The sequence below is a fragment of the Scyliorhinus canicula genome, chromosome 10, assembly GCF_902713615.1.
Source record: "Scyliorhinus canicula chromosome 10, sScyCan1.1, whole genome shotgun sequence".
NCBI lineage: Eukaryota > Metazoa > Chordata > Chondrichthyes > Carcharhiniformes > Scyliorhinidae > Scyliorhinus > Scyliorhinus canicula.
In genome coordinates, this window is record NC_052155.1 from 24706953 (window position 1) to 24779041 (window position 72089).

The 72089-nt window shown below is 50.3% G+C and overlaps 1 protein-coding gene across 1 annotated transcript; it reads right to left on the bottom strand.

Annotated features, from left to right (window-relative positions):
* Positions 1-24194: 24194 nt before the first annotated feature.
* On the bottom strand, positions 24195-36576 carry LOC119972917 (leucine-rich repeat-containing protein 30-like). Its single transcript, XM_038810462.1, has 2 exons — positions 36413-36576; positions 24195-25389 (listed from the first exon to the last, which is right to left on the bottom strand). Exon 2 carries the CDS (start codon positions 25334-25336, stop codon positions 24437-24439), a length of 900 nt encoding a protein of 299 aa, XP_038666390.1. The 5' UTR covers positions 25337-25389; positions 36413-36576; the 3' UTR covers positions 24195-24436.
* Positions 36577-72089: the final 35513 nt, after the last annotated feature.

A 72089-nucleotide genomic window follows, 5' to 3' on the forward strand; every position in this document is an offset into this window, starting at 1 on the left:
AATCGCTTATTGTCACGAGTAGGCTTCAATGAAGTTACTGTGAAAAGCCCCTAGTCGCCACATTCCGGCGCCTGTCCGGGGAGGCTGGTACGGGAATCCAATCCAAGGTGCATCCAATAGGTCATGGATGCCCTGTCTGCCCGGACGGAAAAGTATATCAACTTTGACACAGACCAAGCCCAACAGGATGCCCTGACAGCAGGAACCTCCACCAGCACCGGCATGCCCCAGATCCAGGGGCTGATAGACTGCACACATGCTGCCTTGCTCTCACTGGGCCATCTGGGAGTGCCCTATGTTGACGGGAAGGGGGTTCCACTCACTGAACAAAGAAAATTACAGCACAGGAACAGGCCCTTCGGCCGTCCAAGCCTGCACCGACCATGCTGCCCGTCTGAACTAAAACCCTTTACCCTTCCGGGGTCCATATCCCTCTATTCCCATCCTATTCATGTATTTGTCAAGCCACCCCTTAAACATCACTATCGTCCCTGCTTCCACCATCTCCTCCGGCAGCGAGTTCCAGGCACCCACCTCCCTCTGTATAAAAAAAACTTGCCTCGTACATCTCCTTTAAAGCTTGCCTGTCCCTCGCACCTTAAATCTATACCCCCAGTAATTGGCTCTTCCACCCTGAGAAAAAGCTCCTGACTATCCACTCTGTCCATGTCCCTCATAATCGTGTAGACCTTTATCAGGTCGCCCCTTAACCTCTGTCGTTCCAGTGAGCACAACCCAAGTTTCTCCAACCTCTCCTCATAGCTAATGCCCTCCATACCAGGTAACACCCTGGTAAATCATTTCTGCCCCCTCTCCAAAGCCTCCACATCCTTCTGGTAGTGTGGCGACCAAAATTGAACATTATATTCCAAGTGTGGCCTAACTAAGGTTCAATAAAGCTGCAACATCACTTGGCAATAGGGGCTGGTACAGCACAGTGGGCTAAACAGCTGGCTTGTAATGCAGAACAATGCCAGCGCGGGTTCAATTCCTGAACCAGCCTCCCCGAATAGGCGACGGTGGGCCGAATGGTTCTGTGTTCTATGGAATTCCATAGGTTGGCGTACACTTGGGCAATGTCCGAGTGATGTGGGCAACACAAGAGGAACACAGAGCAAATTTTGAAGAAGTCCTTAAAAGGTTTAAAGAAGCCGGAGAAGTGCCCTCTTCATAGAATTATAGAATCCCTACGTGCAAAAAGTGGCCATTCTGCCCATCGTGTCTGCACCAACCCTCTGAAAAAGGACCCTGGCTCTGGGTCACTGTCGGTGTGGAGTTTTGCACGTTCTCCCCGTGTTTGTGTGGGTTTCGCTCCCACAACCCAAAGATGTGCAGGGTAGGTGGATTGTCCACGCTAAATTGCCCCTTAATTGGAAAAAATGAATTGGGTACTCTTAATTTAAACAAAATTAGACACAGACTATGATCAGCTGTTGGATGTTTGCGGATAAAATCCAGAAATTCGCATATCTCTATGGGGATGACCTATAAAAGCGGTTGAAATGAAGTTGATATTGACTGCGGTAGGCTGCATGTAATTAATACATGGTGACAAATGTGAAAGTGATCATTCTGGTAACAGCAGTAAGGAGCTTTATTAACAGTTTCACAAATACACTTGGAAACTGGCTTCCTATCATTATTTGTGTCAGTGGCTCACAGCAACCCCGAGCACATATCTGATGCTGACTCATTTTCAACTAGTTCTTTACCCACCTCAGAGTTTAGACTCAAATGCCCAAAGCGACATTCCTCCTGCTGCAGCCTTTAATTGAGAATTGATGAGAAGCTCTCTGGAGACCATCTTGCCCAATGTCGAGTTCCAAAGACGGGTCACGTTGGACTCGAAACGTTGGAGGTGGTTTTGAGTCCGCGTTCGCCGTCGGTAGGAACGGTGCTGCGGGTGGAAAATCTGGTTAAAAATTCGGAAAACGCAATCCTCTCCAGCAAGATCACGGCATTCCAATCTTCCAGGCCCCTCGCTAGTGGTGTGAGGGGAAATCCACCGCAGAAGGCACTCCATATCCGACTAAAACATCGGCTGTGCAGCTGGAGAGCTACATTGGGTTTCAGTCAGGGCCTGACATCTGAAAAAATATGATAAGCTTCCGCCCGTTCACTCTTTCCTTCTCTCTCCACAGATGCTGTTAAAACTGCTGAGTTTTTCTCGTACCTTCTGTTCTCATTTCAGACCTCCAGAATCTGCAGTATTTTGGTTTTGTTGTCGTGCACAATATATTTGAGGTTTTCATCACCCACTTGTGATGACACCTGTTCAAATGGACCAAGGATGTCAATTGGGCAGCATCATCTATTGCACGGTGGCAATGTGCTTGGCACTGCTGCCTCACAGCAACAAGGCCCTGGGTACAATTCCAGCCTTGGCTGACTGTGTGAAGTTTGCACGTTGTCCCCGTGTCTGCGTGGGTTTCCTCCGGTTTCCTCCCACAGTCTAACGATGTGCAGGTTATGTAGATTGACCATGATCAATGCTGGGGGGATTACAGAGCTCCAGCAGGGGAGTGGACCTAGGTAGAATGCTCTTTTGAATGAACAGTGCAGACTCGATGGGCCAAATGGCCTCATTCTGCACTGTAAGGATTCTATGGAATCTAATCTGGGATTATTCCCCCAAGAAAAGTGAAGGTATTCAATCGGTGATTTTCACAGTTAATTTCTTCATTTATTTGTAATATTCCCCTTTTATATTTGTCCTAGGGATGTGGACAAAACTAGGAAAATATTATTGAATAAACATCAGCTAGGATTGAATGGCGCAGCCGGCTCGAACGGACAAATGGCCTAATTCTGCTCCTATATCCTATGGCCTTATTACTAATTTCCTTCAGTGAATTAGGAGTTAACGACATATTGTGAGACTAAAATTGCATGTAGGCCTGGCAAGATAGGCCTGGTGAAGGACTTTAATGAACCAGTGGGATTTTTACCAGAATCTAATAGGTTATGTGGTCATCTTCTGGTGCCAGCCCAGAGATGATCAGGTTCATTGAATCCAATTTCACAACATCTTGCACTTTCTAAATGGTAACCACTGCTCCATCATATATTTTGGCTGTTATTTATGCAGCAACAATGGGTCATTTGTTACCTGGTGTTAGAAGCTGGGGCTCGAACCTCCACTCTACCTTCACATGTGTCCACGCCACTGATCCAGACAACAGCCCGATAGTCTCACAGGTCCTATCAGAAGTCTGCTGAGTTAGGTAGCCTCTGCAGAGGCAGTGTATGGTGAACCATCAATTGAACGCGAGACGAGTTGCTGTACAAAAGTAGGCTTTAATAAGCTAGATGTTAGCCCTGCGGTCGACTATAGTAAATGGCCGACTGCCGGGCGTGCTGGGTATTTATACCTCACCCTGGAGGCGGGGTTAACTCAGCCTCTCGACCAATCGGGGAGCTGTCACATGGCTGGTCTCAACCAATCGGTCGAGAGGCACATGACCTACCAGGGCCAATGGTAAGCCGGTGTTCTGCACCAATGGCAGGCAGCTATGTTAATCATACCACCACAGTGTAATTGACTTAAATGTGCCTGTGACGGAGATCGTAAAAACTCACCCAGAATTCCCATCTTGGATTTCCATCCAGTGACCTAACCTGGAAATTATGATCCAATTGATTCTGGGATTGGGTTTTGCTGTGATCGTTCGTAAGGTCATTAAGATTGGTGACAGAGGGTAGCACGGTGGCGCAGTGGTTAGCATTGCTGCCTACGGCGTTCAGGACCCGGGTTCGAATCCCAGCCCTGGGTCACTGCCCGTGTGGACTTTGCACATTCTCCCCGTGTCTGCGTGGGTTTCACCCCCACAGCCCAAAGATGTGCAGGATAGGTAGATTGGCCACTCTAAATTGCCCCTTAATTGGAAAAAATAATTGGGTACTCTAAATTTATTTTTTTAAATGTTATGCATCGCCTATCCCACCGCCTGGGAACCCGCCACTGTGAGGCGGGTGGGGCGGGGGGGGGGGGGGGGGGGGGGGGGGGGGGATCTTCAGTGGAAGGTGGAAAGGTCCAGAATCTCCCACCCATGAAATGGATGCGGATGAGGATTTGACTCAGCTACCATGCCCCACAGAGTGAATTGTTGTCTGGGACCATTTTCTGTCCGTACTCATGTGTGAATAATGATCACTTGGATGAGTTATCCAAGGACACCCAGCAGCTGTAGAATTATAGTCAGGGAGGTGCAAATGAGATGAAGTAGCTCAACAAATATGTGTTTTTTTCATTATTGGAAGGCAAGTGAAGGGCTGCTTGAGCATGACATCACTATGGTTAAAAACAGCCAATAGACAAGATAATTAGGAGACATCTAGGTTGCCCTAGAGGAGGGAGGGAAGACTGAAGTTGACAAAAAAATGTTTCACAGTTTTGTGAGATTCTGGGAAAGAATTAATTGGAGCCAAGGATGAGAACCATGGGCTAAGTGAGGTAGTGAGCAGGTTTCGCCGGCTGTTTCCCAACAGGCAATACAGTGAGGCCATCACCAGCATCTAACTTTAATTCAGCCACTTAATGAAGTTCCGTGGGCTTTACGCCGCAAATGACTGTCCCACCAGCTGATGCGTAAGCACCATGTCCAGCAGCTCCCTGCTAACGAGGAGGAACAGCACTTAAACCGATCCTACAGAGCAAACCCCGGGCAGCACGCAGCAATGCCACCGCGTAGACCAGCGCCAGGGATGCCGACCTGGCCAGGCTCATTAATGCAGTCAAGTCCAGGATGGATACCCTGTTCTCCGAGGGGATCGGAGGGTTAGCCACTGGTCAGCCAGTGCCGCCTGGGAGGCAGTGGCAGCAGCCGTCAGTGTTGGGAGGGTGACCATGAGGACCACCACTCAGTCCCCCAGGAAAATCAACAACGTCCACCGGCGCCGCACGGGTGAAATGGCATCAGTCCCCTGGCACCAGTCCCACCAGTCGCCCACTCCGAAGATCCTGCACCAGACACACACACCCCCACCCACCGAAACCCCCCCCCTCCCAGCCCCAGCCCCAGCACAATACCGTAATGTGGCCCAGCACACTACTGTGCCCATGCCCCAGCACAACCTGGCACCCCACAGTACACCCATGCCTGGTGAGGATACATTGGCCCCCAACCAGATGACCTGCCACACGTGAGTTGTTCATGTCAGCATTATGATCCTTCCCTCCCACTGACCATGGGTGGGATTCACCGACACCCCCGCCGGGTCGGAGAATCGCCAGGGGACGGCGTGAATCCCGCCGCTGTCAACTGCCGAATTCTCTGGAACCGGGGATTTGGCAGGTGCGGGAATCGCGCCGCGCCGGTTGGGGGCCGTTGGTAGCTGCCCCCCCGGCAATTCTCCGGCCCGCGAAGAGCCAAGTGGCCGCCCGTTTTCGGCGGGTCCAGCCAGCGTATGTTATGACAGATACTTACCGGCGGAACCTAGCTCAGCGGGCAGCCTCCGAGGTCCTCGGGGGTGGCGGGGGGGGGGGGGGGGGGGGTGGCGCAGGGGGATCTGCCCCGGGGGGGGGGGGGGGGTGCTCCCATGGTAGCCTGGCCCACGATTGGATTGGAGCCCACCGATCTGCGGGCGGGCCTGTGCCGTGGGGGCACTCTAATCCTCCGCACCGGCTGGTGTAATGTTTCGCGATGGCCAGCGCGGAGATGAAACCCCCCTAAGCATGCACTGGGATGACGCCAGCATAGGCTGGCGCTCCCGCGCATGCGCCAACTCGCGCCGGCCGGCGGAAGCCCTTCAGTGCCGGTTGGCGTGGCGCCAAGCCCCTTCCGCGCCGACCAGCTGAGCTCCTGAAGGTGCGGAGGTTCATGCCAGTCCTTCACGCCGGAGTTGCCCGCCCTGCCAGTTTCCGAAGAATCCCACCCCACATGTCCATTCTCCCACAGGATTTCCAGCGGGCGATTCCGGCCCATCCGGCTTGCTGCTCCCCCACCCCCGCCTCCCAAGAGAACACTTCGGAGGTGAGCACCGAGGATGTCACCATCAATCCATCACGACTGTCATCCCCACCCACCAACAGAGCAGAGACACACACCTTGGTGGGCGAAAGCAGTGGTCAGGCTTCTCTGGCACATTCTGGTGAGCACCACACAGTTGCAGATGCATATCAGGTGGAGGCAGTAATTTCCAGGGGGATCAGCAGTCGGAGGTCTGCTGGAACCCAAGACCCAGCTGGGCCCCAGTCAGAGGCTGAGCCTCTGGACCTGGGGGACGTGTCCCAGTCTCAAATGGACCTTGCCAGGTCGTTGCGGAGCATGTGCCAGTCTCAGGTGGCATTGCTGAGGTGCTCCAACTGGTCACGCCCCTTCCTCTCCACCACTGGAATGCATAATCCATCCAAAAACTCAGTCATAGCTGAACTCTTCGCCGAGGGCTCCGATCTATAAAGATCCCAATAAAATGTTTCAAAATCTGCTTTGACGTGAGGTAGGGGAGAAACCAGGTTGCCACTTGAGTCCCGTATCTGTACAATCTCCGGGGAAGCTGCCTGCCAATTCAGCTGGTGAGCTGAAAAGTGACTGGTCTCTCCGTGTTCATAAATTACCCCCTCGAACTTCGCAGCTGGCCCACCACCTTGCCTGTCGATAGTAATTCAAAGTGTGTCTGCAACTTCTTCCTGCTTGCCAGCAACTCCGGGGTTCGGGTAGACGAGTACTGATGGTCCACCTTGAGGATGGAGGCCAGCAGCCTCTGCCACTCCCCTGCCGTCCTTTCCATATGTGCTTTGGAGGAAATTATCCCCCCCCCCCGGCCCGATAACCACCTTAAGGACTTCCCACAATGTAGACGGTAATATAAACTCGCTCTTGTTAAATATATTCCCCAATGGCCGTGCAAAATCTTTTGTTTTTATTTTAGAGAACCCAATTTTTTTTTTCCAATTAAGGGGCAATTTAGCGTGGCCAATCCACCTAGAACATAGAACATAGAACGATACAGCGCAGTACAGGCCCTTCGGCCCTCGATGTTGCACCGACATGGAAAAAAAAACTAAAGGCCATCTAACTACACTATGCCCTTATCATCCATATGCTTATCCAATAAATTTTTAAATACCCTCAATGTTGGCGTGTTCACTACTGTTGCAGGTAGGGCATTCCACGGCCTCACCACTCTTTGCGTAAAAAACCCACCTCTGACCTCTGTCCTATATCTATTACCCCTCAATTTAAGGCTATGTCCCCTCGTGCTAGCCACCTCCATCCGCGGGAGAAGGCTCTCGCTGTCCACCCTATCTAACCCTCTGATCATTTTGTATGCCTCTATTAAGTCACCTCTTAACCTTCTTCTCTCTAACGAAAACAACCTCAAGTCCATCAGCCTTTCCTCATAAGATTTTCCCTCCATACCAGGCAACATCCTGGTAAATCTCCTCTGCACCCGTTCCAAAGCTTCCACGTCCTTCCTATAATGAGGCGACCAGAACTGTACGCAATACTCCAAATGCGGCCGTACCAGAGTTTGGTACAGCTGCATCATGACCTCATGGCTCCGGAACTCAATCCCTCTACCAATAAAGGCCAACACACCATAGGCCTTCTTCACAACCCTATCAACCTGGGTGGCAACTTTCAGGGATCTATGTACATGGACACCGAGATCCCTCTGCTCATCCACACTACCAAGAATTTTACCATTAGCCAAATATTCCGCATTCCTGTTATTCTTTCCAAAGTGAATCACCTCACACTTCTCCACATTAAACTCCATTTGCCACCTCTCAGCCCAGCTCTGCAGCTTATCTATGTCCCTCTGTAACCTGCAACATCCTTCCGCACTGTCTACAACTCCACCGACTTTAGTGTCGTCTGCAAATTTACTCACCCATCCTTCTGCGCCCTCCTCTAGGTCATTTATAAAAATGACAAACAGCAACGGCCCCAGAACAGATCCTTGTGGTACGCCACTCGTAACTCGTAACGCCACCTACACTGCACATCTTTGGGTTGTGACCCATGAGACCCATGCAACATGGGGAGAATGTGCAAACTCCACACGGACAGTCACCCGGGGCCAGGATCGAACCCGGGTCTTCAGTGCCGTGAAGTAGCAGTGCTAACCACTGTGCCTCCTTGGATGACTCTTTGTCAACGTTATCCAGACTCGAAGCGTTAGCTCCCTTTTCTCTCCACAGATGCTGTCAGACCTGCTGAGATTGTCCAGCGTTTTCTGTTTTTGTTTCAGATTCCAGCACCCGCAGTAATTTGCTTTTAGCTTTATCTTACGCAGCCAATCTCGGCCCATGAGCTTTGGCCCTTGTCCTTCCATAATGATTATGGATAATTGAGCCGACCTTTGATGATACAACCACGTATCATCGTGATAACTAAAACTTTTAAGGTATCCCCTGTACATGTTGCTTACCGAGCCGTTGTGTTGTTTAGACTCAGCGGTTGTATCCCTCTTCGAAGGTACTTGTAAATTTGTTCACTCATCACCATGGATGATGCGCCTGTGTTGACCTCTAAGCTCATGGTCACCCATTGACCTTAAGAATTATTTCTATGGTAGCCATCTTGCTTACTTTAACCATGTTTAACCTGTAAATCTCAGAATCCCCTTCAGGATATTTCTCTATTCAGTGGAGTCGTGTGTTTTTTAAAAATGAGTGAGTTTTATCTGGCATGGCAACGTGCTTGAATGTGGTGCTTCCTGTTGCACTTGAAACATGCACAATCTCTACAATGGCAGATCTCTTGGGGGTGGTCTGCCCATATCTGAAACACTCATCAAAATTACTGAGCGGATGGCCCACATTTCTTCCTTGCCTCTGTCCATGATCCTGGCATCTCTTTTAAGGCCCCTCTATGCCTATTTCTCAGGGTGTTGTCCTGACAGCCATCCCACTCCAAAGCTGATTTACCTCATCGTCCTTCATGCACTGTAGCTCAGAAATGGCTTTCTTGGTGCATTTGGTGGCTTGAGCTATTTCTATCACTCTATCCAGGGATATTTTTGTTTTGGTTAATAATTTTCTTTATACATTGATATTGTTGATGCCACATACCAGGCGGTCACGTAGCAAGTCGCTTAGTGCCGACCCAAATTCGCAGTCTTTCCGTCATTTGCCCAAGTCGGGCACAAAAACCCCAAATTGTCTCCCAGGTCCCTGATGGCCAAATTAAATTTATACTGCTGTAATATGATAGGTCTGGGGATCAAGTGCCTTTTCACAAAGTATTACCAGCTGGATACACAATTTTGTACCTGGGGCATCAAAGGTTAAATACCTTTTTAAAATAAATTTACAGTATCCAATTCATCTTTTCCATTTAAGGGCAATTTAGCGTGGCCAATCCACCTAGCTTGCACATCTTTGGGTTGTGGGGCGAAACCCATGCAAACACGGGGAGAATGTGCAAACTCCACAGGGACAGTGACCCAGAGCCGGGATTGAACTGGGACCTCGGTGGCGTGAGGCAGCAGTGCTAACCACTGCGCCACCGTGCTGCCCTGGGACATTAAATTCATAATGAGGTTGCAGGTCTTGGGCCTACAAACAATGAACAACATAACCTTTTGTTTATCTTCCCCCGTGGTCTCATTTGTGATAATAAAGTACTGGAGCCTCTGATATATCGGTTTCAGTCTTTGGCCCCGGGTCGACTGAATCGGGTTTCCTGATCATAAGCATTGTTTCTCACTCACTGTTTGTTCTGCTGAGCTCATCTTTTCCGTCTCTTGGAGATTTCTGATGCAACCCATCCCCCCCCCCCCCCCCCCCCTATTTTCTAGACTTGCGAACATTGTCCGATTTATTCTTGTCGCCAATGTAATACCACAAAGTATCAATGAGGAGTCTTCTTACACAACAAAGATGTTTATTGGAAACAGCAATGAGGTTCAACTATAGGCACAGAGTTATATCATACAGTCTTACTCCTTGACTCCTGGGTCCACATTGCCTCGAGCCCTGCTCGCAGGGCCTCGCATCTTTTTCCCCATTTACATAAGAACCTAACAACATAAGAACTAGGAGCAGGAGTAGGCCATCTGGCCTCTCGAGCCTGCTCCGCCATTCAATGAGATCATGGCTGATCTTTTGTGGACTCAGCTCCACTTTCCGGCCCGAACACCATAACCCTTAATCCCTTTATTCTTCAAAAAACTATCTATCTTTATCTTAAAAACATTTAATGAAGGAGCCTCAACTGCTTCACCGGACAAGGAATTCCATAGATTCACAACCCTTTGGGTGAAGAAGTTCCTCCTAAAATCAGTCCTAAATATACTTCCCCTTATTTTGAGGCTATGCCCCTTAGTTCTGCTTTTACCCGCCAGTGGAAACAACCTACCCGCATCTATCTTATCTATTCCCTGCATAATTTTATATGTTTCGAGAAGATCCCCCCTCATCCTTCTAAATTCCAACGAGTACAGTCCCAATCTACTCAACCTCTCCTCGTAATCCAACCCCTTCAGATTTGGGATTAACCTAGTGAATCTCCTCTGCACACCCTCCCAAAAAACCTGTTCAGTTCCTCAGCTATTTCCTCATCTCCCATTATTAAATCTCCCTTCTCATCCTCTGAAGGACCAATATTTACCTGAGCCACTCTTTTTGTTTTATATATTTGTAGAAACTTTTATTAAAAGAAACTTCTGAACAAGTTTACTCTCATAATCTATCTTTCACTTCTTTATCACTTTTTTAGTAGCTTTCTGTTGCCCCTTAAAGATTTCCCAGTCCTCTCGTCTCCCACTAATCTTTGTCACCGTGTATGCTTTTCCATTCAATTTGAAACTCTCGCTTATTTCCTTAGATATCCATGGTCGATTTTCCCTCTTTCTATCGTCCTTCCTTTTTGTTGTTATAAACCTTTGCTGAGCACTGTGAAAAATCGCTTGGAAGGTTCTCCACTGTTCCTCAACTATTTCACCATAAAGTCTTTGCTCCCAGTCTACTTTAGCTAGCTCTTCTCTATCCCATTGTCATCCCCTTTGTTTAAGCACAAAACACTAGTGTTGTATTTTACCTTCTCACCCTCCATCTATATTTTAAATTCCACCATATTGTGATCGCTCCTTCCGAGATAATCCCTAACTATGAGATCATTAATTAATCCTGTCTCATTACACAGGACAAGATCTAGGACCGCTTGTTCCCTCGTAGGTTCCATTACATACTGTTCTAGGAAACTACCGTGGCTACATTCTATAAACTCCTCCTCAAGGCTGCCTTGACCGACCTGGTTAAACCACTCGACATGCAGAGTAAAATCCCCCATGATAACTGCTGTACCATTTCTACATGCATCCGTTATTTCTTTGTTTATTGCCTGCCCCACCATAATGTTACTATTTGGTGGCCTATAGACTATCAGTGACTTTTTCGCATTACTATTCCTGATTTCCACCCAAATGGATTCAACCTTATCCTCCATAGCACCGATATCATCCCTAACTATTGCCCGGATGTCATCCTTAAATAACAGAGCTACACCACCTCCCTTACCATCCACTCTGTTCTTCCGAATAGTTTGATACCCTCGGATATTTAACTCCCAGTTGTGACCATCCTTTAACCATGTTTCAGTAATGGCCACTAAATCATAGTCATTTACGATGATTTGCGCCATCAACTTATTTACCTTATTCCGAATACTACGAGCATTCAGGTAAAGTACACTTATGCTGTCTTTTATACCTCTGTTTTGAATCTTAACACCTTGATCTGTAACGTTATTTTTTCTCTTACCTTTTCTCCTAATTTTCCTTGTTGTTGAACCCATATCTTCATGTAACAACCTGCCATGTCGTTTTCCATTTATGTTTTCACTTCCCATTTTATTCCTTTTAGTATTACTGGACCTATTCACTGAGCTCCCCACAGTCAGCTTCTCTGCCTTACACTTTCCTCATTACTGCCTTTTGTTTCTGTCCCTGTTTTACTACCTTCCGACTTCCTGCATCATTTCCCATCCCCCTGCCACATTAGTTTAAACACTCCCCAACTGCTCTAGCAAATAGCCCCCCAGGACATCAGTTCCAGTCCTGCCCAGGTGTGACCCGTCCAGTTTGTACAGGTCCCACCTACCCCAGAACCGGTCCCAATGCCCCAGGAATCTGAAACCCTCCCCCTGACACCATCCCTTCAGCCACATATTCATCCTATATATCCTGTCATTTCTACTCTGACTAGCACGTGGCACCGGTAGTAATCCTGAGATTACGACCTTCGAGGTCTGATTTCTTAACTTCCTTCCCAGCTCCCTGTATTCTGCTTTTAGGACCTGATCCCTTTTTATACCTATGTCGTTTGTACCGATGTGTCCCACGACCACTGGATGTTCACCCTCCCCCTCCAGAATGTCCTGTACTCGCAATCCTTGACCCTAGCACCAGGCAGGCAACACACCATCCTGGAGTCTCATTTGCGGCCACAGAAATGCCTGCCTATTCCCCTTACAATTGAATCCCCTATAACTATTGCACTGTCACACTTATCACCCCTCCCCTCTGGAGCAGAACCAACCGTGTGCCATGAGTTTGGCTGTTGCTGTTTTCCCCGAGAGGCCATTCCCCTCAACAGTATCCAAGCGGTATATCTGTTTTGCAGAGGAATGGCCGCAGGAGATTCCTGCACTACCTGCCTCGCTCTGTCTGGTGGTCACCCACTCCCTTCCTGCCTGCGGAGTCTGAGCTTGCAGTGTGACCACCTCTCTATACGTGCTATCCACATTGTTCTCCGACTCGCGGATGCTCCACAGTGTCTCCAGCCAGCGCTCCAGCTCTGAAACTCGAGCTTCCAGGAGCTGCAACTGGAGATATTTCCTGCACACATGCTGACCCTGGGGACTGGAGCTGTCTCCAGCCTGCCACATGGAGCAAGAGGAGCAGACCATGCCTTCGGGCTGCCCTGCCATGAATTATTCCTTCAAATAAAACTTTGAAATTAAATTTTCGAAAGATGTTTTTGTGTCAGATTAAATCCAATCCCCGTGTGCTATTTAATTAGATTTTTTTTTAAACTGAGTATTTATCCCTCTTGAACTGACAAAAAAATGAAAATAGTTATTTAATTGAAATCAAAAAAGTTATATAAATCAAATTAAAAATAGTAATTTAAATCTACACAAAATAGTTATTTAAGTCAAATTTTAAATTTTTTTAATAGTAATTCAAATCAACTTAAAAATGTTAATCTAGGCAGCAAGGTGGCGCAGTGGGTTAGCCCTGTTAACTCATGGCGCCGAGGTCCCAGGTTCGATGGCGGCTCTGTCCGTGTGGAGTTTGCACATTCCTCCCGTGTTTGCGTGAGTTTCGCCCCCACAACCCAAAGATGTGCAAGGTAGGTGGATTGAACACGTTAAATTGCCCCTTAATTGGAAAAAATGAATTGGGTACTCTAAATTAATTTTTTTAAATGGTAATCTAAGTCAAATCAAAACTAGTATTTAAATCAGTAACGCCAGATATTCAAATTTAGCCCAGTCTGAATTTCAGCCAATCAGGTTACAGTCTTGTGTGATGTCACATTACTGTTTTTTTCAATTTTGAAACAAACAGCTGTCTTAACCGACAGCGCTCTCTACTGAAGTCTCGCCCTCTCTCTCCGCGCTCTCTACTGAAGTCTCGCCCTCTCTCTCCGCGCTCTCTACTGAAGTCTCGCTCTCTCTCTCTCTCCGCGCTCTCTACTGAAGTCTCGCCCTCTCTCTCTCCGCGCTCTCGACTGAAGTCTCGCCCTCTCTCTCTCCGCGCTCTCTACTGAAGTCTCGCCCCCTCTCTCTCCGTGCTCTCTACTGAAGTGTCGTACTCTCTCTCTCCGCGCTCCCTACTGAAGTGTCGTACTCTCTCTCTCCGCGTTCCCTACTGAAGTGTCGTACTCTCTCTCTCCGCGCTCTCTACTGAAGTCTCGCCCTCTCTCTCTCCGCGCTCTGTACTGAAGTTTCGTACTCACTCTCTCCGTGCTCTCTACTGAAGTCTCGTACTCTCTCTCTCTCCGCGCTCTCTACTGAAGTCTCGCCCCCTCTCTCTCCGCGCTCTCTACTGAAGTGTCGTACTCTCTCTCTCCGCGCTCCCTACTGAAGTGTCGTACTCTCTCTCTCCGCGCTCCCTACTGAAGTGTCGTACTCTCTCTCTCCCCGCTCTCTACTGAAGTCTCGCCCTCTCTCTCTCCGCGCTCTGTACTGAAGTCTCGTACTCACTCTCTCCGTGCTCTCTACTGAAGTCTCGTACTCTCTCTCTCCGTGCTCTCTACTGAAGTCTCGTACTCTCTCTCTCCGTGCTCTCTACTGAAGTCTCGCCCTCTCTCTCTCCGTGCTCTCTACTGAAGTCTCGCCCTCTCTCTCTCCGCGCTCTGTACTGAAGTCTCGTACTCTCTCTCTCCGTGCTCTCTACTGAAGTCTCGTACTCTCTCTCTCCGTGCTCTCTACTGAAGTCTCGTACTCTCTCTCTCCGTGCTCTCTACTGAAGTCTCGCCCTCTCTCTCTCCGCGCTCTCTACTGAAGTCTCGTACTCTCTCCGTGCTCTCTACTGAAGTCTCTACTGAAGTGTCGTAATCTCTCTCTCTCCGCGCTCTCTACTGAAGTCTCGCCCTCTCTCTCTCCGCGCTCTCTACTGAAGTCTCGCCCTCTCTCTCTCCGCGCTCTCTACTGAAGTCTCGCCCTCTCTCTCTCCGCGCTCTCTCCTGAAGTCTCGCCCTCTCTCTCTCCGCGCTCTCTACTGAAGTCTCGCCCTCTCTCTCTCCGCGCTCTCTACTGAAGTCTCGTACTCTCTCTCTCCGTGCTCTCTACTGAAGTCTCACCTTCTCTCTCTCCGCGCTCTCTACTGAAGTCTCGCCCTCTCTCTCTCCGCGCTCTCTACTGAAGTCTCGTACTCTCTCTCTCCGCGCTCTCTACTGAAGTCTCGTACTCTCTCTCTCCGCGCTCTCTACTGAAGTCTCGCACTCTTTCTCTCCGCGCTCTCTACTGAAGTCTCGCCCTCTCTCTCTCCATGCTCTCTACTGAAGTCTCGTACTCTCTCTCTCCGCGCTCTCTACTGAAGTCTCGCCCTCTCTCTCCGCGCTCTTTACTGAAGTCTCGCCCTCTCTCTCTCTCCCCGCTCTTTACTGAAGTCTCGCCCTCTCTCTCTCCGCGCTCTTTACTGAAGTCTTGCCCTCTCTCTCCGCGCTCTTTATTGAAGTCTTACTCTCTCTCTCCGCGCTCTTTACTGAAGTCTCGCCCTCACTCCTCGCTCTTTACTGAAGTCTCGCCCTCTCTCTCTCCGCGTTCTTTACTGCAGTTTCGCCCTCTCTCTCTCCGCGCTCTTTACTGAAGTCTCGCCCTCTCTCTCTCCGTGCTCTTTACTGAAGTCTCGCCCTCTCTCTCTCTCCGCGCTCTTTACTGAAGTCTCGCCCTCTCTCTCTCCCCGCGCTCTTTAGTGAAGTCTCGCCCTCTCTCTCTCCGCGCTCTTTACTGAAGTCTCGCCCTCTCTCTCTCCGGGCTCTTTACTGAAGTCTCGCCCTCTCTCTCTCCGTGCTCTTTACTGAAGTCTCGCCCTCTCTCTCTCCGCGCTCTCTACTGAAGTCTCGGCCTCTCTCTCTCCACGCTCTTTACTGCAGTTTCACCCTCTCTCTCTCCGCGCTCTTTACTGAAGTCTCGCCCTCTCTCTCTGTGTTCTTTACTGAAGTCTCGCCCTCTCTCTCTCCACGCTCTTTACTGAAGTCTCGCCCTCTCTCTCTCTCCGCGCTCTTTACTGAAGACTCGCCCTCTCTCTCTCCGCGCTCTTTATTGAAGTCTCGCTCTCTGTCTCTCCGTGCTCTTTACTGAAGTCTCTCTCTCTCTCGCTGATGTGCCATCAATTGCACGAGAGACGAGTTGCTTTACAAAAGTTTGGCTTTAATAAACTAGAACTTAGCCCTGTAGTTGTCTACAATAAACGACTGCCGGGCGTTTGACTATTTATACCTCGGCAAGGAGGCGTGGTTAACTCAGCCTCTCGACCAATCGGTCGAGAGGCACATGACCGACCAGGGCCAATGGGAAGCCGGTGTTCTGCCCCAATGGCAGACAGGTATGCAAATCATATCACCACATTCACCCCTGGCGGAGAAAGAAGCCGGGGGGGGGAGTATCAACGAGAGCCGGGGTGGGGGGGAGGGGGGGAGAGAACTGGTGATATGAGTAGCAGCCGGGAGGACAAAATTTTCTCTCCTTTCTTTTATCGAATTTGGGGGCTCCCCACTGGCCCAGACAATAAGCAATATTACACAAAGTCCATGGAGCTGTCGAAATTTAGATCGATTCGATCAGTCTTTTCGTGGCCCGTGACGTTCTGGCAGACCGCCGCAGTGGAGGAGGTGACGTCAGGTCGGCCAATGGTGGTGATTCCGCTGACGCCCTGGAGTCCGGGAGCGATGGTCCTTGAATAGTCTCCGTCACCCAAGCTGGCTGTGGAGCCGCCATGGATGGGGAAGGGGGAACCTGGGTGGGGCGCTGGAGGGAAAAAAACAGGGGGGGGGCCTGTGGTGAAGGGGGGGTAGGCCGCACGCCGGCGGGTGCCAGGTCCCGGAGGGAGACCGTGTCCTGCCAACCGTCGGGGTACTCCACATACGCATACTGCGGGTTAGCGTGAAGTAACTGGACTTGTTCCACCAACGGGTCGGACTTGTGCACCTGCACATGCTTCCGGAGCAAGATGGGTCCGGGGGTGACCAGCCACATCGGGAGAGGGGATCCGGAGGATGACTTCCTGGGGAAAACAAGAAGACGTTCATGAGGTGTCTGATTAGTTGCGGTACAGAGGAGTGAGCGGATAGAATGTAGGGCATCGGGGATAACCTCTTGCCATCGGGAAATAGGGAGATCTCTGGACCGGAGGGCCAGTAGTATGGTCTTCCAGATGGTACCATTCTCCCGCTCGACCTGTCCGTTACCCCGGGGGTTATAGCTGGTCATCCTGCAAGAGGCAATGCCCCTGTTGAGCAGGAATTGACGCAGTTCGTCGCTCACAAAGGAGGACCCCCGATCGCTGTGTATGTACGTGGGGTAGCCGAACAGGGAGAAGACGGAGAGGAGGGCCTTAATGACGGTCGATGTGGTCATGTCGGGGCAGGGAATGGCGAAGGGGAAGCGGGAGAATTTGTCAATTACCGCCAGGAAGTAAATGTTGCGATTGTTAGAGGGAAGGGGCCCCTTGAAGTCAATGCTGAGACGTTCGAAGGGGCGGGATGCTTTGATCAGGTGTGCGCGCTCGGGGCGGTAGAAGTGCGGTTTGCACTCTGCGCAGATGTGGCGGTCACGGGTTACTGTCTTGACTTCCGCGATGGAGAAAGGCAGGTTGCGGGTCTTTATGAAATGATAGAAACGGGTCACCCCTGGATGGCAGAGGTCTGCGTGGAGGGAGCGGAGGCGGTCTATCTGCGCGCTGCGCAGGTACCGCGGGACAGGGCATCAGGAGGCTCATTGAGCTTCCCAGGACGATACAAGATATCATAGTTGTACGTGGACAACTCGATCCGCCAGCGCAAGATCTTGTCATTCTTGATCTTGCTCCTCTGTGCATTATCAAACATGAAGGCTACTGACCGTTGGTCTGTGAGGAGGGTAAACCTCCTGCCGGCCAAATTGTGCCTCCAGTGTCGCACGGCTTCGACTATGGCCTGGGCTTCCTTTTCCACAGAGGGGTGGCGGAGTTCGGAAGCCTGGAGAGTTCTGGAGAAGAAGGCCACGGGTCTGCCCGCTTGGTTCAGGGTGGCCGCCAGAGCTACTTCTGATGCGTCGCTCTCAACCTGGAAGGGGAGGGACTCGTCGATGGCGCACATCGTGGCCTTTGCGATGTCCGCTTTGATGCAGCTAAAGGCCTGGCAGGCCTCCGTCGACGGCGGGAAGATCGTGGTTTGCATGAGGGGACGGGCCCTGTCAGCGTAATTGGGAACCCATTGAGCGTAGTAAGCAAAGAAACCCAGGCAGCGTTTGAGGGATTTGAGGGTATTGGGGAGAGGGAGTTCCATTAAGGGCCGCATGCATTCGGGATCGGGGCCTATCACTCCTTTACGCACTACGTAGCCGAGGATGGCTAGACGGTCGGTGCTAAACACGCACTTATCCTTATTGTACGTGAGGTTAAGGAGTTTTGCGGTTTGGAGGAATTGCTGGAGGTTGGCGTCATGGTCCTGCTGATCGTGGCTGCAGATGGTGACATTATCAAGATACGGGAAGGTAGCCCGTAATCCGTACTTGTCGACCATTCGGTCCATCTCCCGTTGGAAGACCGAGACCCCATTTGTGACACCAAATAGAACCCTAAGGAAGTGGTAGGGGCGCCCATCTGCCTCAAACGCGGTGTATTTGCGGTCACTCGCGCGGAGGGGGAGCTGGTGGTAAGCGGACTTAAGGTCCACAGTGGAGAAGACTTTGTATTTCGCGATATCGTTTACCATGGCGGAAATACGGGGGAGAGGATACGCGTCCAGTTGCGTAAACCGGTTGATGGTCTGGCTATAGTCGATGACCATCCGGTTTTTCTTCCCAGTCCGGACCACCAGCACTAGGGCTCGCCAGGGACTGTTGCTGGCCTCGATGACCCCTTCTGTCAGCAGCCTCTGGACCTCGGACCTGATGAAGGACCGGTCCTGGGCGCTGTACCGTCTGCTCCGTGTCGCGACGGGTTTGCAATCGGGGATGAGGTTAGCAAACAAGGAGGGGGGGTCCACTTTGAGGGACGCGAGGCTGCAGACAGTGAGGAGGGTATAGGGCCGCCAAATTGGAAGATCAAGCTCTGCAGGTTGCACTGGAAGTCCAGTCCTAAGAGTGCCGGTGCGCAAAGGTCAGGGAGGAAAAGGAATTTATAATTTTTTAAAACCTTCCCCTGGACCATGAGGTCCGCGATGCAGCACCCGGTGATGCGGACGGAGTGCGAACCTGAGGCTAACCCGATTTTGTGTTTACAGGATGGACAGGGAGCGCACAGCACCTTACCGTGGCAGGGTGAACGAAGCTTTCCGTGCTCCCGGAGTCCAGCAGGCAGCCCTTCTCGTGGCCGTTGAGGTAGATGAACGTAGTCATTTTGGTGAGTATGCGTGGACGTGACTGGTCGAGCTGAATGGCCGCAAGTCGTGGAGAAAATCCGTATTCGCGTCGTCGTCCGAGTAGATGCTGGAAGAACCTTGCGTGCCAGTCCTGGAAGGCGGTGTCCAGGATCCGCACGTGGAGTCGGGGCCCCAAGATGGCGGCGCCCAGGACCCGCACGTGGAGTCGGCGCCCCAAGATGGCGGCGCCCGTGGGGCCCTCGTGGTTGCTGGGGGCGGAGCTAGCGGTGCCGGCGGGACGATTGGAGCGGCTGCGAGCAGGGGCGGTGAGGCGCGCAGGCCAGGCGCGGGGTCCCGGGGGCGGCGAGCTGGGAGGAGCGCGGTGCGCTGGAGCGGCCCCGGAGGAGAGAGAGAGACGAGCAGGCCAGGCGCAGAGGCCCAGGGGCGGGGGGGGGGGGAGTTTCACGCGGGTGGTTAGGAGGGGACCAGGAGGGCCCGGAGATGCAGAGAGGCGCGCAGGTCGGGCGCCGGGGCGCGAGCTGGGAGGAGCGCGGTGCGCTGGAGCGGCCACGGAGGAGAGAGAGAGGTGAGCAGGCCAGGCGCGGGGCCCGGGGGCGAGGGGGGGAGTTTTGCGCGGCGGTCAGGAGGGGACCGGGAGGGCCCGGAGATGCGAGAGAGGCGCGCAGGTCGGGCGCCGGGGCCCGAGGGCGGGGGGGGAGTTTCGCGCGGCGGTTAGAAGGGGACTGGGAGTTTGCCAGACGACAGGTAGAGGGGTTTCCCGTGCTTCCCGACAGGGGGGCGAGTGATAGGGTGCTATCAGGGGTCTGGGTCGGGGAGGGGAAGATCTCGGACATTTATAAGATTATGCAGGAGGTGGAGGAGGTACCAGTAGAGGAGTTGAAAGACAAGTGGGAGGTAGAGCTGGGGGAACAGATAGAGGATGGGACATGGGCAGACGCCCTAGAGAGGGTCAACTCGTCGTTGTCATGTGCGAGACTGAGTCTCATTCAATTTAAGGTACTGCATAGAGCCCACATGACGGGGACAAGGATGAGTCGGTTTTTCGGGGGTGAAGACAGGTGTGTCAGATGTTCGGGAAGCCCTGCGAATCATGCACACATGTTTTGGGCATGTCCGGCACTGGAGGAGTTCTGGAAGGGGGTGGCAGGGACGGTGTCGAGAGTGGTGGGGTCCAGGGTCAAGCCAGGATGGGGACTTGCGATCTTCGGGGTTGGGGTGGAGCCGGGGGTACAGGAGGCGAGGGAGGCTGGAATATTAGCCTTTGCGTCCTTGGTGGCTCGGAGGAGGATCTTGATTCAGTGGAGGGGCGCAAGGCCTCCAAGTGTTAACACCTGGTTAAACGACATGGCAAACTTCATCCAATTGGAAAGAATCAAATTCGCCCTGAGAGGGTCGGTGCAGGGGTTTTTCAGGCGATGGCAACCCTTCCTGGACCTCTTAGATCAGAGATAGAAACTGAGGTCGTGACAGCAGCAACCCGGGAGGGGAGGGGAGGGCGGGAGGGAGGGGGAGGGGGAGGGTGTGGGGGAGGGGAGGGGGGGGGGGGAGATAACAACGAAGGAAACACGGTATCGGTGGTGTCACGGGCAAGGCCTGCCCGAGGACACTGCCAGAAACGACAAGGTGGTCTGGCGGCCGGTTCGTAGGCGGGGGGGGGGGGGGGGGCGGGGGGGGCGCGCGGGTAGGGGGTGGGGGGGATTCTTGTTAAGTAGGGGGGTTTGACTTTGTTTTGATATAATTCAAATGTAGGGGGGGTTAAAATGTTTGTACTCTGAAAAATTTCTTCAATAAAAAGTATTTAAAAAAAAAAAGAAGGGGACTGGGAGGGCCCGGAGATGCGAGAGAGGCGCGCAGGTCGGGCACCGGGGCCCGGGGCGGGGAGAGAGACGCGGCGACCAGGAGGGGGCTGGGAGGAGAGAGAGAGGCGCACAGGCCGGGCGCAGGGGCCCGGGGGCGGGGGGGAGAGTGTTGCGTGGCGTCCAGAAGAACCGCAGCCACCGTTTTGGCCTGGCAGACAGTGGGGAAGTGGCCCTTCTTCCCGCAGCTCTTACAGAGGGCGGAGCGGGCTGGGCAGCGCGGGCGAGGGTGTTTCGCGAACCCGCAAAAGTAGCAGCGGGGCCCCGTGGACTTGTCGGGGCGTCCCGCGGCACAGGCCTGAGGGAGGTCGGGAGCGGCGGATGGCGGTGGGGAAGTGTGCCAGGAAGCCTGGCTGGGGACATAGGCGCGGGCGTTTTGATCGGCAACCTCCAGCGAGGAGGAGAGAGTCCGTGCCTGAGTTAAGCTGAGGTCGTCTCTCTCCAGCATCCGCTGGCGAATAGCGGGGTCTACATCCGAGCCACGTAAGCGTCTCTGATCAGTAGTTCCATGTGCTCCGTAGCTGAGACTGCGAGGCAGGAGCAATTCCTCCCCAGGACAGCGAGGGCCTGGTAATATTGGTTTAGTGACTCACCGGGGAGCTGTCGTCTGGTGGCCAGCAGATGTCGGGCGAATACCCTGTTGACTAGTTTAATGAATTGTCCCTTCAGTTTTAGTATTGCTGCATCATAATCCTTTTCCTCCTTGATTATCGCTTAGGCGTCGATACCCACGCTGGAGTGGAGGACGTGCAGCATCTGTGCCATGCTGGGGGGGGGGGGGGTGGTTGTAGATTCCAGGTATCCTTCGAGGCATGTCAGCCAAAGTTGAAAAAGTTCTGCAGAGTTCGGAGTTTGCTGGCTGATGCGGAGGCATTCGGGCTTGATCCGGAACTCCATCTTCAAAAATCTAGTTTATTAAATTGATGAGCCATCAATTGTACGAGAGATGAGTTGCTTTACAAAAGTTAGGCTTTAATAAACTAGAACTTAGCCCTGCGGTTGTCTACAATAAAATGGACGACCACCGGGCGTTTGACTATTTATACCTCGGCAAGGAGGCGTGGTTAACTCAGCCTCTCGACCAATCGGTCGAGAGGCACATGACCGACCAGGGCCAATGGTAAGCCGGTGTTCTGCCCCAATGGCAGACAGGTATGCAAATCATATCACCACACTCTCTCCGTGCTCCTTACTGAAGTCTCGCCCTCTCTCTCTCCACGCTCTTTACTGAAGTCTCGCCCTCTCTCTCTCCACGCTCTTTACTGAAGTCTCGCCCTCTCTCTCTCCACGCTCTTTACTGCAGTTTCGCCCTCTCTCTCTCCGCGCTCTTTACTGAAGTCTCGCCCTCTCTCTCTCTGCGCTCTTTATTGAAGTCTCGCCCTCTCTCTCCCCGCTCTTTATTGAAGTCTCGCCCTCTCTCTCTCTGCGCTGTTTATTGAAGTTTCGCCCTCTCTCTCTCCATGCTCTTTACTGCAGTTTTGCCCTCTCTCTCTCCGCGCTCTTTACTGAAGTCTCGCCCTCTCTCTCCGCGCTCTTTCTGAAGTCTCACCCTCTCTCTCCCCGCTCCTTATTGAAGTCTCGCCCTCTCTCTCTCCGCGCTCTTTACTGAAGTCTCGCCCTCTCTCTCTCCGCGCTCTTTCCTGAAGTCTCGCCCTCTCTCTCTCCGCGCTCTCTACTGAAGTCTCGCCCTCTCTCTCTCCACGCTCTTTCCTGAAGTCTCGCCCTCTCTCTCCACGCTCTTTCCTGAAGTCTTGCCCTCTCTCTCCGTGCTCTCTACTGAAGTCTCGCTCTCTCTCTCTCCACGCTGTTTCCTGAAGTCTCACCCTCTCTCTCCCCGCTCTTTATTGAAGTCTCCCCTCTCTCTCTCCGCGCTCTTTACTGAAGTCTCACCCTCTCTCTCCGCGCCCTTTCCTGAAGTCTCGCCCTCTCTCTCTCCGCGCTCTTTACTGAAGTCTCACCCTCTCTCTCCGCGCTCTTTCCTGAAGTCTCGCCCTCTCTCTCTCCACGCTCTTTATTGAAGGCTGGTCCTCTTTCTCCGCGCTCTTTATTCCGCGCTCTTTATTTGTCAGGTCATGTGCCCTGCAAATGGTTGCCTCTTAAAGGGGACACACTGCCACTGTTACCAATGATCAGGAACTGAACCGGATCTGCCATATTAATGCTGTGGCTACAATATTAGATCCAAGTCTGAGAATTCTACAGTCAGTAACTCATCTCCTGACTCGCCAAATCGTGTCTTCCATCGACGAGGCAAATGTAAGGAATGTGATGAGATACTCTCTGCTTGGCTGGATGAGGGCAGCTCCAAAAACACTCAAGGGCAGCTCCAAAAAGAAGCTCGACATCCGACGGCATGGTGGTTCGCACTGCTGCCTCACGGCGCCGGGGTTCCGGGATCGATCCCGGCCCTGGGTCACTACCCCTGTGGAGTTTGCAAATTCTCCCTGTGCCTGCGTGGGTCTCAACCCCACAACTCAAAAGATGTGCAGGGTAGGTGGATTGGCCACACTAAATTGCCCCTTATGTACAATAATTGGATAGTGTAAATTATTAAAAAAGAAGCCCAACATCATCCAAGACAAAACAATCTTGTTGATTGGTACCCTGTGCACCTTTATCAATATTCACTGCCTCACCACCGATGCTCAGTGACAGCGGTGTGTACCATCTACAAGATGCACTGCAGGAACTCACCAAGTCTCCTGAGGAAGTGCCTTCCAAACCGGTGACCTCTACCACCTAGAAGGTCAAAGGTAGCAGTGAATGTGAGCACCACCATTACCCACAGGTTCCCCCTCAGGCCTCACACCATCCTGGCTTGGAAATATATCACCATTCCCTCCATTGTCATTGGATCAAAATCCTGGAACTCCCTCCCTAACAGCACTGTGGGTGTACCTATATTTCAGGAACTCCAGCAGTTCAAATAGGCTGCTTGCCACCACCTTCTCAAAGGCAATTAGAGATGGACAATAAATGCTGGTCTAGCCAACAACACCTACACCCAGAGAGCAAATTTTAATAAGAAGATTCCGTCATTGACTCCTCTTAGAAATCGTTTACCTCCAGCACTGTAATGTTCTGCTAATCAGTACTGCCACCTCTCCCTCCACCTTGAGAACGTTGTACATGTGAATGGTACATTGATGCCCTGTAATAGCAGAGAAGAAGATTGGTGCAATGTGTGCCCATACACACATTAAGTTAAATAATATGTTGTACAAGAAATATCAGCATATTGGGTGGAAAACAGAAATGGTGTAAACCTGAGATGAAAACGGCTTTAAATATTCACCAAAAATACTTTGTAAACCATACAAAAACTCAACTCCTTAAAATAAACACAGTCCGTTAAATTGAAGAAAATTTGTTTTGAATTTATTCTGTGATTTTGAAAGTATATACAGGGCAGGTTTAGCTCTCTAAAACATGGCTCATTTTCTTAAGCATTGTTGGTGCATGCGTATGATGCACACATGTTGCAAATCAGTATAGGTAGGCCAATTGCATGAGCAAGCTAATTCGCGACAGAAAATCAAATTCTGTACTCAAGGCCTCCAAGTCACAAACATTCAGAAGCTCAGAAAGAAACCAGTTCTTATTTATTGGCCTGCTTGGGTTTCAAATAGTCAAACAGAGGTTCGAGCCCCTCTTCCACCAGGTCCGGCAATGGTTTGGCAAGTGGGTTGCATTTGACATGAAGCCCCGAATCGAGCGAATGGCAGGCAATCCTCTCCAACTCGGTCAGCATGGGGAGGTTTGTGGGGAGATTTTCAATCTCATTATAGTTCACATTGAGCAGCTTGAGAGGCCTCATCAAGCAGATGGATTTGGGCAGGAATCGGAGCCTGTTTTTCTCCGCGATAAATATCCTCATGCTTTCCAGTTGACCCACACTTTCAGAAATGCTTTCAATTTTGTTGCAGCCCAGGTGTAAGAAAGTTAACCTCCTCATCCGGTAGACACACGTGGGCAATTGCACGAAGCGATTGTTGCTTAAATTGAGCTTTTCCAGCTTCCTCAGGTCCTCCAAGCTCTCAGGGAGTGACGAAAGCATATTGTACGAGAGGCTCAGGACCTGGAGTTTTTTGCACTGGCCCAGTTCATGTGGCACTTCTTTGAGACAATTCCAGTCAGCAAACAGAACCCTCAGTTTCCTCAACATTCCAATTTCTTTTGGCAAATCAGCCAGCTGATTCCCCAGCAAATTCAGAATGGTCAAATTCTGAAGATTCTCAATGCCAGGACCAATACTGAGGAGGAAATTATGTGACACGTTCAGTTTTTCTACTTCAATTACCTGCCAAGCAATTTCGGGGATTTCGCTCATTTCCATCATTGCTAACCCCAGAGAGTTGTGGCCATAAACCATCTTCAATTGACTCCTTAACTCAGCAACCAAGAGTGCATCTTCCTCGTTTGAAGGCGCTGCCCCTTGCCTTTTTATTGTTTTCCTGAGCTTTTCTTTTGAAACATTCTTTGACACACAAATTCCCATTTTAATTGCTCAAGTTCTTGTACAATTTCTGCCAAGGTTTAGGTATTGGCGACCTGTAAAAGTAAAATTGACAGTGTTCGAGATAATATACGAAACTATGAAGCAGGCAAAGTCAATAATGGACAGCTTATGGACCATCTATATCCCACAGGTAGCATTGCAACCTGTACAATGTCGTTCATGCACAAACACTTGTCACAGTGCACCTAGCAAAGGCGGTGGATAGGGGTATTGCAGTCTTGAGGGATTGTTTCCAATGTATGACCGTTACTGCAGAGGAACCTGCTTGGCACATGTGGCAGACAACATTGCGAGATGTACAAGCCTTCAGATTGTCCTGCAATGGGTGAGAATCAGTTCTGCAGTCCCCAGCAATTACTGCCATTATTCCGGTGTCTGTATCTTTTATCAATGCTGAAATTCTGAAATGCATTGGACTGACAGTACGAACCCACATATGGACTGTCGATTTACAGAGCTGAGACAAATAGCGAGACACAAGATCGCAGACATTTGGAGGCATTATTATGATTTGTTCGCGGTGTGTGGTTGTCGTTGGCAACCGCACCCTAATGGTCATTCCTAAATGCCATTGAGAGGGTGGTGATGAGCCGCTTTCTTCAAATTCTGCAAGGATCGGCAACAAATGAGCCAGCGAAGCCCACACCCCGGAAAAAAATAATTTAGAATAAAGTCCATGTAGGTCAACCCACAGTGCTGTTAGGAAGGGGGTTCCAGGATTTTGGCCCAGTGGCAGTGAAGGAATTATTTGTGGATATATTTCCAATCAGAATGGTGTGAGCCTTAGAGGGAAACCTGCAGGTGGTGGTGTTCCCATGTATCTCCTGGCTTTTTCCTTCAGGGTGGGAAGGCCACAGGTTTGGAAGGGGGTCACCAAGGAGCCTTGGTGAGCTGCAGTGATTTTTAAAAAAAATTAATTTACAGGACGTGTGCGTCGCTGGTTGGGCCAGCATTTGTTGCCCATCCCTAGTTGCCCTTCAGAGGGAGGTGGTGAGCTGCCTTCTTGAACCGCTGCAGTCTCTGAGGTGTCAGTGCATCCATAGTGCTGTTAGTGAAGGGGTTCCAAAATTTTGACGCAGTGACAGTGAAGGAATGGCGATATATTTCCAAGTTGGGCTGGTATGTGACTTGGAGGGGAACCTCCAGATGGTGGGGTTCCCAGGTAGCTGCTACCCTTCTCATTCGAGATGGTAATGATCGTGGGTTTGGAAGGTGTTGCCTGAGGACATTGGTGAGTTCCTGCAGTGCATTTTGTAAATGATGCACACAGCTGCCACTGCGCATCGGCGGTGGGGGGGAGCGAATGTTTGTAAATGGAGTAGCAACACATTGCTTTGTCCTGGTTGGTGTCGAGTTTCTTGAGATTTGTTGGAGTTGCACTGATCCAGGAATTGGAGAGCATCCCGTCGCACTCCTGACTTGTACCTTGTGGACATGCTTTGGGGACATACTTTGGTCCATCCCCTAATAACCCAATTGCCTGCCTCGCAACACCGTCAGAAGTTTCCGACCCTACCCTCCCAGGGATCCCTACCTGGCCTCGATGTCCCAACACTTAGGCCCAGGCAAGTTGTTGCAGTGCTTCTTCCGACCGTGCTGCACCTGGACGGGCTGAAGGGCTATTGCCAATCTGATTGAGCGACAGCTCTCCACGGCAGGATGTCCTTCCAAGTGAGGACAGAAGTCCCGCCTGCTGCTAATCAATGCTCATTAAGAGTGTAAAATAGCTGCCAGCCTGTCATTCAGCAACAGTCAGTTGTGTTTCTCAATTTTCCCACCGGATGGCGGGGGTCAAAGTTCAGGCCATGGTGGAGCACCTGACCAAGGCTCCTTTGACAACACCTTCCAAACCTCCACTACCATGATGGGCAAGGGCAGCAGACAGTAGCATGGGAACACCACCACATGGATGTTCCCCGTGAAGCCACTTACCACCCTGACTCGGAAATATATTGCCTTTCCTTCACTGTCGCTGGGCCAAAATCCTGGAATTCCCTCCCGAACAGCACTGTGGATGTACCTACACCACATGGACTGCCGTGGTTCAAGAAGGCAGCTCACCACCACCTTCCCAACAGCAATGAGGGGTGGGGCAGTAACTGCTGGCCTAACCAGCAACACCCACGTCCTGTGAATGAATTTTAAAAAAGAAAATTAAATGCAAATCCACGGCACTGGGCGGCATGGTAGCACACTGGTTATCACTGTTGCTTCACAGCCCCAGGGTCCCAGGTTCGATTCCCGTCTTGGGTCACTGTCTGTGCGGAGTCTGCACGTTCTCCCCGTGTCTACACGGGTTTTCTCCGGGTGCTCCGGTTTCCTCCCACAAGTACCGAAAGATGTGCTGTTAGGTAATTTGGACATTCTGAGCTCTTCCTGTGTCCCCGAACAGGCGCCAGAGTGTGGTGACTAGGGGATTTGCATGGTAACGTCATTGCAGTTCATGTAAGCCAACTGGGAACAATAGTAAAGATTATTGTTATTAGAAGCTTCCTTGAGCAATTAGCAGCTCGTTGACTGTACGGTGTGCTGATTTAGACCACTCGCCCACAGGCTAGTCACAGGCTCAGTTCAGCAGCCAAACATCAGGACTATACTCTTGGCTGCCTGCAAGCAATGCCACAAGGTAGAGTGTTCACCCTGAGTAATGTACATTTTATACATGTACTCTATACATATTTCTTTATGATGATGATTGAGATTTTTTTCCCAACTCCTGGATTGCTAGTTGATGAGACCATCAATTCATGCGACACGTGGTTAGAAGCAAACAATGGTTTTAATCGTCTTACAACAGAGCCTGCCTGTGACACGATGGATTCCAGATGAACTGGCAGGCAGGCTCACAGCATCAACCTTTATACTTCTGGTTAGGGGGAGGCGCCGCGGGTGGAGCCGCGGGTGGAGACCAGTACAAGCTCCTCATCTCCCCCTATGGGTAGAGCCGCGCAACTACACATGATCTAGTACAAGGTACAGGCTCAACACATGTTGTACAATACAGTGTGGATTATTAGTGTTTATAATTCACCACACTAATCATGATGAGTTTGATGATCAACAATAGGGATAAAATAGGAGTACAGTGATAGGTTTGCATTAAGTAGTTAGGGGAGATGGTAGTGTCATGGTTCTATCACTGGACTAATAATCAATGAGGCCCAGACGAAGGCTTTGGAGGTGTGGGTCCAAATCCCGGCTACCACAGCACTGATAAAATTTAAATTCAACTAATTTTTTTAACTCTTCAAGGAAAGCATTGGTGAACTGTTGTTAATTTTTATTTTTAAAAAACCCATCTGCTCCACTAATACCCTTTAGGGAAGGAAATCTGCCAACCTTACCTGGTCTGCCCTACATGTGATTTCAGACCCACAATAGTGTTGGTTGATTCCCCTCTGAAATGGGCAAGCAAGCCATTCTACTCAAGGGCAACAAGTGTTGGCCTTGCCAGCTGTGACCACGTCTCATTAAAGAAATAATTTTTTAAAATCAGATGCTTCAGCATTGAATTCCCTGCCATTGTCAATTATTACATGTATAACACACATTCCTTTACCCAAGCATCTGACCGTTTATTCCTTACCTGTTTAAAGGCTAAGAATTCACAGCAAGGTCAGATGCAGAATGTAAAGTGATGGAAGGGGCCTTCAACAGCACTATCCAGCATCACTTACCTTAGTAATTTTCTTTTTAATTTAGAGTGCCCAATTATTTTTTTGTTTTCCAATTAAGGGGAAATTTACTGTGATCAATCCACCTAACCTGCACATCTTTGGGTTGTGGGGGTGAAACCCACGCAGACATGGGGAGAATGTGCAAACTCCACACGGACAGTGACCCAGGGCCGGGATTCGAACCCGGGTCCTCAGCGCCGTAGTCCCTGTGCTATCAACTGCACCACATGCCGCCCACCACTTACTCAGTAATAACCTGTTCACGGCCGCTCAGTTTGGGTTCTACCAGGGTCACTCAGCTCCCACCCCATTACTTGATTCAAACATGGACAAAAGAGCTGAATGCTAGAGGTGAGCTGAGAGTGACTGCCCTTGACATCAAGGCAGCATTTGACCGAGTACGGTATGGTAACAAGCAGCCCTAGCTAAACTGGAATCACTGGGAATCAGGAGAAAGCTCTCAGTTGGTTGGAGTCATACCTGACACAAAGGAAGATGGTTGCAGTGGTTTGAGGTCAATCACTTCAGATCGAGGACATCACTGCAGGAGTTCCTCAGGGTAGTGTCCTAGGCCCAACCATCTTCAGCAGCTTCATCAATGATCCCCCTTCCACCACAAGGTCAGAAGTGGGGATGTTTGTGGATGACTGAACAATGTTCAGCACCATTCGCAACTCCTCAGATAATGAAGCAGCCCATGTCCAAATGTAGCAAGGCCTGGACAACATCCAGTCTTGGGCAGACACATAGCAAGTTACATTCACGCCACACAAGTGCCAGGTAATGACCATCTCCTACAAGAGAGGATCTACCCACCGCGCTTGACATTCAATGGCATTACCATTGTTGAATCCCCTCAGTCCTGGCACAAAGCTCACAAGTTGATGGTCTACAGAGCAGGAATGATACTCACCTTCCTATAAAGCTCATAGGCGTGACCATATACAGCAGGCACCTCAAAACACTGGCAGAGTACCACCAGCACTGTCACTTCAAGATCGTACAAAGCCATTGGCAGGATAGGCACACCAAAATCAGTGTCCTCGCTCAGGCTAACACTCCCAACATCAAAGCATTGACCACGCTCGGTCAGCTCGGCTGGACAGGCCACATGCTTGACTGGAGACCCCCAAAACAGACGATCTGGTCAGAGCTTTGACAGGGCAAGTGAGCCCCAGGAGGGCAGTGGGAACAGAGGGCGAAGGACGCCCTCAAAGCCTCCATGAAACGGTGTAACAGCCCCACTGACAATAGGGAATCCCTGGCACAAGACTGCCCGAAGTGGAGGAAAAAGCATCTGGGAAGGAGCTGAACACCTTGAGTTTCATCGCCAAGAGAAAGCTGAAGCCAAGTGTCGACAGTGAAAAGCGCGCATGGTAACCCAGGTCCACCCCCACCCCCCAATCACCGTCTGCCCCAGGGACTGCAGGTCACGCCTTGAACTCCCCAGTCAACTGAGAACTACTTTTTAGTGCGTAATCCCCTGGTTAATCCCCTTCAAGACACACACCATTCTGACTTGGAACTAGATCTCCATTCCTTCACTGTTGTTGCGTCAAAATCCTGGAACGTCCTCCCTAACAACACTGTGAGTGTACCTACGCCACATGGAGTGTAGCAGTTCAAGAAGGCGGCTCACGACCACCTTCCCAAGGGCAAATAAGGGTGTGGAATAAATGTACCCACATCCGTAAATGACTGAAAAAAAGTATCAGTTGATGGTAGTGGGTAGAAATTGTGCATCTTTGTATTATGCTGGTCTATGTTTCCTTAAAGGGGCAATCACCACACCTTCTATCTAAAACCCACAGGTGGGATGGTCAGAAAATGGAGGGAACCCAAATCCACCAGATTTCTTCACCTTGTTTGAGTCCGAAAGAAGTCCTGGTCCAACTGAGAGTGGGTGGTTCCTGATGTACTATAGGAGGTAGGGAGGTCTTGTTGGCACAGTGGCAATGTCCCTACCTGTCTGACGCAGAAGCACCCAGTTCAATTTCCACTTGAGCACTTGATCGCCACAGAGGTGCATTCATAACACAACCTCACAGATTGATTATCTGCAGGTCACGCCTTGAACTCCCCAGTCAACTGAGAACTACTTTTTAGTGCGAAATCCCCTGGTTAATCCCCTTCAAGACACACACCATTCTGACTTGGAACTAGATCACCATTCCTTCACTGTTGTTGCATCAAAATCCTGGAACGTCCTCCCTAACAGTTCAGTTTTGGTCTCCTTACTTGAGAAAGGACGTACTGGCACTGGAGGGTGTGCAGAGGAGATTCACTAGGTTAATCCCAGAGCTGAAGGGGTTGGATTATGAGGAGAGGTTGAGTAGACTGGGACTGTGCTCGTTGGAATTTAGAAGGATGAGGGGGGATCTCATAGAAACATTTAAAATTATGAAGGGAATAGATAGGATAGATACGGGCAGGTTGTTTCCACTGGCGGGTGAAAGCAGAACTAGGGGACATAGCCTCAAAATAAGGGGAAGTAGATTTAGGACTGAGTTTAGGAGGAACTTCTTCACCCAAAGGGTTGTGAATCTATGGAATTCCTTGCCCAGTGAAGCAGTTGAGGCTCCTTCAGTACATGTTTTTAAGGTAAAGATAGATAGTTTTTTGAAGAATAAAGGGATTAAGGGTTATGGTGTTCGGGCCGGAAAGTGGAGCTGAGTCCACAAAAGATCAGCCATGATCTAATTGAATGGCGGAGCAGGCTCGAGGGGCCAGATGGCCTACTGCTGCTCCTAGTTCTTATGTTCTTATGTCGAGAGCACGCAGTAAGAGTGAGGAGGTCTCGGGACCAGCCATCATTGATCTGGAGTGGCACCCCTTCAGCTATAGCCTCTGGCGACAAGCCAGTGTCCTCTTCCAGGGAAAAAGCTGCTTTGGAAATAGACCTGAGCTTTGTTTGCTCTTAATAATGTCTTGAGATACGCCCTGCTTCACAGTCTTGTCGAAAAGTGCAGTGGAGATCCCATTTTCCCAAAATAAACAGGGTGGAGTGGGAATTGTTACAACAAAATGCCCACTCTTGCTTTGCTGAGACCACAATAAGACCACAAGGTGTAGGAGCAGAAGTAGGCCATTCAGCCCATCGCGTCTTCTCCACCATTCATTGAGATCATGACTTATCTGATGTGATAATCCTCAACTCCACTTTTCCACCTGGATAAAAGCAAATTACTGAGGATGCTGGAATCTGAAACGAAAGGGAAAATGCTGGCAAATGCTGGAAAATCTGCCAGACTTGCTGAGATTCTCCAGCATTTTCCCTTTCGTTCCACTTTTCCACCTTATCTCCATAATCCTTGACCCCCTTACTGATTAAAAGTCTGTCTACATCAGCTTTACACACACTGAATGAAGCAACCTCTGTAGTATAAGAGTCACTACTCTCCGAGAGAAGACATTCTCCACATCTCGGTCTTAAATTGGCGACCCCTTATCCTGAGATTATGCCCGCTGGTCCTAGACGCTCGCAGTGGGAACAAAGTCTCGGAATCTACCCTATCAAGCTCCCTGAGAATATTATAGGTCTCATTAAAGTCCTCTCTCATTCTTCTCAACTCCAATGAATACAGGCCCAACCTACTCAATCTCTCCTCATAAGAAAATCCCTCCCTCCTCGGGATCAACCTGGTGAATCTTCTCTGAACTGCCTCCAATGCCAGGATATCTTTACTTAGATAAGAAGATCAAAACTGGTCACAGTATTCTAGGTTTAATCCAACTAGTGGCTTGTGTAGTTTTAGCAAGACTTCCCTATTTTTGAGAAACACCTGTGTATTGTCAACACAACAAAAAATCACAAAGTTTGGAGAAATGAATGTCATCCGACTAAATGAACATAGAACATAGAACAGTACAGCACAGAACAGGCCCTTCGGCCCTCGATGTTGTGCCGAGCAATGATCACCCTACTTAAATCCACGTAACCCGTATACCCGTAACCCAACAATCCCCCCATTAACCTTACACTACTGGCAATTTAACATGGCCAATCCACCTAACCCGCACATCTTTGGACTGTGGGAGGAAACCGGAGCACCCGGAGGAAACCCACGCACACACGGGGAGGACGTGCAGACTCCACACAGACAGTGACCCAGCCGGGAATCGAACCTGGGACCCTGGAGCTGTGAAGCATTGATGCTAACCACCATACTACCGTGAGGCCCGTGAAGTGATGGATTGTTAGGAATCTGCCTGGAGACAGCAGTAGAGAGAATTCAAAGGGCCTCAATTGGTATGCTTCTCCCGGCAATGAGTTTAGAACGGCTGTTTAGACAATAATCAATTGTGAATAACTTATGGAAGAGAAACAGATAATAGACAATTGGGAAGGTCAAAAAGAAGACAAAAAAGAGTGGCTAAGGTAAATATTGGTCCTTTAGAGGATGAGAAGGGAGTTTTAATAATGGGAAATGAGGAAATGGCTGAGGAACTGAACAGGTTTTTTGGGTCGGTCTTCACAGTGGAAGACACAAATAACATGCCAGCGACTGATAAAAATGAGGCTATGACAGGTGAGGACCTTGAGAGGATTGTTATCACTAAGGAGGGAGTGATGGGCAAGCTAATGGGGCTAAAGGTAGACAAGTCTCCTGGCCCTGATGGAATGCATCCCAGAGTTCTAAAAGAGATGGCTAGGGAAATTGCAGATGCACTAGTGATAATTTACCGAAATTCACTAGACTCTGGGGTGGTCCCGGTGGATTGGAAATTAGCAAACGTGACGCCACTGTTTAAAAAAGGAGGTAGGCAGAAAGCAGGAAATTATAGGCCAGTGAGTTTAACTTCGGTAATAGGGAAGATGCTGGAATCTATCATCAAGGAAGAAATTGCGAGGCATCTGGATAGAAATTGTCCCATTGGGCAGACGCAGCATGGGTTCGTTAAAGGCAGGTCATGCCTAACTAATTTAGTGGAATTTTTTGAGGACATTACCAGTACAGTAGATAACGGGGAGCCGATGGATGTGGTATATCTGGATTTCCAGAAAGCCTTTGACAAGGTGCCACACAAAAGGTTGCTGCATAAGATAAAGATGCATGGCATTAAGGGTAAAGTAGTAGCATGGATAGAGGATTGGTTAATTAATAGAAAGCAAAGAGTTGGGATAAATGGGTGTTTCTCTGGTTGGCAATCAGTAGCTAGTGGTGTCCCTCAGGGATCCGTGTTGGGCCCACAATTGTTCACAATTTACATTGATGATTTGGAGTTGGGGACCAAGGGCAATGTGTCCAAGTTTGCAGATGACACTAAGATGAGTGGTAAAGCGAAAAGTGCAGAGGATACTGGAAGTCTGCAGAGGGATTTGGATAGGTTAAGTGAATGGGCTCGGGTCTGGCAGATGGAATACAATGTTGACAAATGTGAGGTTATCCATTTTGGTAGGAATAACAGCAAACGGGATTATTATTTAAACGATAAAATATTAAAGCATGCCGCTGTTCAGAGAGACTTGGGTGTGCTAGTGCATGAGTCACAGAAGGTTGGTTTACAAGTGCAACAGGTGATTAAGAAGGCAAATGGAATTTTGTCCTTCATTGCTAGAGGGATGGAGTTTAAGACTAGGGAGGTTATGTTGCAATTGTATAAGGTGTTAGTGCGGCCACACCTGGAGTATTGTGTTCAGTTTTGGTCTCCTTACTTGAGAAAGGACGTACTGGCGCTGGAGGGTGTGCAGAGGAGATTCACTAGGTTAATCCCAGAGCTGAAGGGGTTGGATTATGAGGTGAGGTTGAGTAGACTGGGACTGTACTCGTTGGAATTTAGAAGGATGAGGGGGGATCTTATAGAAACATTTAAAATTATGAAGGGAATAGATAGGATAGATGCGGGCAGGTTGTTTCCACTGGCGGGTGACAGCAGAACTAGGGGGCATAGCCTCAAAATAAGGGGAAGTAGATTTAGGACTGAGTTTAGGAGGAACTTCTTCACCCAAAGGGTTGTGAATCTATGGAATTCCTTGCCCAGTGAAGCAGTTGAGGCTCTTTCATTACATGTTTTTAAGGTAAAGATAGATAGTTTTTTGAAGAATAAAGGGATTAAGGGTTATGGTGTTTGGGCCGGAAAGTGGAGCTGAGTCCACAAAAGATCAGCCATGATCTAATTGAATGGCGGAGCAGGCTCGAGGGGCCAGATGGCCTACTCCTGCTCCTAGTTCTTATCTTCTTATGTTCTTATGTCCCTGAGATATACATATTTTAATGTATAGTCAAGGAAGTTGATAGGAGCAGGCAGCCAAATACACAGAAGGCATAATCAAAGAACATCAAAGGTATAATTGCCCAGACCCTGAGAAGCCAGAAGAAGCTGTTCCCATCTAGCAGTCTCAGAAAGCAGACAGGCCAGTTTCCAGCCACCAAGCCTGAAGGTCAAGTTTACAGAAAACAAGCCTCTAAGTCTTAAAGCCAAGGCAGTTCAGAAAACCTTTGTAACAGCAATTTTTCAATATCTTCGCTGGACCAGGAAAAAGACGGTCCCCAGATCTGAGTATCATCCCTGTATTGTCTGTTAACTATAGGTGGTCATTCAACTTGGATGTTGTTTGGGGAACAAGGAAGTCTTGCAGAGTTCAGGTACTGTAGATATATTTTATAACAAGGATTCATACACTCATATGAAAGCTGTGTGTTTAGTCATCCATACATCTTAATTGGGTGAGGGTGGAGTAGTTCTGTTTGTGTGCATTTGTTTTTTTCTCTACTTTAATAAATAGTCTTTAATAATGGTTACACAACGACTGGGCTGTTTACTCTCACTGGGAGTTCACATGTCTCCTCACATAAAACAAAACACAACCCGATGTTTCAAGTTGGGATACTCTCACAGAGAACATCAGCGTGCTGCCTGACATTATCAACTTTCAGAATATATCAATGTTAAGCAGGCTACAGCACATTCATAAACACAGAACACTGATAGAACCTTAACTAAAAGGAAAATACTGAAGTGCTGGAATCTGAAACAGGATTTTAACTGTTCACTCAACACCCAGGAGAAATTTGTGATCTTTTTTATTGTTTCATTCATTCGCTCATTAGTCCCAGAAAGTTGAGACTGCCATGCCCCACCTCTGCTGTCATGTGCTCCCCTTACATATTCCACATTAGTCAACCACATTGTTTCATTATTTAAGAATCAGTGCATTACTAGTAAAGATTTTACATGCGTACCGTGATTCTAATATCCAGAGGTAAGTTGAGAAGTTTTGACACTTTAAGGCTACGACCAGCACTCCCATCAAGTCATGATTGAGTTTGATTCACTGTGTAATGCTGACATTATTGATGATCATCAATATATGACTTGCTCAAAGCAGAATTTGAATCAAGATAAATCGTTTTCAAAACACAATGCATGTACTTACGGCGAAGAGATTTGTGTCCTGGTGTTGAGCTCTGTACGGCACAGAAAGCACTTTTGTAATTATTGACGAGGTAAGCTTTAGTGAGGCCAACTTTCATTTGCAGCTGTTTCTGTCACTTGTTTCATTAAGTGCGGTAGAATTGCTGGTATACAAATAGATCACTCATATTACTCACTTATTTTTGTTGTTGTCTCAAGATAGCCTTTCATTTTCAATTAAATAAGCGGCTCCTGCAGGGATGAACTATAAATAAATGTGAAGCTCCTGAGTTCTATCTTTATTTCAAAGAATGTTTATTTTTTTCTCATATTATTCGGCTAACCTGCCATTTTGTTGCAATGCACACAGGAGAAAGAAGGGATAGTTTATGACTTAGTCATTCCTGAGCTTATCCAGCCCTCATTTCCTGACAGCAATGTAACAGCAGGACAGAGGTACGATCAAGCATAGAACATAGAACATAGAACATTACAGCGCAGTACGGGCTCTTCGGCCCTCGATGTTGCGCCGACCTGTGAAACCATCTGAAGCCTATCTGACCTACACTATTCCATTTTCATCCATATGTCTATCCAGTGACCACTTAAATGCCCTTAAAGTTGGCGAGTCTACTACTGTTGCAGGCAGGGCGTTCCACACCCCTACTACTCTCTGAGTAAAGAAACTGCCTCTGACATCTGTCCTATATCTATCACCCCTCAATTTAAAGCTATGTCCCCTCGTGTTGGTCATCACCATCCGAGGAAAGAGACTCTCACTGTCCACCCTATCTAACCCTCTGACTATCTTATATGTCTCTATTAAGTCACCTCTCAGCCTTCTCCTCTCTAACGAAAACAACCTCAATTCCCTGAGCCTTTCCTCGTAAGACCTTCCCTCCATACCAGGCAACATCCTAGTAAATCTCCTCTGAACCCTTTCCAAAGCTTCCACATCCTTCCTACAATGTGGTGACCAGAACTGCACGCAGTACTCCAGGTGCGGCCGCACCAGAGTTATGTACAGCTGCAGCATGACCTTGTGGTTCCGAAACTCAATCCCCCTGCTTATAAAGGCTAGCACACCATATGCCTTCTTAACAGCCCTATTAACCTGGGTGGCAACTTTCAGGGATTTATGTACCTGGATGCCGAGATCTCTCTGTTCATCTACACTACCAAGAATCTTGCCATTAGCCCAGTACTCTGCATTCCTGTTACTCCTTCCAAAGTGAACCACCTCACACTTTTCCGCATTAAACTCCATCTGCCACCTCTCAGCCCAGCTCTGCAGCTTATCTATGTCCCTCTGTATCCTATAACATCCTTCAGCACTATCCACAACTCCACCGACCTTCGTGTCGTCTGCAAATTTACTAACCCATCCTTCTACACCCTCTTCCAGGTCATTTATAAAAATGACAAACAGCAGTGGCCCCAAAACAGATCCTTGCGGTACACCACTAGTAACTGAACTCCAGGATGAACATTTGCCATCAACCACCACCCTCTGTCTTCTTTCAGCTAGCCAATTACTGATCCAAACCGCTAAATCACCTTCAATTCCATACTTCCTTATTTTCTGCAATAGCCTACCGTGGGGAACCTTATCAAACGCCTTACTGAAATCCATATACACCACATCAACAGCTTTACCCTCATCCACCTGTTTGGTCACCTTCTCAAAAAACTCAATAAGGTTTGTGAGGCATGACCTACCCTTCACAAAACCGTGTTGACTATCGCTAATCAACTTGTTCTTTTCAAGATGATTATAAACCCTATCTCTTATAACCTTTTCCAACATTTTACCCACAACCGAAGTAAGGCTCACAGGTCTATAATTACCAGGGTTGTCTCTACTCCCCTTCTTGAACAAAGGGACAACATTTGCTATCCTCCAGTCTTCCGGCACTATTCCTGTCGACAAAGACGACATAAAGATCAAGGACAAAGGCTCTGCAATCTCCTCCCTGGCTTCCCAGAGAATCCTGGGATAAATCCCATCTGGCCCAGGGGACTTATCTATTTTGACATTTTCTAAAATTGCTAACACCTCCTCCTTTTGAACCTCAATTCCATCTAGCCTGGTCGACTGAACCTGAGTGTTCTCCTCGACAACATTGTCTTTCTCCAGTGTAAACACTGACGAAAAATATCCATTTAATGCTTCCCCTATCTCCTCTGATTCCACACACAACTTTCCACTACTATCCTTGATTGGCCCTAATCTTACTCTAGTCATTCTTTTGTTCCTGATATACCTATAGAAAGCCTTAGGGTTTTCCTTGATCCTATCCGCCAATGACTTTTTGTGTCCTCTCCTCGCTCTTGCAGTGAATGCACGGCCACACAGTGGTTAGCGCTGCTGCCCCACAGCGCCAGGGACCCGGGTTCAATTCTGGCTTTGGGTCGCTGTCTGTGTGGAGTTTGCACATTCTCTCCATGCCTGCGTGGGTTTCCTCCGGGTGCTCTGGTTTCCTTCCACAGTCCAAAGACATGTAGGTTAGGTTGATTGACCATGGTAAATTGCCCCTTCGTGTCCAAAGGTTAGGTGGGGTTATGGGGATAGGGCGGGCGAGTGCTCTTTCGGCGGGTCAGTGCAGACTCGATGTGCCAAATGGGGAGGTGGTGGCTTAGTGATATTGTCACTGGACTAGTAATCCAGAGACTCAGGGTAATGCTCTGGGGATCCAGGTTCAAATCCCGCCACTGCAGATGGTGAAATTTGAATTCAATACAAATCTGGAATTAAACGTCTAACGATGACCAGGAAACCATTGCCGATTCTCATAAAAACCCATCTGGTTCACTAATGACCTTTAGGGAAGGAAATCTGCCATCCTTACGTGGTCTGGCCTAAATGTGACTCCAGACCCACAGCAATGTGGTTGACTCTTAACTGCCCCTCAAGGCAATTATGACTGGGCAATAAATGCTGGCAGAGCCAGCGACGCCCATGTCCTATGGATGAATTTTAAAAAATGGCTTCCTTTTGCACAATATGTAAAGTAAAGCTGCCAAATGGGAGCAGATGTAGGCCATTCGGCCCCACAACCCTGCTCCGCCATTCACTGAGACCATGGCTGATCTGTTTATATTTCTAATTCCACATTCTCATCTACCACTGATACCCTTTGATTCCTGTGCCTGAATCATAGAATTTACAGTGCAGAAGGAGGCCATTCTGCCCGTCAAGTCTGCACCGACCCTTGGAAAGAGCACCCCACCCAAGCCCATGCCTCCACCCTATCCCTGTAACCCAGTAACCCCATGTAATCTTTTTTGGGCACTAAGGGCAATTTAGCATGGCCAATCCACCTAACCTGCATATCTTTGGACTTGTGGGAGGAAACTGGAGCACCTGGAGGAAACCCCCGCACACACGGGGAGAACGTGCTCAGCCAGTGACCCAAGCCAGGAATCGAACCTTGGACCCTGGAGCTGTGATGCAACAATGCTAACCACTGTGCTACCGTGCCCCCCACCTTAAAATTATTCAATGACTCTGCCCCCACCACCTTCTGAGGAAGAGACTTCCAACGTCACACAATCCTCTGAGAGAAAAATTCTCCTCATCTCAACCGTAAAAGGGCAATCCCTAATTTTAAAACAGTGCTCTCTTGTTCTGGACTGTTCGGGATCTTTCATACTTCAATCAAGTCACCAATCACTCCTCTAAACTCCCGTGGACACTAAGCTATTCTTTCCAACCTTTCCTCATAAGGTGACCTGTTCATTCCTGATATCAATCTAGTGAACCTGCTCTGAACCATCTGCAACACATTTATATCCTTCCTTAAATAAGGAGACCAAAACTGCACACAGTACTTTCATTGTAGTCTCACCAATGCTCTGCATAACTGAAGTATAACATCCTACTCAATTCCTCTCGTAATAAAGGATAGCATTCCATTAACCTTCTTAATTACTTGTTGCATCTGCATACCAAATTTTTGTGACGCATGCACTAGTACACCTAGTACACTATGACACTCTGCATCTCCGGATTCTGCAGTCATTCTCCATTTAAGCAACACTCTGCTTTTTTATTCTTCCTGCCAAAGTGAACAACTTCACATTTTCCCACAATATGCTCCATCTGCCAGATTTTTACCCACTCAATCTACCTATATCTACATCCATCTGCAACTTCCTTATGTCCTCTTCACAACATATTTTTCTACCTATCTTTGATCATCTGCAAATTTAGCTGTCATGCCTTCGCTGTCCTCATCTAAGTTGTTGATGTAAATTGTAAAACGTTGAGCCCCAGCATTGACCCCTGTGGGACTCCATCCCATCACATCCTGCAAACAAAGAAAAGGCCTATTTATACATACTCCCTGTTTTCTTTTTTTTTTAATTAATGTAGAGTATTCAATTCTTTTTTTTTCTCCAATTAAGGTGCAATTTAGTGTGGCCAATACACCTACCTTGCACATAATTTGGGTTGTGGGGCTGTGACCCATGCAGACACGGGGGGAATGTGCAAACGCCAGTGCAAACGGGGGAGGGGGGGCGGCACAGTGGTGCAGTGGTTAGCACTGTTGCCTCACACCGCTGAGGACCCGGGTTCGATCCTGGCCCTGGGTCACTGTCTGTGAGGAGTTTGCACATTCTCCCCATGTCTGTGTGGGACTCACCCCCACAACCCAAAGATGTGCAGGGTAGGTGGATTGGCCACGCTAAATTGCCCCTTAATTGGAATTTGGTTTTTTAAGTATTGATGAAGACAGCCAGGAGAACTTTCAATGGGATCTTTTACGTTCACCCAAGAAGGAATACAGAGTCTTGGTTTATAAAAGATGGTACCTCCAACACTACCTCAGTTCTACACTGAGATGTCAGCCTGGATTATTATGCAATCTAGCGGCTGTGCGAGCCGTGGGCACAAATCCTGGACCTCAGTTTGTAATCTCCCCGCCCACGTCTGGTGAAACGATTAGGAAGGGCGCGAGCCTGATTAGTATACTTGAAAACAAATTTGCATTCAATCATCATCAGGCTTAACGTTGCTCCATCCAACCTCTTCACATGGTCCCAGCTAGCTGGCGCAACGTCACGCCGGCGTGAATCACTATTGGTTATCAAAACGAAAACCAATCGTGATGATCACGCCAGGGGCGCGGCGGTAAGTATAGTCCCCGAGGGGTTAGGAACAGGGTCAGGCCGTGCCCGTGCCACCACCGCTACCGTACTTCCTTCGTTGTTGTCTCCCCTCCCCCCCCCCCCCCCCCCCCCCTCCCGCCCTCCCCTCCCCTCCCGGGTTGCTGCTGTCACTGCCTCAGTTTCTATCTCTGATCTAAGAGGTCCAGGAAGGGTTGCCATCGCCTGAAAAACCCCTGCACCGACCCTCTCAGGGCGAATTTGATCCTTTCCAATTGGATGAAGTTTGCCATGTCGTTTAACCAGGTGTTAACACTTGGAGGCCTGTCGTCCCTCCACTGAATCAAGATCCTCCTCCGAGCCACCAGGGACGCAAAGGCTAATATTCCAGCCTCCCTCGCCTCCTGTACCCCCGGTTCCACCCCAACCCCGAAGATCGCAAGTCCCCATCCTGGCTTGACCCTGGACCCCACCACTCTCGACACCGTCCCTGCCACCCCCTTCCAGAACTCCTCCAGTGCCGGACATGCCCAAAACATATGTGCATGATTCGCAGGGCTTTCCGAACATCTAATACACCTGTCTTCACCCCCGAAAAACCGACTCATCCTTGTCCCCGTCATATGGGCTCTATGCAGTACCTTAAATTGAATGAGACTTAGTCTCGCACATGACGACGACGAGTTGACCCTCTCCAGGGCGTCTGCCCATGTCCCGTCCTCTATCTGTTCCCCCAGCTCTAACTCCCACTTATCTTTCAGCTCCACTACTGGTACCTCCTCCACCTCCTGCATAATCTTATAGATGTCCGAGATCTTCCCCTCCCCGACCCAGACCCCTGATAGCACCCTATCACTCACCCCCCTGTCGGGAAGCGCGGGAACCCCTCTACCTGTCGTCTGGCAAATGCCTTCACTTGGAGGTACCTGAACGTGTTCCCCGGGGGGAGCCCAAATTTCTCCTCCAGCTCTCCCAAGCTCGCAAACCTCCCCTCTATAAACAAGTCCCTCAGTTGTCTAATACCCGCCCTCTGCCAGCTCTGGAATCCCCCTCCTGTATTTCCCGGCGCAAATCTGTGGTTCCCTCTTAGTGGTGCCCCTATCAGACCTCCCACTTCCCCCCTGTGTCGCCTCCACTGCCCCCAGATCTTGAGGGTGGCCGCCACCACCGGGCGCGTGGTATACCTCGTGGGAGGGAGCGGCCATGGTGCCGTTACCAGTGCCCCTAAGCTTATGTTGCCGCAGGACGCCCTCTCCATACGCTTCCAGGCTGCCCCCTCCCCTTCCATCATCCACTTTCGTACCATCGATGTATTTGCCGCCCAGTAATATCCTGAAAGGTTGGGTAACGCCAGCCCTCCACTATCCCTACTCCGCTCCAAAAAGACCCTTCTAACTCTCGGGGTGCCATGTGCCCACACATACCCCATGATACTACTCGTTACCTTCTTGAAAAAGGCCCTGGGGAGGAAGATGGGCAGACACTGGAACAAAAACAAGAACCTCGGGAGGACCGTCATTTTAACTGACTGCACCCTCCCTGCCAGCGACAGCGGCACCATATCCCACCTCTTAAACTCCTCCTCCATCTGTTCCACCAGTCTGGAAAAGTTCAACTTGTGGAGGGTCCCCCAGTTCTTTGCCACCTGCACCCCCAAATACCTAAAACTTTTAACTGCTCTTTTGAAGGGGAGCCTCCCAATTCCCTCCCCTTGGTCTCCCGGGTGTATTACAAAGACCTCACTTTTCCCCAGATTTAATTTATACCCCGAAAAGTCCCCGAACTCCGCTAGTATCCCCATTACCTCCGGCATTCCCCCCTCCGGGTCTGCCACATACAACAACAAATCATCCGCATAGAGCGAGACCCGATGTTCCTCCCCTCCCCTTGTCAGTCCTCTCCACCCCCCTGAACCCCTCAGTGCCATCGCCAACGGCTCAATCGCTAATGCAAAGAGTAAGGGAGATAGGGGACATCCCTGCCTAGTACCTCGATGGAGCCCAAAATATTCTGACCTCCTCCCGTTTGTTACCACACTTGCCATCGGAGCTGAATAGAGCAGTTTTACCCACTTGATAAATCCCTCCCCAAACCCAAACCTTTCCAACGTCTCCCACAAGTATTCCCACTCCACCCTGTCAAATGCCTTCTCCGCGTCCAGCGCTACCACTATCTCCGCCTCCCCTTCCACTGCTGGCATCATAATCACATTTAACAATCTCCGGACATTTGTGTTAAGTTGGCGTCCCTTCACGAACCCCGTCTGGTCTTCATGGACTACCCCTGGCACACAGTCCTCTATCCTGGTTGCCAGGACCTTTGCTAACAGCTTGGCGTCAACATTCAGGAGGGAGATGGGCCTGTAGGACCCGCACTGGACCGGGTCCTTGTCCCGCTTCAAAATCAAGGAGATCAGGGCCTGTGACATTGTTGGGGGCAGAACCCCCCCCTCGCGCGCCTCACTAAAGGCTCGCACCAGCACTGGACCCACCAAGTCCACAAATTTCCTGTAAAACTCCACCGGGAACCCATCCGGCCCCGGCGCCTTCCCCGCCTGCATCTGGCCTATCCCTTTAATTAGCTCCTGCAGCTCTATCGGCGCCCCCAACCCTTCTACCAGCTCCTCCTGTACCTTTGGGAACCCCAATTTGTCGAGAAAGTTCTTCATTCCCCCTCTCCTCTTCGGCGGTTCAGACCTATACAATTCCCTATAGAAGTCCCTAAAGACCCTGTTCACCTCTTGCCCCTTCTGCACTACGTCCCCACCCCTCTCTCTCACTCCCCCAATCTCTCTGGCTGCATCTCGCTTACGAAGCTGGTGTGCCAGCATCCTGCTCGCCTTTTCCCCGTACTCATACGCCGCACCCTGCGCCCTTCTCCACTGCATTTCCGCCTTCCTAGTGGTCAGTAGGTCGAACCTGGCCTGCAAGCTACGCCGCTCCCTTAATAGCCCCTCCTCTGGTGCCGCCGCATATTTCCTATCTACTTCTAGGAGCTCCCCCACCAGCCTCTCCCTTTCCTGCCTCTCCTTCCTCTCTCTGTGTGCCCTTATGGAGATCAGCTCTCCTCTAATCACTGCTTTCAAGGCCTCCCAGACCGTCCCCACCTGCACCTCACCTGTGTCATTCGTACCCAGATAGTTCTCAATGCCCGTTCTCACCCTTCTGCACACCTCTTTGTCCGCCAACAGCCCTACATCCAGGCGCCACAACGGGCGTTGGTCCCGCGCCTCCCCCATGTCCACGTCCACCCAATGTGGTGCATGGTCCGATATCGCGATGGCCGAGTACTCCGTGTCCTGCACTCTCGGTATCAGCCCCCTGTTCAATACGAAAAAATCGATCCTAGAGTACACTCTGTGGACGTGGGAGAAAAAAGAATACTCCCTCGCCCTAGGCCTACCAAATCTCCATGGGTCTACCCCTCCCATCTGCTCCATGAACCCCCTTAACACCTCTGCCGCTGCCGGCCTCCTATTCGTCCTGGAACTCGATCTATCCAGCCCAGGGTCTAACACCGTATTAAAGTCCCCTCCCATGATCAGGCCCCCTGCCTCCAGTCCCGGGATGAGGCCCAGCAGGCGCCTCATAAAACCCGCGTCGTCCCAGTTCGGGGCATACACATTTACCAGTACCACATTCTCTCCCTGCAACCTACCCCTCACCATCACGTACCTGCCCTCCTTGTCTGCCACCACCTCTGCCGCCACAAACGACACCCTCTTTCCCACCAAAATCGCCACCCCCCGGTTCTTGATATCCAAGCCTGAGTGGAACACCTGTCCCACCCACCCCCTTCTCAGGCGGACCTGATCTGCTACCCTCAAATGAGTCTCCTGCAGCATTGCTATATCAGCCTTCAGTCCCTTCAGGTGTGAGAAGACCCTTGATCTTTTGACCGGCCCATTCAGCCCCCTTACGTTCCACGTGATCAATCGGATCGCAGAGCGACCCGTCCCTACTCCCTGTCGATTAGCCATGTCTTGTCCCTTGCTCGCCCCGGGTCATCCCTCCTTTTCTGACCCGCTTCCCATAGCGATGCCCCCCCCACCCCCACCCCCCCGGCTCTCCCCTTCTCGTCCCTGGTCTTTCCAGCAGCAACCCGGTGTCCCCCCCCAGCCCCCCCCCCCCCTTCCCCCCCCCCCCCCCCCCCCCCCCCCTGGCTAGGACCCCTCCTAGCCGCGATGTACCCAACATCGTACTCCCGAGAGTCAGCTGGTCTCCGCTGACCCGGCTGCTCCTGCCACATTCCGACTCCTCCCGGTTCACCCCATCTGCGCCCGTGAAAGATCCCCTTAAAACCCCAGAGAAAGACCCGCATAATCAACCCGCTCCCCCCCGTCCCGTCTCCCCAACTTAACGATATAAATACCCAATGGCAACTAAATACATAAATACTTAACTACATACTTAAATAACAAAATAATTAACTAGCTATCAACTAACAGTGTGCTCAACCATCACCCTCCATCAAACAGTATAAATAACCGCAGATAACCATAACCCGAAAAGAAAAAAAAAAAAGAACAAAAAACCCCCCCCAAGCACCCAAAGAAAAAGGGTAAGAGGGGTAAATAACTAGGGGAAATTGGAAACGGGAAGAAACACCCCATAAGAAGCCAACGACCCACAATAGAGATTTCAACAGTACAAATATACAGAAACACCCAACAACTCGAAACCTTCAAGATATTCAGAAAAGTCAACCGTTCGAGAAAAAACACCCCAAACAATCCACGAAACTGTTACCCAGTTCGGACCTGGCCTGAAAAAGAAAAGGGCCACTTGCTCAATCAAGAGTCCCCAGGCGGCTACGACCGCCGGTGCTCCCAGGTTTTAGTTCGTGTCCAACTTTTCCTCTTGTACAAAGGTCCAGGCCTCCTCTGGGGGCTCGAAATAATGATGTTGGTCCTTGTAGGTGACCCACAAGCGCGCCGGTTGCAGCATTCCAAATTTGATCTTTTTCGCGTGTAGCACCGCCTTTGTCCGGTTGTACCGGGCCCGCCGCTTTGCCACCTCCGCACTCCAGTCCTGGTACACCCTTACCGTCGAGTTCTGCCACTTGCTGCTTTTCTCCCTTTTTGCCCACCTCAGGACTTTCTCTCGATCACTTAGCCGCTGGAACCGCACCAGCACCGCCCTCGGGGGCTCGTTTGCCCTAGGCCTCCTGGCCATGACCCGGTATGCCTCTTCCAATTCCAGGGGCGCCGGACCGGCCCCTTCCCCCATCAGGGAGCTCAACATCTCCGCCACATATCCCGGGAGATCCGACCCCTCCAGGCCTTCTTCCAGGCCCAGGATCCTCAAATTTTTCCTCCTCATCCGAGTGTCCAGCTCCTCGAAGCGGCTCTGCCACTTCATGTGGAGTGCCTCGTGCACCTCCACCTTTGCCCCGATGACTGTGGCCTCCTCCTCCCTCGCGGTCATCTCCTGCTGCAGATCTTTAATCGACGCCTCTTGGATCGCCTGGGCTCCCACCAACCTGGTGGCCGTCGCTTTCATGGACTCTAAGAGCTCCACTTTCATCTCCGTGAAAAAACGGAGGAGAGCAGCCTGCTGCTCCTCCGCCCATTTCTTCCACTCCTCCGATGCACCGCCGGCCGCCATTTTGATTTTCTTCCCCCGCTTTTTTTGGGGAGCTGCTGCCGTTTTTCTTGCCGCTCCACTCCGGGTACCGACTATAAAATCGGTCTAGTTCTCCTCAGGGGACCTTCCCCCACCGGGATTCGTTTTTTCAGCGCCGTTGGGGCCCTCCAATTGGCCCAAAAACACCTTTGTCGCAGGAGCTTCCAAATGTGCGGCTTAGCTAGTCATAGCCGCAACCGGAAGTCGCGGCTGTGCAACTTGAGGGATACCCGTCGGTTTCCAGTCTGACCCTGACACTCTGCCAGATTTTGGGAAGATTCCGTCCTTAGAAGTAAAGGGGCTGGTTTAGCTCACTGGGCTAAATCGCTGGTTTTGAAAGCAGACCAGGGCAGGCCAGCAGAACAGTTCGATTTCCGTAACAGCCTCCCCGAGCAGGCGCCGGAATATGGCGACTAGGGGCTTTTCACAGTAAGTTCATTTGAAGCCTACTCGTGACAACAAGTGATTTTCATTTCATTTTTCATTTCATCATGTCCGTGCCAGCCATCAAGTACCTATTTATTCTAAACCCATTTTCCAGCCCTTGGTCTGTAGCCCAGACCAAGCGCTCATCTAACTGCTGTAACACAATGATTTGGCTGAAGCGGTATAAGTTTGCAGATCCAAATTTGAAGATGACACCAAGTTAGGAGCTACAGTAAATTATGGAGATAGATGCAGGAAACTTTAACGGGGAGATGAAGTGATTCATCACATTTGTGGCAGAGGGAGTTCAATGTGGAGAAGCGTGATGTCGAGATTTGGATCCCAGATGGCTTTTCAGAGTATTTTCCAAATGGTGAGTGACGGGGAACTGTGGAGTCTGAGCAAAGGAATCAGAGTATCCAGAAAAACAAATCACTAAAAACCAGCGCACAGGAACAAAAATGTTGTCAAAAAGGCCTTAGAATGTTGACCCGTATGTCAAGGGGCTGATCGATCAAAAGGAGAGAAAGTTGTGCTTTTGTTCCCCCAGTTCCTAGTTTCAGCCTCTCAAAAACTTTTCTACAATTTATAACCTGTTTTTTCTCATACTTATGTCACCTTCGAGCATATTTTATTATTGACTAGATATTCCCCTAACTTTACTTCTCTTATCTGCTATGGTTCAACCCTTATTACTCGATCCATTAGCTAGTTCTTCTCTTGTTGGGCTTTGGGTTAAGCAAACGTTGTGTGTATATTGTTGGAACTTTATTTCCTTCGCTGTTCTACGACCACCTCTGTCCAATTAATGCCAGTGTAGTTGGATCCCCCATTATTATTATTCTGTGTTTTTTACTCAGTTCCCCCACTTGTCTGCATATTTCTTCCTCCACCTCTCGTTCACTCTTTGATGGTCTGTCAACTACACCCATGAGTGTGTTTGATCCTTTATTATCTTTTCCCACGACTCAGAGGTTTCCACGACCACCGTGTTATCCCCGATAAAGCCGCTTCTCCACCTCCCTCTCTATCTAATATGTTATTCCCGACTGTATTTAATTCCCAGTCATGAATTTTTCTGTAGCTGTCACAGTCATCCTGGTGCCTCCCAGCAAATGATTTTTTTTTAAATTCGTTCAGGGGATGTGGGCATCGCTGGCTGGGCCAGTATTTATTGCCCATTCCTAGTTGCCCATTTCAGAGGGCAGTTAAGAAGCAATCATATTGCAGTGGATCGAGAATCACCTGTAGGCCAGACTGGGTAAGGTTGGCAGATTTCCTTCCCCAGAGGGCATTAATGTACCAGGTAGGTTTTACGACTATTGATAATGGCTTCAAAGAACAAAGGCAGAGCAAACTACAGCACACGAACAGGCCCTAGGCCCTCAAAGCCTGTGCCAATCATGATGCCCGAACTAAAAACAAAACCTTCTGCCTTTACTCGGTCTGTATCCCTCTATTTCCTCCCTATTCATGTACCCATTCTTAAATGTTGCTAATGTGCCTGCTTCCACCACACCCTCTGCCAGTGTGTTCCAGGCACCCACCAATCTCTGCGTGAAAAACGTACCCAGCACATCTCCCTTAAATTTTCCCCCTCTCACCTTGAACCTGTGCCCCCTTGTAGTTGACACTTCCCCCTTGGAAAAAGCCTCTGACTATCCACCCCGTCTATGCCTCTCACAATTTTGGAGACCTCTATCAGGTCTCCCCTCAGCCTCTGTCTTTCCAGTGAAAACAATCCTAGTTTATTCAACCTCTCCTCACAGCCACGATGTGGAGATGCAGGCGTTGGACTGGGGTGAGCACAGTAAGAAGTCTAACAACACCAAGTTAAAATCCAACAGGTTTGTTTGGAATCACTAGCTTTCGGAGCGCAGCTCCTTCATCAGACTGTCTCCTCATAGCCAACACCCTCGAGACCAGGTAACATCCTGGTGAACCTTCTTTGCAATCTCTCCAAAGCTTCCACGTCCTTCTAATAATGTGGTGACCAGAACTGCACACAATACTCCAAATGCGGCCTAACCAACATTTTGTACAGCTGCAACATGATTTCCCAACTCTTGTACCCAAGCCCCAGCTGATGAAGGCAAGCATGCCATATGCCTTCTTAATCGCCTTGGCCACCTGTGTTGCCAATTTTAGGGAACTGTGGACCTGCACGCCCAGATACCTCTGTATGTTAATGTTCCTAAGGGTTCTGCTATTTATAGTATAATTCATACCTAGATTTGATCCTCCAAAATGCATCACCTCATCTTTGTCCGGATTAAAATCCATCTGCCCAAGACTCCAATCTACCTATAACCTATTGTATCCTCTGACAATCCTCAGCACTATCAGCAACTCCGCCAATCTTTATACTATCTACAAACTTACTAAGCAGATCACCCACATTTTCCTTCAGCTCATTTATATGTACTACAAACAACAGAGGTCCCAGCACTGATCCCTGCGGAACACCACTAGCTACCGATCTCCATTCTGAAAAACACCCTTCCACCGCAACTCTCTGTCTTCTATAACCAAGCCAGTTCTATATCCATCTAGCCAGCCCACGCCGATCCCACGTGATTTTAGTTTTTGTACCAGTCTGCCATGTGGGACCTTGTCAAACGCCTTACTAAAGTCCATAGAAACTACATCCACAGCCCTTCCCTCATCAATTTTCTTTGTCACCTCTTTAAAAAAACTCAATCAAGTTGGTAAGACATGACCTTCCCCGTACAAAACCATGCTGCCCGTCACTAACTAGTCCATTTTTCTCCAAATGTGCATATATCCTGTCCCTCAGTATCTTTTCCAAAAGCTTCCCCACCACCGATGTCAGGCTCACCGGCCTAGCATTTGCTGGATTGTTCCTGCTTCCTTTCTTAAACAAGGAACAACATTGGCTATTCTCCAGTCCTCTAGAAGCTTGCCTGTGGTCAAAGAGGATGTGAAGATATCCGTTAAGGCCCCAGCTATTTCTCCCCTTGCCTATAACTTATAACAATGTTTATTGTCTCAAGTAGGCTTACATTAACGCTGCAATGAAGTTACTGTGAAAAGCCTCCCGCAGTAACCTGCGATGGATTCCATCTGGCTCCAAGACTTGTCTACCTCAATGCAATTTAGGATATTCAATCCTTCCTCCTTTGAGTCATCGTGAGGCTTTTTAATTCCAGGTGTTTATTGAATTCAAATATCACCACCTGCCACGGTGGGATTTGAACCTGCTTCACAAGAGCTTTACTCTGGCTCTCTGAATTACTAATCCAGTGACAACACCATTATGCCACCGCCTCCCCTCGTGCCTACCCTCGAGCTCACCTCATTTACTTTTTTAAAAATAAATTTAGAGTACCCAATTAATTTTTCCCAATTAAGGGCCAATTTAGCGTGGCCAGTCTTTGGGTTGTGGGGGCGAAACCCACAGACACCGGCTGCTGCAGCCTTCAAATAGGCTGCGACCAGACTTTTAAAAAATGCAGCCGGCTTTTAATAACGCTGGCTGCAAGCGGCCTTCAAAATGGTCACGAACATATTTTAAAAATGCAGCCCCACTGCGCATGCGTGCCCGCTCATCGGTGTGCATGCGCAACACTCTGAGCATGCGGACTGTTGAGTGGGCACGCATGCGCAGTGCGGCCGCATTTTTAAAATATGTTCGTGACCATTTTGAAGGCCGCTTGCAGCCGGCGTTATTAAAAGCCGGCTGCTGCGGCTGTTGTGTGCGATCGGGACGCCGTGATGGATGGCTCCACGACCCTCCTGACACCCACCCGCGACCCACCTGCAGGTCACGCCCCAGACTTTAACAATGCCTAGTGGCGGCAGATGATTCCATACATGAAAAACATAGGACATAATATAGATTAGATATCTGGTGAAGCATACTGAATGTAGAGCTACAACAGTACAGAAGATGTGTAGAAAGATCAGTTCAGTCCATAAGATTCAGGAGTCTGGTAACAGCGGGAGGAACCTGTTTTTGAATCTGTTTGTGCGTGTTCTCAGACTTTTGTATCTCCTGCCCGATGGAAGAGGTTGGAAGAGTGAGTAAGCTGGGTGGGAGGGATATTTGATTATGCTGCCTGCTTCCCATGGCAGCAGGAGGTGTAGATGGAGTCAATGGATGGGAGGCAGGTTTGTGTGATGGACTGGGCTGTGTTCACGACTCTGTAGTTTCTTACGGTCTTGGGCCGAGCAGTTGCCATACCAGGCTGTGATGCAGCCCGATAGGATGCTTTCTATGGTGCATCTGTAAAAATTGCTAAGTGTCAAAGTGGACTTTTCACAGGGCGTTTCACAGTGACTTCATTGAGGCCTACTTCTGACACTAAGCGATTATTATTATTACATGCCGCATTTCCTTAATTTCCTGAGAAAGTACAGGAGCCGCGTGCTTTCTTGGTTGTAGCGTCAACGGGCTCATGAAAAGGAAGCCTTCTTTCTCACATCAGCCTTTTACCCACTGGTTAACTGTCCTGATTTAACTTAGCACTAAGATAATAGTGTCCAAGAGCATAGCGTTAAGACAACATTTTTAAGCAATATGCCTTGTGAGTTGAAGCTTCTGTATCCAGTATCCTGGAAAGTAAAGTTGACTGGTCACCTCTGTATGCAGATTAGGAAACCTATTTGTATCAAAAACACTGAGAGCAGGGCAGCACGGTGGTGCAGTGGGTTAGCCCTGCAGCCTCACGGCGCCGAGGTCCCAGGTTTGATCCCGGCTCGGGGTCACTGTCCGTGTGGAATTTGCACATTCTCCCTGTGTTTGCGTGGGTTTCGCCCCCACAATCCAAAGATGTGCAGGTTAGGTGGATTAGCAATGCTAAATTGCCCCTCAATTGGAAAATATGAATTGGGTACTCTAAATTTATATTTAAAAAAAACACTGAGAGCAAAACAGATTAAATGAACAACATCAAGAAAACCCAATAGATTAGGAAAAATGAGATGGAAATGATCTCTAAATAGGGCAGCACGGTGGTGAGAACTGCTGCGTCATGGCACTGAGGTCCCAGGTTCGATCCCGGTCCCGGGCCACTGTCCATATGGTGTTTGCACATTCTCCCCGTGTCTGCGTAGGCCTCACTCCTGCAACCTAAATTTGGGTATGTGAATTGACCAAGCTAAATTGCACTTTAACTGGATAAAAATAATTGGGTACTCTAAATTTATATGAAAAAAGGAAATTACCTCTAAATTGTCTCAAGCATGCTTTTTCCAGCTATTTATGCAATTACCGTTATTCGGCAATGCCCAGCAAAGCTGAACACCCAGTCACAGATAGCCATTCATTTTACTTGGTGTGCTACCAGTGTAAAAGATACAAGGAGACAGGGGGCTCACCAGGAATGTGCTCCCGCATCTTTTGGTAGTTATCTTTTAACAATGCCGGCTGCAAGAGGCCTTCAAAATGGCCAGGAACAGATTTTTAAAAATTGGCCGCACTTCGCATGCATGCCTGATCATCGTTGCACATGCACATTTTGCGCATGTGCACCGATGATCGGGCACGCATGCGCAGTGCGGGCGTTTCTTTCAATATATGGTCGCAGCCTTTTTTTTCAAGTTCGGGGGACCAACGGGACAAAGGGACCATTGGGGCCAAAGGGACCCAAAACCATTTCCTCCATTTTTTGTCAGCAACAAACAAGGTAAGAGAAAATGGTGGGTCACGCAGTTCGGCCGGTGTGGGTCGCGAAGGTCAGCCGGTGTGGGTCAAGAAGGTCGGCCGGCGTGGGTCGCGAAGGTCGGCCGGCATGGGTCACGAAGGTCGGCCGGAGTGGGTCGTGAAGGTCGGCCAGCGTGGGTCGCGAAGGTCGGCCGGCGTGGGTCGCGAAGGTCGGCCGGAGTGGGTTGCGAAGGTCGGCCGGCGTGGATCACGAAGGTTCGCCAGGTTGGGTCCCAAAGGTTGGCCGGTCGGTAAAAATGGGTCCCCGGAAATAAATGTTTGAAGAACACTGGTTTAGAGAGTATCTGAGGAAAATAACTCTTCACCCAATGGGAGTCTGGAATGCACTGCCTGGTAGGGTAGGAGAGGTGGGAAACATCACAACCTTTAAAACGTACGTGGATCAGCACTTGAAATATCGTAACATTCAAGGCTATGGGCCAAGTGTTGGAAAGTGGGGTTAGTGTAGATGTAGTGTAGTTTTGTCGATGCAGACTCGATGAGCAGAAGGGCCCCTTTTGTACTACATAACTTCTATGACCATCTTACCAATTTTTACAGATGCACTGTAGAAAACATCTATCTGGCTGCATCACAGTCTGGTACGGCCACTGCTCGGTTCAAGACCTTAAGAAACTACAGAGAGTCGTGAACACAGCCCAGTACATCACGGAAAACCGCCTCCCATCCATTGACTCCATCTACACCTCCCGCTGACTTGGAAAAGTGGCCAGCATAATCAAAGACCCCTCCCACCCGGCTTATTCTCTTTTCCATCAGGCAGGAGATACAAAAGTCTGAGAACACACACTAACAGATTGAAAAACAGCTTCTTCCCGCTGTTACCAGACTCCTCTTATGGATTGAACTGATCTCTTCACACATCTTCTCTACTGAGTATGCTGACCTGATGCCTGTACCTATGTACTTTACATTGTGTATTTATGTATGTCTTAAGGGTCTTTTTCATGCATGGACTGTGTGCAGAACAATACTTTTCACTATACCTCGATACACGTGACAATAAATTAAATCAAAATCAATGTCTCAAATCATCCTTTACTGCATGTGCTATGTCTTTGGCCACTAGAGGGAGTAGGGTGATCCACTTGGGTTTTACTCTCATCCTGAAAGATATCGCAGAGCTTATAATGTCAATGATTAACACATCCAGACGTAAATATCTCACATTCTCACTCACTGAAATCAACTAGGTTCTGGAAACCACAAGTTTTAAAAAAAATAAATTTAGAGTACCCAATTATTTTTTTCCGATTAAGGGGCAATTTAGCGTAGCCAATCCACCTATCCTGCACATCTTTGGGTTGTGGGGGTGAAACCCACGCAGACACAGGGAGAATGTGCAAACTCCTCACGGACAGTGACCCATGGAAACCACAAGTTAAGGGTGGCCAATGTGATCAGGGGAAGGCCTTTATAACTGAATGAGCTGGACAGCACGGTGGCACAATGCTTGGCATTGCTGCCTCACGCCGCCAAGGTCCCAGGTTCAATCCCAGCTCTGGTCACTGTCCGTGTGGAGTTTGCACATTCTCCCCGTGTTTGCGTGGGTTTCACCCCCACAACCCAAAGATGTGCAAGGTAGGTGGATTGGCCACGCTAAATTGCCCCTCAATTGGAAAAGAAAGTGAATTGAATTGGGTACACTAAATTAAAAAAAAAATAACTGAATGAGTGTGCATCACCTGACAGTAACATATCAGTGACAATAGTAACCATTTGAAAAGAGTGTTGGATTTAGAGCAGCACGGTACACAGTGGTTAGCACAGCTGCCTCACGGCGCTGAGGTCCCAGGTCCGATCCCGGCTCTGGGTCACTGTCCGTGTGGAGTTTATACTTTCTCCCCATGTTTGCGTGGGTTTCGCCCCAGCAATCCAAAAGATGTGCAGGATAGGTGGATTGGCCATGCTAAATTGCCCCTTAATTGGAAAAAATGAACTTTAAAAAAAAGATTGTAGGATTTACCATGTTACATTTTGCAGGGCCTGCACGACAATAGGTTGTGCAACATAGCTAATGATTCTTGTCCTTAACACAGTTAGAGAGGAAAATAGAAAATGTGCTTCAAATATTTAGAAACAAAAATGCAGGGTGGCACGGCGACACAGTGGTTAGCACTGCTGTCTCACAGTGCCAGGAACCTGGGTTCAATTTCAGCCTTTGGTGACTGTGTGGAGTTTGTACTTTCTCCCCGTGTCTGTGTGGGTTTCCCCCCACAATCCAAAGTTGTGGAGGTTAGTTGGAATTATAGGATAACAGAGTTAGAGCAAGGAAGTGGGCCCAGGTAGGGTGTTCTTACTGAGGGTCAGTGCAGACTCAATGGGCCAAATGGCCCCCTTCTGCACTGTAGGAGTTCTATGGTTCTATATATGGAGAGTCAATAAAGATTGGAAATTCAGAGTAGGAGTGTTAATTACTCACCTCATAATCAACACTTGCAAATAAAGTCATGTATTATTTCATTCAAGGCACATCAATGGATGTGTTCAATATGTGTGATCAGCTCCCAAGTGCAGAGTACACATATTCCAGTGTCATTCTTACAGTGCCCCTGCAATGTAATGTCAGAACAGAGAAACAATGTGTGTTCCATGATCGCCTCCATTATCCCAAATCAGAGATGGTTTCAATGAATTACCATTGTCTATTTCATGAGATGTGGCCATTGTTGGCTGGGCCAGCATTTATTTCCCCTCACTAGTTGCCCTGGAATTGAGTGGCAGAGAGCAATTAAGAGGCAACCCCATTGCTGTGGTCTAGAGTCACATGGAGGCCAGACCAGGTAAGGACGGCAGTGGATCAGATGGTCTTTCAGCAAAATTGAATTTAAATTTCTCCAACGGCAGCGGTGGGATTTGGTGTGTCCCCAGAGCATTACCCTGGGCCTCTGGGTTCCTAGCCCAGAGACATAAGTCACCTGAATCCTTGACACCTTCCACTCCCTCTATGTCTCTTTTGCCCGATCTGTATTTCTTTATTTCTTTGGTCACCATAATATATAAATTTTATATTGGTCACTATAATATATAAATTTAAGTTCTTAATGTAATATCCGGCACGGGGCATACGGGGAGGGAATGATTATCTTCCCCGTGGTCCTGACGGAGAACAAGCTTCTCATTAGGGGGAGGGGATCTCAATGAACCATTGTATAAAATGTCAGCCGGTAAGGGACGATCAGAGAAGAACCCGGTCGGGATTTACTGGGTAGTGTATATATTATATTGTGAATAAACTGGGCAGTGTATTATATTGTGAATAAAACCGGGCTGTGTATATACCGTATTGTGAATAAAACCGGGCTGTGTATATATTGTATTGTGAATAAAACCAGGCAGTGTATATATCGTATTGTGAATAAAACCGGGCTGTGTCTATATTGTATTGTGAATAAAACTGGGCTGTGTATATATTGTATTGAGAATAAAACTGGGCAGTGTGTATATTGTATTGTGAATAAAACCGGGCTGTGTCTATATTGTATTGTGAATAAAACTGGGCTGTGTATATATTGTATTGTGAATAAAACTGGGCTGTGTCTATATTGTATTGTGAATAAAACCGGGCTGTGTATATATTATATTGTGAATAAAACTGGGCTGTGTATATATTGTATTGTGAATAAAACCGGGCTGTGTCTATATTGTATTGTGAATAAAACCGGGCTGTGTCTATATTGTATTGTGAATAAAACTGGGCTGTGTATATACCGTATTGTGAATAAAACCGGGCTGTGTCTATATTGTATTGTGAATAAAACCGGGCTGTGTCTATATTGTATTGTGAATAAAACCGGGCTGTGTATATACCGTATTGTGAATAAAACCGGGCTGTGTCTATATTGTATTGTGAATAAAACCGGGCTGTGTCTATATTGTATTGTGAATAAAACCGGGCTGTGTCTATATTGTATTGTGAATAAAACTGGGCTGTGTATATATTGTATTGAGAATAAAACTGGGCAGTGTGTATATTGTATTGTGAATAAAACGGGGCTGTGTATATATTGTTTTGAGAATAAAACTGGGCAGTGTATATATTGTATTGTGAATAAAACCGGGCTGTGTATATATTGTATTGTGAATAAAACCGGGCTGTGTATATATTGTATTGTAAATAAAACTGGACTGTGTATATATTGTATTGAGAATAAAACCGGGCTGTGTATATATTGTATTGTGAATAAAACCGGGCAGTGTGTATATTGTATTGTGAATAAAACTGGGCTGTGTATATATTGTATTGTAAATAAAACCGGGCTGTGTATATATTGTATTGTAAATAAAACCGGGCTGTGTATATATTGTATTGTAAATAAAACTGGGCTGTGTATATATTGTATTGTAAATAAAACCGGGCTGTGTATATATTGTATTGTAAATAAAACCGGGCTGTGTATATATTGTACTGAGAATAAAACCGGGCAGTGTATATATTGTATTGTAAATAAAACCGGGCAGTGTATATATTGTATTGTGAATAAAACCGGGCTGTGTATATATTGTATTGTGAATAAAACTGGGCTGTGTATATATTGTATTGTGAATAAAACTGGGCAGTGTGTATATTGTATTGTAAATAAAACCGGGCTGTGTATATATTGTACTGAGAATAAAACCGGGCAGTGTATATATTGTATTGTGAATAAAACCGGGCTGTGTATATATTGTATTGTGAATAAAACTGGGCAGTGTATATATTGTATTGTGAATAAAACCGGGCAGTGTGTATATTGTATTGTGAATAAAACTGGGCTGTGTATATATTGTATTGTAAATAAAACCGGGCTGTGTATATATTGTATTGTGAATAAAACTGGACTGTGTATATATTGTATTGTGAATAAAACCAGGCAGTGTATATATTGTATTGAGAATAAAACTGGACTGTGTATATATTGTATTGTGAATAAAACTGGGCAGTGTATATATTGTATTGTGAATAAAACTGGGCTGTGTATATATTGTATTGTGAATAAAACTGGGCTGTGAATATATTGTATTGTGAATAAAACTGGGCTGTGTATATATTGTATTGTGAATAAAACCGGGCTGTGTATATATTGTATTGTGAATAAAACTGGGCTGTGTATATATTGTATTGTAAATAAAACCGGGCTGTGTATATGTTGTATCATAAATAAAAACAGGCAGTGTGTATATTGTATCGTAAATTAAACCAGACTGTGTATATATTGTATTGTTAAACAACCGGGTTGTGTATGTATTTTATCGTAAATAAAACCAGGCTGAGTATATTTTGTATTGTAGAAGAACCGGGCAATGTATTAATCATATTGAAAATAATACTGGGCAGTGTATATATTGTATCGTAAACTAAACCAGGCTGTATATATATTTTATTATAAATAAAACCAGACAGTGTATATATTGTAATGTAAATAAAACCAGGCTCTGTATATATTTTATTGTAAATAAAACCAGGCAGTATACATATTATATCGTAAATATAACCGGGCTGTGTATACATATTGTATTGTGAATAAAACCGGGCTGTGTATATAGAACATAGAACATAGAACATAGAACAGTACAGCACAGAACAGGCCCTTCGGCCCTCGATGTTGTGCCGAGCAATGATCACCCTACTCAAACCCACGTATCCACCCTATACCCGTAACCCAACAACCCCCCCTTAACCTTACTTTTTAGGACACTACAGGCAATTTAGCATGGCCAATCCACCTAACCCGCACATCTTTGGACTATAGGAGGAAACCGGAGCACCCGGAGGAAACCCACGCACACACGGGGAGGACGTGCAGACTCCGCACAGACAGTGACCCAGCCGGGAACCGAACCTGGGACCCTGGAGCTGTGAAGTATTTATGCTAACCACCATGCTACCGTGCTGCCCCAATATATTGTATTGTAAATAAAACCGGGCTGTGTATATATTGTATTGTGAATAAAACCGGGCTGTGAATATATCAGATTGTAAACTTTACTCAGTGTGGCCTCCCAGTGTCTTTACTAAATTTATATTGTATCGCTTCTCGGCCATTTGGCTAAGCTGAGCATGAGGTCAGGTGTAATGCCTGGATCTGGTATGTCTCTTTTGTAATAATAATAATCTTTTATTGTCACAAGTAGGCTTACACTGCAATGAAGTTACTGTGAAAAGTCCCTAGTCGCCACATTCCGGCGTCTGCTCGGATACACAGAGGGAGAATACAGAACATCCAAATTACCCGACAGTACCGGCAGGATTCTCTCAGCCCGTGCCGGTTCGGAGAATCGCCGGGCCGGGTGCGAATCGTGCACCAGAGAATAGGCGCCATTGGCGCCGCCAGGAAAACGCGAGTCCCGCCGGCGCCGATCACATGTGCTCTTACCCGGCAGGACCTCGCCGTCTGTCCTGTTGGGGCCGGCCTGCTTGGGGTGGAGGGTGGGTCCGACCCAGGGGGGGGAGCCTCCACCATGGTCTGGCCCGCGATCGGGTGGGGGCCTCTTTTACTCCGCGCCGGACCCTGTACCCCTACACCAGGTTGCGTTGGGGCCGGGGCGGAGAAGAAAGCTACCGCGCATGAGCGCATTCGCCCCGGTCGCAGCGTGTTTGACGCCGGTATCGGCAGCTGGAGCGGCGTGAGTTGCTCCAGTGCCGTGCCGGCCCCCTGTAGGGCAGAGGATCGCTACATATAGCGGTCCAATGACACCATTGTTAAACTCTCCAATTTTTACGACGGCGTCAACAGTCTGCGATTAGAAGGGAGAATCCCGTCCCACATCTTTCAGGACTTGTGAGAGGAAACTGGAGCACCTGGTGGAATGGGGGCCGCGATACTCCGCTCCGGCGACAGAGTGCGGGCGCCAGCGGGAAAACGGGCTCGTTTTACCTCGTTGCCATTCCGAGACGGCATTCTCCGGCCTACAAGGGGGCTAGCAGGGGCGTGGCAGGAAGCGCGGTCTTGGAGCTGTGACAGAGACCCAGCGGTACGTAAACGATGCGGTGCCGCGGCGCACAATAGGTGACGTGAGCGCACAAGCTGCCGACGGAGGACCATGGCGCCATGCCAAGCAGCGCCCAGGTTCACCCACCATGATCTGGAGATGCTGCTGTACGCCCTCGAGGAGAGGAGGGTGCATCTGTACCCCGGACCGGGCCGGAGGCTGCCAGCCAACGTGGCCCGGCGTCTGTGGAGGGAGGTGGGCATGGCCGTGAGTGCCACCGCGGTGACACCCAGGACTGGCGAGCAGTGCCGCAAAAAGCTCCACAACCTACTGAGGGCAGCCAGGGTGAGTACCCCAGCAATGTGCCCATGGCTTCAACCCCCTCTACCCCCCACACGTGTGACACCCACCCCCTCCCCGGGGGATGGTACAACCACAGCCGTGACGCACATGGCTGCAGCCACCCATACAAGCTGCGTTAGCCCTGTGCCCTCTGCACCGTGCCAACATAGGCCCAACTGCATGCAGTGGAGCGCCTAACAATGCTGTTATTCGTCGTCCGCCCCCGCAGGAAAAGAGCAGCCATAACCAATGGGAGTGAGCCCGAACTGGAGGGGGTGAACCTGACCTGCGCCAGCTCACCGTGCAGGAGCAGAGGGCGCTGGACATAGCCGGTGCACCCGAGGACCGGGAGATTGCCCATGATGGGATTGGGTGCGCGCCACCAAGTGACATCCCTCCCCTGCCTGGCCACCTTCCCCTCAGCTCCCCCTCCCCCCCCCCGAGCCCTCCCCCCCCCCCCCCCAGGCCCTTCCCCTCAGCCCTTTCCCTTCAGCCCTCCCCCCTCAGCCCCCTCCCCTCAGCACTCTCCCCCTCAGCACTCTCCCCCTCAGCCCTTTCCCCTCAGCCCTCCAACCCCTCAGCCCTTTCCCCCCAGCCCTCCTCTCTCAGCCCTCTCCCCTCAGCCCTCTCCCCCTCAGCCCTTTCTCCTCAGCCCTCCCCCCTCAGCCCCCTCCCCTCAGCCCTCTCCCCTCAGCCCTCCAACCCCTCAGCCCTCTCCCCTCAGCCCTCCCCCCTCAGCCCTTTCTCCTCAGCCCTCTCCCCTCAGCCCTCTCCCCTCAGCCCTCTCCCCTCAGCCCTCCCCTCTCAGCCCTCTCCCCTCAGCCCGTCCCCCCCTCAGCCCTTTCTCCTCAGCCCTCCCCTCTCAGCCCTCCCCCCTCAGCCCTCCCCCCTCAGCCCTCTCCCCTAACCCTCCAACCCTCAGCCCTCCCCTCAGCCCTCTCCCCTCAGCCTCCAACCCCTCAGCCCTCTCCCCTCAGCCTCCCCCTCAGCCCTTTCTCCTCAGCCCTCTCCCCCTCAGCCCTCTCCCCTCAGCCCTCTCCCCTCAGCCCATCCAACCCCTCACCCTCTCCCCTCAGCCCTCCCCCCCTCAGCCCTTTCTCCTCAGCCCTCCCCCCTCAGGCCCTCCACCCCTCAGCCCTCCCCCCTCAGCCCCTCCTCTCCCTCAGCCCTCCAACCCCTCCAGCCCTCTCCCTCAGCCCTCCAACCCCTCAGGCCCTCTCCCTCAGCCCTCTCCCCTCAGCCCTTTCCCCTCAGCCCTCCCCCTCCGCCCTCCCCCCTCACCCTCTCCCCTCAGCCCTCCCCCTAGCTCTCTCCCCTCAGCCCTCCCCCCGCAGCTCTCTCCCTCTCCCCCTCCCCTCAGCCCACCAACCCCTCAGCCCTCTCCCCTCATCCCTCCCCCCTCAGCCCTCCCCCCCCTCAGCTCTCTCCCCTCAGCCCTCTCCCCTCAGCCCACCAACCCCTCAGCCCTCTCCCCTCAGCCCTCTCCCCCTCAGCCCTCTCCCCCTCAGCCCTCTCCCTCAGCCCTCTCCCCTCAGCCCTCCCCCCTCAGCCCTCTCCCCCCGCCCTCTCCCCTCAGCCCTCCAACCCCTCAACCCTCACCCCTCAGCCCTCTCCCCTCAGCCCTCTCCCCTCAGCCCTCTCCCTCAGGCCCTCTCCCCTCAGCCCTCCCCCCTCAGCCCTCTCCCCCCAGCCCTCTCCCCTCAGCCCTCCAACCCCTCAGCCCTCTCCCCTCAGCCCTTTCCCCTCAGCCCTCCCCCCTCCGCCCTCCCCCTTCAGCCCTCCCCCCTCAGCCCTCCCCCCTCAGCCCTCCAACCCCTCAGCCCTCCCCCCTCAGCCCTCCCCCCTCCGCCCTCCCCCCTCAGCCCCTCCCCCCTCAGCCCTCCCCCCTCAGCCCTCCCCCCTCAGCCATCTCCCCTCAGCCCTCTCCCCTCAGCCCTCCCCCCTCAGCCCTCCCCCCTCAGCCCTCCCCCCTCCGCCCTCCCCCCTCAGCCCTCCAACCCCTCAGCCCTCCCCCTCAGCCCTCCAACCCCTCAGCCCTCCCCCTCACCCCCCCTCAGCCCTCCCCTCTCAGCCCTCTCCCCTCAGCCCTCTCCCCTCAGCCCTTTCCCCTCAGCCCTCTCCCCTCAGCCCTCCCCCCTCAGCCCTCTCCCTTCAGCCCTTTTCCCTCAGCCCTCCAACCCCTCAGCCCTCTCCCCCCAGCCCTCTCCCCTCAGCCCTCCAACCCCTCAGCCCTTTCCCCTCAGCCCTCTCCCCTCAGCCCTCCCCCTCAGCCCTCCCCCCTCAGCCCTCCCCCTCAGCACTTTCCCCTCAGCCCTCCCCCCTCAGCTCTCCCCCCTCAGCCCTCCCCCTCAGCACTTTCCCCTCAGCCCTCTCCCCTCAGCCCTCCCCCCTCATCCCGCGAACCACACCCCCCCTGCACCTGCCTAACCATGATGGTGTATTGTGTGTTGCTGGGCCACACGGTGACCGACCTGGAGCACCCAGCGGACACCGCCCGCATCCAGCACCTGGGCGGCCAGCTGACGCAGACCAACCGGGCGCATCAGGCTTACACCGCCCCCGGCCAGCGCGTGGATGGCCAGCCGACAGGGTCTCTAGCACGACGGGGAGGGCAGCTCCAACAACAGCCCCCCGGCCCAGTCCAGTGACGACACAAAGACACAGGACACCAGCACACAGGGGACAGACAGACATGAAAGGACACAACACAACACCAACACGAAGGGGACAGACAGACAGGACACGGCACCCCAGGGGACCCCGACCACAGGTCCGATGAAGACACTGAGGTTGCGTCACAGCTATCTCCTCCACCCCCTCCCGCCATCGCAGAGTCTCTCACCTCGGTTGGCCATGTTAGTGGTGAGGCTTCTGGGACACTAACTGGTACGCACCACACAGCCGATCCGGTACAGCAGGTGGAGGTAGGAGCAGCCGAGGGGCCGCACGGTCAGAGGGCAGCCTAGCCCCGGCAAACACCTGCCCGCAGACGGGTCCCGGGTTCCTGGAGTTCCCCCGCCCACCCATAGACCCGATGCAGTCGGGGACCCAGGGACGTGAGAAGGTGACGGCCGGTTTCAGGTGGAGGGGTGCATCCGTGTCCTGGGGCAGGAAATGGTGCCGGTCATGAGCGCCACACAGGCCAACACCGCATGGGGGCGTCCGCGGTGGAGGCAATGATGGCGACGGTGTCGGGCATGGGTCTGAGCCTGCAAGGCCTGGGGCTATCCGTGGCCTCCGCTGCCCGGGACAAGGCTGCCATAGCACAGGAAGCCATGGGCCTGAGCCAGCTGAACATCGCCGAGGCGCTCAACAACCTGGCCTAGTCCCAGCAGGCCATGGCCCAGTCTCAGCAGGCCATGGCCCAGTCTCAGCAGGCCACGGCCCAGTCCCAGCAGGCCACAACCCAGTCCCAGCAGGCCATGGCCCAGTCTCTGCAGGCCACGGCCCAGTCACAGCAGGTCACGGCCCAGTCCCAGCAGGCCACTGCCCAGTCCCAGCAGGCCATGGCCCAGTCTCTGCAAACCACGGCTCAGTCCCAGCAGGCCATTGCTGACACCATCAGAGCTATTGGCCGAGTGACGGACGGCATTGGACAGAGCCAGATACGGATGGTGAACTCCCTGAGCTCCATGGCCATGAACGTCCAGACCCTGGTCGATACCAGCGTGGGCCTCCAGGATTGGCAGCACCAGGTGATGCCGGTGCCCAGGTGATCCGTCTGCACCCCCATCCCATGGAGAGCCCCGGGATCCAGGGGGCACCCCGGAGGGGGAGGAGGTGCTGGGGCCCGTCCCGGGTCCCCCTGCAGGGGGGTCCTGGAATCCCGCACCACTTCCGCCCTCCCCTACCACCCCTGGTGCACCTGGTGGGCAGCGGGCAGAACAGGGTGGCACCTCGCCACCCTAATTGCCCGACGTGTGGCCTGGCCCATCCAGGCCGGACCATGCCAGGACGTGGCCGCCAACGGGGATCCCAGTCACAGGCATCTGAAGCGCATCTTGAGCAGCCCAAAGTACCTATCGACCACACCCCTGGTCGCTGCATGGGCATCGTTGTAGCATTGCTCCGCGTCGGTCTGTGGCCTCCGTATAGGCGTCATCAGCCACGACCGCAATGGGTAACCCCTGTCGTCCAGCAACCAGCCCCGCATCTGGGGGCGGGGGTCCCTCTAACATGGCAGGGAGAACGATTGGGCCAGTATAAAGGAGTCATGCACACTGCCAGGGTACCTGGCGCAGACGTGCAGGATTGTCATCCTGTGGCCACAGACAACCTGCACGTTCATTGAATATGTACCTTTCCTGTTGAGACACATGGTCCTTTCCTCCAAGGTGGGCCGCATGGCGATGTGCACTTCATCGATCGCCCCCAGCACCATGGGCATCTGGGCAACAGCGGCGAACCCCCGCTGCGCGGGAATCCTGGTGGGCGCGGTCCACGGAGAACTATATGTACCGGTCCATGATGTCGTACAGGCGCGGATGCACCTGTGCACCGATGGCTGGGAGATGGCAGACAGGTCCCCACTCGGCGACTGGAACGACCCCGTGGCAAAGAAGTTGAGGGTGACGGTCACCTTGACGGTTACCGGGATGGCATGTCCACCCCCGGACCTGCGTGGTGCCAGGTGTGCCATCAGGTGGCAGATGTGGGCGACGGTCTCGCGGCTCATCCGCAGTCTCCTGCACGCCCTATCCGGGATGTCCTCGAAGGACATGCAGGTCCGGTGGTGCACACAGTGTCGCATCGGACGCCACCGTGGCCGTGGCACACCCTTCCCCTCCTCCTCCTCCCCCTCGGCATCCCCGTGCTGTGGCTCCCGCACAGTATGGTGCCCCTCCTGCGCCTCTCGGGCGTGCATAACTGCGGCCTAGGCGCCTTGCACATCGCCATTGCGGCCCGATTCTCTACAGCAGGCTCCGCCACCTCCCGTTCATGCCCTTGCTCCAGCTCCCACAGAATTTCATGCAGAGCAGCTGCCTTCGCCATGATGGCCGCAGCCTTCCGCACCCCCACTTCCCCCACCGCCACCCCACCCCCCCAAACCACCACCATCCCCGGCAGCGGATGTGTGAGGCCATCCCCCCCACCTAACCCCCCTCCCCCCACTGAACCCCCCTTTCCCCCCCCCCCCCCCAACCCCCCTCGGGGCTTCCCTCACACCGCCTGCAGACACGGCCGTCCCGCTCCCCGCCCTGGGGTCCCCACTCCTAGCGCTGCTGCCTCCCCCGGGGGTCCTCCCAACACCGTCACCCACCTCCTCCCGCACGACTGACTGACGGTGTTTTATAGCATGTTGGCACAGCGCCCGCGTGACATCCGGCCCGGAGAATCGCGTCCCGGTGATTCTCCCACCCGGCGAGGGGATGGAGAATCCTGGCCGGGGACCGTGAATTGGATTCAGTTTGAATTGGTTTTTGGAGCTGGATTGGGGGTTTGTCCCTGTCCACACTGAGCTCTGACTTTGTAACTCTGATGAAGGAATAAAAAAAAACTGAACTCACACTGCTTTTTAAAGATGCCGCACAAAGTTATTGTTGAAACCATCCTATGCCATAATCAGAGATAAGTGAATTTGTCTGATAGGAATCGAAGTAAATGTGGAATTAATGATGTGAGTTGTGCACTGCCACCAAATTAAATTACAGTCAATTCTCGAAAATATGACCTTTATTTCTGAGTTGCGCTGGTGATTTTCTGATATGTTCTCTCAGGAAGCGAGATTACCTGCTGATCTGAAGTTTACCAACTCATTTGTAACTATTGTGTCGAGAATAATGAATTGCCGAGGGTAATTACCACATATTAATCTGAACCATTGCCAACAATCTGATTTCCTATTTTTTGTTAAGTATAAATTACAAGCCGTTCAGCCCAACTGGTGAATGCCAAAATTTATACCCCATGTAAGCCTTGTCTCATTCTAATTAGCTCTTCCCACACTTTTTGTTCAACATTCATTCTTGGAATGTGGACATCGCTGTCAAGACCAGCCTCTACTGTCCCTGAAAATGTGGTGGTGGCCCATTCCAGCTGGGCTGTTTCATTAGACCGAGTGGCTTGCATTTCACTTCCGAGCGTAGTTAAGAGTCAACCACATTGGTGTTGGGGTGGAATCACATCAGACCAGACACTGGCTGGGTTTTTATGACAATCTGTAAAATGGTCAATTTTGCAGCTATTGGTTTTTGTTTTAGTTTCCAGATCTTTTGTAAATCAAAGGAAGAATTCTCACGGTTTAGCCCAGTAACATAAACACCCTGAGCATTGCAGGGAATAAAGAGCCATGCTGCTGAAGCTTTTCATCTCGCACTGATCAGGGCAAATGCCAGAATACCAAATTTCAGAGGGAGCAACAATTTATGCTCCATGAGGAAAGTGCGTTGATGAGTTGGCAAGTCAACTCTGATTGGCCACGGTGCTGCCGCAGAGCATAACATGTTATTTTACAGATATGCACAGTTAATATGTTACTGTACTCACAATAAACTACATCCTGCTGTCTATTGAATTCAGCTTTAGGCTCCATGCTGTTCTATCTTCATTTGATTCAGTACCAGACAAGTACTTAAGAACTGAAAACAGAGAATTTTGGAAACACTCCGCAGGACTGGCAGCATCAACGCAGTGAGAGACAGAATTAACATCTTAGGTCGATGACCTTCCATTAGGTGATGTATTTATGAGAAGCCTGCAATGTGTAAAAGTTTCAAGCACTTTTGTTTCGGTCACCAACCTCCCAACCCAGTCCACAGCCCTTGGCTCCATCACCAAAGTTTTTCCATTAGTATTAATGCCCCAGTGATATATTTACTGGATTACACTCAGCCATGTCCAGCAGGGCAATTCTGCAGGGCTGGCAGCACGTATGGACGGGGACCTGCGATATCCCACACATATGTCACCCATGGAGCCCTGGAACAACCCAACAGCATAAAGATTGAGCGCTGCAATGCCCTTTACGGCCACAGGGAGCCGCCACCACATGGCGTCAAGTCTGTAAGGATGTGTCACAGTCTCCCTGCTGAGGCGGAGTCTTCTCTGGCACATGTTTTCCAACAGCTCTGTGTCTCCCTTGTTGGAGAATTCTAGAACCAAGGACAGAGATTGAAGATCAGTGGCAGAAGGTGTGGAGGGGGCATGAGGAAGAGTTTTTTACGCAGAGGGTAGTGGGTGCCTGGAATTTGCTGCCCGAGTTGGTGGTGGAGGCAGAGACCCTAATATCTTTTACCTCGACCTGCACCTTAAGTGCTCTAAACTACAGGGCTGTGGATTGGGTGTAAGAAGGTGGGATTAGAAAGGGCACCTGGGTGTCCTCGGGCTGGCATGGACAAGATGGGCCGAATGGCCTCCTTCTGTGCTGTAACTTTTCTATGATTCTATGAAGAACACTCAAGTCCTGTACAGCCTGGGTTTCCTTTGGTGACTTCATGGCACCTGCACGGTTGGTGTAGTCTCCTGTCCCTGAGCCTGCCCTGTGGCTCCCTGGTCTCATTCTGCAGGTATCCCTCGGTGCCACAGTATGTTGCTGCTGCAGCCTCTATCCCTCCAGTGCAGTGATTAGTAGGATGGCCAGATCCACTGGCTCCATACCAATATCGATCAGATTCCTGCGAGGGATGAGAGAGAAAGAAAGAGTCAGGTTGGTGTCGCAGCTGGATAGCATCATTGCTTTCCCTTACCCATTGGCCTCTCGTGCCTAGAGCAGCCAGTCCCAGACATTATCCAGCCATGGCTGCACACTGACAGCTCAGGTGCCCTCCCATCGCCATTACAGGGCTGGCCCCGGCCTCTGCCCTCGCCTAGTTAGACTCGCCTTTGTGCTCCCATCTGCTTCTCTCCTCTCTCATGCTCTCTCACACTGGGCAATCTGGCAAGAGGTTGAAATGCTCACGCATCCCTAATGCGCAGGGTCAACCAGATGGTGAGATGGTGATGTCCATCCTGGGAATAATGGATCCTGACTGGCAGGCGGTGGAGTCCAGCACACAAGCTTGCCCAGTGCCCCTTGATTCCATGCAATCAAGCATTGAACTCTGAACCCTGAGTATTCACCCCATTCCTCGACTTTGAGACTGTGGGCAGCTGATATCGTTAAGGGTTAACTCTTGATTAGTTTGACAAGCCCGAGTCTCAGGGATGTCAGCAGACAAATACCCAATTCCATGAGTTGGAGACCTTTATATGAAGTTGGCGGGGGCCTCATGTACACCAAACTCAACCTCTGACATGCCTGGAGCTGGATAAAGGTTCACAAAAGGTTTTGACAATTAATATGCATAAAGGCCTACCTGGTAGTCTACCTGGATGGCATTCTAGCAACAGGAGCAGCACATGAAGAACCATTCTAACCCTATTTTCCAGCACGTGGCCCATAGCCTTGGCATCGCAAGTGCACATCTAAATACATCGCAAATGTTATGAGGGTCTCTGCCTCCACCACCTTTCAGACAGAGAGTTCCAGACTCCCATCACCCTCTGGGTGAAAGGTTTTTTCCTCACATCCCCTCTAAACCTCCTGCCCCTTACCTTAAATCAATGCCCCCTGATCATTGATCCCTTCACCAAGAGGAAAGGTTCCTTCCTGTCTACTCTATGCCCCTCTTAATTTTATACATCTCAATCATGTCCCCCATCAATCTTCTCTGCCCCAAGGAAAACAAACCCAGTCTATCCAATCTCACTTCAGAGCTAAAATCCTCCAGCTCAGGCAACATCCTCGTAAATCTCCTTTGCACCTTTTCCAGTGCTATCGCACCATCCTATAATGTTGATTCCAGAACTGCCCACAATACTTTAGCCATGGCCTAACCACTGCTTTATACAGTTCCAGCATAACATCCCTAATCTTAAACTCTTGCCTCAGTTATTAAAGGCAAATGTAGCATATGCCTTCCGTTTTACAAAAATATATTTAGAGTACCCAATTATTTTTATTCCAATTAAGGAGCAATTTAGCATGGCCAATCTACCTAACCTGCACATCTTTGGGTTGTGGGGGTGAAACCCACACAGACACGAGGAGAATGGGCAGCACAGTAGCATAGTGGTTTGCACAGTTGCTTCACAGCTCCAGGGTCCTAGGTTCGATTCCCGGCTTGGGTCACTGTCTGTGCAGAGTCTGCATGTTCTCTCCATGTGTGCGTGGGTTTCCTCCGGGTGCTTCGGTTTCCTCCCACAGTCCAAAGATGTGCAGGTTAGGTGGATTGGCCATGAAAACTTGCCCTTAATGTCCAAAAAGGTTAGGTTGGGTTACTGGGTTATGGGGATAGGGTGGAGGTGTGGGTTCAAATAGGATGCTCTTTCCAAGGGCCGGTGCAGACTCAATGGGCCAATTGGCCTCCTTCTGCACTGTAAATGCTATCATAATTCTATGAATGTACAAACCTCACACGGATAATGACCCAGGGCTGGTATTTGAACCCGGGTCTCCTCAGTGTCGTAGGCAACAGTGCTAACCACTGTGCCACATGCCGTCCTTGCATATGCCTTCTTAACCATTGTATCTACTTGCCCTTAAGGGACCAGTGTACATGTCCCCAAGGTACCTCTGATCCTTGGTGCTTCCCAGGGTCCTACCGTGTATCATGTATTCCCTTGCCATCTTTCTCCTGCCCAATGCATCACCCCAAACTTATCCAGATTGAATTCCATTTGCCACTGATCAGCCCAACTGACTAGCAATCTACATCCTCCTGTTATCGATGGCTACCCTTCTCGCTAATTACCACCTCACCAATTTTTGTATCATCCACAAACTTACTGATCAACCTTCCTACATTCATGTCACAATCATTTACATAAACTACAGACAGCAAGCGGTCCCACACTGATCTCTGTGGGACCCCATTGGACACAGACTTCCAATCAGAAAAAACATCCCTCAACCATCACCCTCTGCTTCCTGTCACTCAGCCAATTCTGTATCCAATTTACCACATTTTCTTGGATCTCATTTGCTCTTACCTTCTCTATCAGTCTCCCATGTGCCCAAATGTATTTTTCCAATTAAAGGCCAATTTTAGCGTGTCCAATCCACTTACCCTGCACATCTTTGGGTTGTTGGGGTGAGAGTCACGTAAACACGGGCAGAATGTGCAAACTCCACATGGCCAGTGACCCAGGGCCGGGATCAAACCCCGGTCCTCGGCGCTGTGAGGCAGCAGTGCTAACCACTGCGCCACCATGCCACCCTATATAAATAAAGTAAAGTTGCTATAGTCCCAGATGGCTGTTTTCCCCTTTGTCAGGGAGATCTGAATGGTGGTGATTTAACCTGAGGATCACCACATCTCAGGTGAGGTGCAAGGTCATGAATGACCTCAGCCGGTATGGGAATTGAGCCCATGCTGTTGTCTTCGCTTCCGTGAAACCCGCCCCTGCCGGCTGCAGCCCCCCCGGGTGAATCTCTGGCCCGCGATGGGCCGAGTGGCAGCCTGTTTTAGGCCAGTCCTGCCAGCATAAATTAGACCTGGTACTTACCGGTGGGACCTGGCTCTGAGGGCAACCTCCGGGGTCCTCGGGGGGGGGGGGGGATCTGGCCCTGGTGGGTGCCCCCACGGTGGTCTGGCCCATGATAGGGGCCCACCGATCCGCAAGCGGGCCTGTGCCGTGGGGGCACTCTTTCCCTCCGCACCGGCTGCTGTGGACCTCCACCATGGCCGGTGCGGTGACGAACCCCCCTGCACATGCTGGCACTCCCGCGCATGTGCTAACTCGTGCCGGCAGGCGGAGGCCCTTCGGCACCGGTTGGCGCGGCGCAAATCAGGGTTCCGCATCTTCCGGGCGGCCCAATGCCAGAGTGGTTCACGCCCTGCCGGGTAGGGGAGAATCCCGCCCATGCTGTTTGGTGAATTGGACATTCTGAATTCTCCCTCTGTGTACCTGAACAGGCGCCGAAATGTGGCGACTAGGGGCTCTTCACAGTAACTTAATTGCAGTGTTAATGTAAGCCTACTTGTGGCAATGAAGATTATAAATATATATAAACCCGTGGCTGTTGTGTTATGCTGCTTCGGATAACACAGGCTGCTACTTGATGCAGTCTTAACTAAAGGATGCTCCAGACTCTGAAATGAGTTCAACGTGTTTGTTGAACTATTAACACAGTTCTCAAATGAGTTCGACTCTCTGCTAATCTAACTGTAGTAACTCAGTCTAACTGTACCAGCTTGCTCTTAGCCACGTGCTGGGGTGTGATGCTGCTGATCAACCCTGTCTAACTCCCTAGATGTCTGTCTGTGGAAAGAGGCAGGGTGTGAGTGCCTCATCCCTTTTATAGTGTTTATGTCATGCCCCCTTGTGGTGATGCCACCTCTGAGTGTCCTGACTGCCTATTGGTTGTGTCGTATTCTGAGTGATCATTGGTTGCATGTTTGCACATCATGACATTGGCTATATTGAGAGTCTCTCTAGTATTGCCTTGATCTACCACAGAGACCTCATGAATGAACTAACAGTTCCATGAAATGAAACAATTTTTTGCAAATAACATTTAATTTATTTCACCCACTGCCCCCCCCCCCCCCCCCCCCCCCCCCACTCACCCACCCGTGCTGAAGAAAAACAAACCTATTTGAGTGATAATGGATGCATAT

Coding starts and splice junctions, on each gene's coding strand:
- LOC119972917 (XM_038810462.1), bottom strand. CDS start 25,336: ATGGGAATTTGTGTGTCAAAGAATGTTTCAAAAGAAAAGCTCAGGAAA.